A 70024-nucleotide genomic window follows, 5' to 3' on the forward strand; every position below is an offset into this window, starting at 1 on the left:
GTTAGACCTTTGCTCATCGGAAGTGGACCAGTTTTACGCATGGGGCCAGCGCCAGAATTTACATTTGTTGTATATGCTTCACCTGTCGGTAATCTGCATAAGGTGGGCGACTGACAATCAATTTCTTGTGAACAATGAGAATCTTCAGATCTTTTTTTCTTTCTTTTTCTGGGTTGAAGAAGATTTCGATATTGCATTGATTTATTTGTATCCAGGGTCAGATGTCCATGAAATTGGTCATCCAGGATAAATCCCATAGAGCTACACCTGGAGGAACTGGGGGAATCAAATCCATCACAAACTACTCCCCTGTAAGCTATCGAACAGCAAAATTTCTATTCATCATATAATGTTAATGACTTGTGCTCTGCTTTCTGCTCATGCCAATACATAAGTTCCATACAGAGGTCTACTCTTAATGGCATTTCTATGTGGGTGACTATAAGTTTCTTTAACAGGTTTTCAAGCCCATAAGTGAAGCAAAGTCCACAGGGTTCTCTGATATCCTGTTCCTCGATGCAGCAACAGGAAAATTCATCGAAGAGGCTTCTTCGTGCAATGTATTTACAGTCAAGGTATTTTATTGCGTATATAGCATAAGCAGTAACAAACTTTTGCTTCCCGCTAAAAATGACAACTCCACATTTGCGATTTATCACAGGGTAACGTCATCTCTACGCCGGCATTACAAGATACCATCTTGCCTGGGATCACAAGAAAGAGCATAATTGATATTGCTCTCAGCTTCAAATACCAGGTGTGTGGGACTCATAAACAAAGAAGTCTGATTACTTTGGCTACAAGACAACCTAGGGAAAGAGATTCATTAATCTTTAAAGTGTTTAAACACCAGATAGATCTCTATTACTTTCAAACAATGATTGCCAAAAAATGAGCAGTCTTCTTATGTGTGCATGCTCTATCCCTATCCTCCACGGTTTGCGCAGTCACTTTGAGCTAACCAACTCCTTCTAATCCGAGTACATAAATGGTAAAACTTTTCAAGACCGGAGTCAGTTCGGACTAGACTTGGCAAGTTAGGACTAGAAATTCTTCTCCAGCTAAGAGACTTTCCTCGTTTTAGGATACAGAAATAATTGATACTCCTACATGGAACATTAAGCGCAGGAGGAACACGATGAATCAATAATGATGATTCGGAAGGGGTAAAGCAATTTCTCTTTCGACTCACCACACACTTGCACCGTAGGAAGCTCTCAAAAGAAGTCGTGCTTCAACTCTCTTGATAGTCGTCTAAATTGCAACCTCAAGAATCTGTGCATTAAAAAAGGTTTTTGATCAGGTGGAAGAATGTCTACTCATGGTGGAGGATGTGATGGATGCTGACGAAGTATTCTGTACTGGAACAGCTGTGGGTGTCACTCCTGTTGGTAGTGTAACCTACCAGGGCAAAAGGTAACAAAAATTGGTTTATAGAGGTTTGTCAATCAAAAGAAAACCACATAAACCATTCTCCTTCATCTTAGATTGTTCGTCCAGTACTGACAGTTGCATTACTGCAGGTGTGAGTACAAAACAGGAGAAGACACAGTGACCGAAAGGCTTCGCGCAAAGCTTGCAGCGATTCAAATTGGTACTGCCGAAGATGACTTTGGGTGGACTTCAACTCTTAACCAAGCTTGATAGCTATTCTCTACTGCCTATGAAAATGCAAGCTAGCTGATATGTGTAAGCGATAATGTGATTCTTTTCTGCGGAAAATTCTGAATTAAAGAATCTTAGATCTTCATGATTTTTCACAATAAGAGGGATAAAGACATGCATTTATCCATAGCAATAACCTTGAAAATGATTGTTGTAGAAACATAAGAGATAAAGAAATCCGATTTCTCTCCCTTAACCCATTTTTTCTTAGCGTATTTTATTAGATGGAGGATAGAATACAAATGTTTGTTGTCTTGGGTGGAGAGAGGACCAAATTCCATTTATGTAGGCTATCGATTAGTGCTTTCCATCAAAGCACATTCTATCTTTATAAGAGTCGCATCTTTTCATAAGAACCGTAACTTCCTCATAAGATTTGCACCTTTTCATGAGAATTGCAACTTCTCATAGCCAATATTTCTTTTATAGCATTTAAATAATTATTAAACCATTAATTAATAATATCATGTGGGCCACAATAATTCTTACATTCTCCCACTTGGCCCATATGACATTTCTTTCATGGTTTAATAAATACCCTAATGTGCACCATAACATTATGCTAAAATTTTTCTTAAATTGGCTATCATACAATAATCACAATTAAGTAAACAAAATTAATGCGAGTTAGAGCAGTTGTATGTCATTGATTAACATAGTCCCATCAATGTCCTGCAGCTCTCTACTTAACATAATCCATAAATGAAAAGTATAATAAAGGTTCAACTATAATGTCTCTATTAAAGACAATTCTGTTGAACATTCATCTATTTCTATCATGTATACTAAATAGAAAACATGAAATACCAGAAACACATAAGTGTCAAATAAGTAAGCTTAATGCAACCATAATACAATCATTAATGATATCCAATAATGCCCATCATTTCAACATGTTCATTAAACATTTTGGGCAGCATTCTTTGTTAAGGGATCTGTAATAATGAGATTGGTGCTAATGTACTCAATTGACATGGTGCTAATGTACTCAATTGACACTCTCTGTTTCTAAACTTCTTCTTTAACGAACAAGTATTTAATTTCTATAAGTTTAGCACCCTTAGAATAATTGTCGTTTTCAGAGAAGAAAACTATTGCAGAGTTAGCGGCCTGGCAATACTGTCGACAATCACAAGCCCTAAAATAAAGTTCCGCAGCCATAACCCATGAATGGTGGCCTCAAAGCGTGCCACAAACTCAGCCTCTATAGTAGGTGCAGTGATAACTGACTGCTTAGCACTTCTCCATGAAATTGCCCCTCAAGCCAAAAGGAACAGGTAACCAAACATTAATATTCTTGTATCAACTAAGTCTAAATTTGAACATCCAATCACCTCAAGACGATCAGATATTTTATAAGTGAGCATATGATTCTTTGTTCTTTGCAAGTATTTGACAAATTTCTTTGCAGCTTTCCAGTGATCAAATCCTGAGTTGCTTTAATAGTTACTTAGCATTCTGATAGCAAAAATGATGTCTGGTTGGATGCAAGTTTGAGCATACATTAGGCTCCCAACAACAAATGCATAAGGAATACTTTTCATTTGCTCTGTTCCAATTCACTTTTTAGACATTGCATAAAGCTAAATTTGTCACCTTTATGAATTGGAACTACTCATGCTAAATTTGGCATATTTCCATGCAATGTAAATCTAGGGGAAAATTACTAAAACAGTCCTAAATTTATTGCAATTGTCCCAATTCAGTCTTAAACCTTTTGCATTTGTGCCAATTCAGTCAATCCGGCTAATTTTGGCCGACCAGCGCTGACATGGACGCCGATCGATGCTGGCTCCAACCGACGCTGACGTCGTAATTTTTAATTTTTTTCAATTTTTTTTCTCTCTTTTTTTTTTCCTATCTTCTTCCTTGGTAAGTCGCCCAGAGGCTAAGGCCGATGAGGGCGCTGTCATTGGGTGAGGTCGAGCCTAGGCGAGCTCGACCTCACCTAGCGACGGCAAGGCCGCCCAAATCTAGTGAGACCTCACCGTCGTTGGGCAAGGTCGAGCTCGCCCGGCCATGGCGAGGCTCGACCTTGCCCACCGACGACGAGGGTGAGCCTCGCCATGGCTGAGCAAGCTTGACCTCGCCCAGCAACGGTGAGGCCGCTCAAATTTGGCGAGACCTCGCCGTCGTTGGGCGAGGCTTGCCCTCACCAGTGGTCAGCGAGTTCAACCTCGTCGGCCTTAGCCTCTGGCTGGCTGGCTGGGCGACCGACTTGGGAAGAAGATAGGAAAAAGAGAAACAAAGAAAAAATATTTAAAAATTGTCACGTCAACGTCATCCGAACGGTTGGCATCCACGTCAGCGCCGGCCGGCCAAAATTGGCCGGATGGACTGAATTGGCACAGACACAAAAGGTTTAGGACTGAATTAGCACAATTGCAATAGGTTTAGGATCGTTTTGGCAATTTTCTTGTAAATCTAGTGACCCATACCCAATCCTACCGGTACTCAACACATACCTGACTCGATTTATATTGCTAAAGCACTTCCGTATTTAACCCAATTTATGAAAACTCATACCCAATATGAGGTGAGAGTGTGGAGTAAGCGATCGCGAGATCGAGTGAGGAAGAGAGAAAATGTAAAAAGAGTTATAAAGGTGGGTTGAGTCTAAGTAAGTTGTAAACTTATTTATGACCCATTAACACTCATATCATGTTTAGATCCATTTATGACATATTAATTGAATATAATTAACTCATATAACAATTCAGCCCATCATATATGATTTAAGAAATGGATTTATGATCCATTTTGAAATGTCTAGGCATATGTAATCTAATCAAGTATAACTGATACCATGAACGAAATATAAGAAGCAATACCATGTCTTGGAGAACCAAATCCAAGCCGATTTACGGGAGGGATCAGCGGCTGACCTTTTCTAAGAAAAGCATTGTTGACTTTACTGTGTCAAATTTTGAAAGAGCCCACCACCTGTAAGAAAAAGATGGCACGACGTAGATAATGTCAAGAAATGGTCAAATTGCAAGTTTCAATGCTGTGGTTTTTACCAATGGAAACAATGGAAGAGATGAGAACAAAAGGGTGAATGAATGCAGGGTCTTCCTCCCCTAACTTTTAATTTCACATAAAGCCGAGGAGGCTTCTGTTTGGGTTAAGGACAGCAGGAATCCCATAATCTTCATACAGTGCTCACTTGAATGCCACATCGGAGTAAAATCGATTATTTAAGTGTCATTCTCGACAAATCATCATACATGGATTTTTTTTTATTAATTTTCCATTCCCACGTGGATTTTTTTTTTGGTTATTTTTATTAAATATCCACGTCAGCGCCAGCGATACCACATAGGATGACCAGTGTCCACATCGAATTTTTCGGTGAGGCAAATCATCGATGGCACTTCTAGGCTACGCATGGCAACTTGCCAAATAGTGTTTGATTCTATTCTTTTGTTCCTAGAATCAGTTTGGGAATAGAAATCCGTTTGTTTAATTTTTTGATTCTAGGCACAAATTCGCAAAAATTTGTGCCCAGAATCAGTTTTGGAGCAGAATCAAGTAGCTTCTTGATTCTGGGAACAAAAATGAGAATCAATTTTTTTTTCCTTCTTCTTTTTCTTGGTTTTTAATATAGCTTCTAATGTCCGGCGCGAGGGCCACCCTCGTCGTATATGGCGAGATTAAAATATTATTAATTAAAAAAATTTACCGGCCATGGCTAGTGACCAGGCCATCGCGAAAAAAATAAAAAAAATATTATTAATAAAAAAAAAATTTACCGGCCATGGCAAAAAAAAAATATTGTTAATAAAAAAAATTTTACCAGCCATGGCCAGCGACCAGGCCATGGCGAAAAAAATAAAAAAATTATTTTCAATAAAATTTTTTTTAATTAAAATATTATTAATAAAAAAATTATTTATAAAAAAATATTTTACCGGTCATGGCAAAAAAAAATAGTAAAATATTTTTAAAAAAATTATTAATAAAAAAAATTTATAAGAAAATTTTTTACCGGCCATGGCCAAAAAAAATAAAAAAATTTATTTTTAATAAAAGTATTATTAATTAAAAAAAATTTTACCGGCCATGGCCAAGAAGGAGGAGAAGAAAAAAAGAAAAGAAAGAAATATTAAAATATTTAAAATGTTATTAAAATATTATTAATACAAAGAAATTTTATGCCGTTACCAAACACATTTCTGTTATTTTACTATTTCAGGAATAGAAATTTTGGGCCGTTACCAAACGCCTTCAAATGCTCAGAATCAGTTCCCGGACACAGAATCAAAAAGAATCATTTTTGACCAAAATCTGTTCCTAGGTACAGAATGGTTGCCATGCGCAGCCCTAGTGTACTTATCCCTTTGCTTGGTAATGGTTTGTTGCAACTATTGATGCAAACCATGAACAAATTAAGGAGTTGTGACAAATTCATGAGTGACTATTTAGGCCATAAGTTATAAATAGTGATCGTTTAAGTGCCAAGTTTTTCTGAAAGTGATCACTTAAATGCCAGTCATGGTTGAAAGTGATTATTTAAGTGTCAGTCTTGGTTAAAAAGGTGCTGGTGCTAGTGCATGTTGTTCTTGCACAAGCACAACTGCTAGTGCGTCTTGTTGCACCAGCATCCAAAACTACACGAGCTGTTCTGGTGCATCTTGTGCCTGCACCAGCACATAAAACTGCTGATGCAAACACTGCACTAGCACCAACAAATGCACCAGCACCCACAATTTTCAACAGTAACATAACATGAACCCATCACTTCTAAAGACAACATCAACCTCATCACAACCTTACATTAGGATACAACATAACAACCATTTGCATCACCAGCCAAAACCACAGCACCACTCTCGGCCACCACACCACCGCCACCAGCACCACCACCACCACTAACACCACTCGGCCACTAGCAACACCAAGCCGTTGGTGCAGTCTTATGCTTGCTGGTGCAAGCAGAATGCTTTGCACCAGCATGTGCTAATGCATCTTGTGCTTGCACCAGCACATACAACTGGTGCACTGCACAAGCACCAGCACCAAGCATAACCTACACAACCAAGTCCAACACACTAGCACAAGTAGGAACACCAACATAGCCAAAAGCAAAATATGGAAATGGCAATAATAGACAAAATAAATATCAGTACATTGACATTGAACATAGTCTTTACATTTAGTCAATATGAATAACCAACTAATACATATTAACCTCCCAACAAAAAATAGAAACTACCATATGCACAACCTCCCAATAAAACACAGAAACTACCATTTCTAGCACCTCCTCTCATCAGTCGTCAATATGCACAACCCTCCAGTCCCTTCCCTTTAGATGGACCTCTAGCTTGAATCCTTGCACTCTTTCTAATTGAAATTGGATTTGGAGGTTGTTGTACTGGACTTGGAGGTTTTGGAAATAGACTTGGACGTTGTTGTACTGAAACTACATTAGGCCTTTTCTTCTTAGCCTATGCTCTTGTCTTTGGACATGCCTATGCTTTATCTTTGAACCTGCCTCCTGTGCTCTTGTTATTGGCCCTACCTGTGCTCTTATCTTTGGACTTGCCGCTCGTGTCGTTTGTTTCAGAGCACTCTTCTTACTGGATTGTACTCTAGTTAATCTTGGTCAGGTTCTTCTTTTGGGTGCAGCCCTTGACTCTTGACTTAGGCCACCTTGAGAGATGAGCACCTCTGAATTTCTCCCAGGTTACAAATACATAACCATATTGTCAACAACTATTGTCGTTTAGTAGAAAAGAAAACACATATATTGTTTTGTGAAAACAAAGCAACATCGAATTATTTAAACAAATAAAGGTCCCCCACCACAATTGCAACATCACTATTGATACTGTGATTAAACAAATTGAGGACCCCATGACTGCAAGTTGATAATGTGAAACAAATTGAGGTCCCCACAGCTGCAAGTACCATCGTCCCCACGAAAGAAAGTGATATTGTGATTAAAGAAATTGAGGTCCCCACCCACAATCACAATCCTACTTTTTCCCGAGCTCTAAATTGTCCCTCCGAGCCCTAATTTTGCCATCGGATTCCTAATTTTCGCCTCAGAGCCCAAAATTTTCCAGCAACTGAGCTAGGGAGAGAAAATCACAAACCTGGGTTACAGAGACGCAACGGCAAGCGACGATGGTGATCGAGCGAGTGACAACAATGACGAAGTAAGCGGCAACAATGATCGAGCAACGATGAGCAACAAGGAGCGACAGTGATGCCAACGAGGATGCCAACAACAATCAGTCTGAGATAACAAGATCTTGAAGCCATTCGACGTCGTCCAGGTGAGGGAGAGGGAACAACGTCGTTTTGACGCAATCCGCCACGTAGGAGCGTGGGACGCCATTTTGGATGTCCATGTGGAGAATTTTTTTAAATGGTATTCCACCTTAGCATAAATTTATAATTATAAATGCCACGTAATTAATTGGCCGGAATTTCTCGCTGTTAGCACTTAAATAATCGTTTTTACTCCGACTTAGCACTTAAGTGAGCCAGTGAAAACTTTAGCACTAAAGTGAGCGTACACAACTTTTGGCACTTCTAATGTCCTTTTGCCAATACCGGGTTGTGTGGGACTCATAAACGAAGAAATCTTATTACTTTGGCCACAAGACGAGTTAGGGAAGACATGCACTAATCTTACAAGGGTTTGAACGCCAGACGGATCTCAGTTACTTTCATCGTGAGAAGCACTCAGACTGCACTCACCGGAGCGATGACATAAACTTTGGTCAAACAATGATTGCCCGAAATGAGCAGTCTTCCTATCTGCTCAAGCATTATCACTACCGTCCATGGTTTGCGCATTTACTTTGAGTAAATCAACTCCTTGTTTCCTGAGTACATGAATGGTAAAACTTTTCACCAAGAACGGAGTCAGTTCCGACTAGACTTAGCAAATTAGGACTAGAGATTCTTCTCCAGTTAAGAGACTACTAATTTTAGGATACAGATATAATTTGTACTCCTTCATGGAACATTAAATGCATGAGGGACACGACGAATCAATGATCATTTGAGAAGGGTAAAGGAATTTCTCTTTCGACTCTCCAAACACTCACGCAATAGGAAGCCCTCGAGAAGTCGTGCTTCAACTCTCTTCATAGTCGTCTAGACTGCAACCTCAAGAATCTGTCCATTAAAAACGGTTTTCGATTCGATCAGGTGGAACAATGTCTACTTACGGTGGAGGATGTGATGGATGCAGATGAAGTCTGCTGTACTGTAACAGCTGTGGGTGTCACTCCTCATGGTAGTGTAACCTACCAGGGCGAAGGGTAAATGGAATTGGTTAATTGAGGCTTGCTTATCAATAGAAAACCACACATACCATTCTCTCATTCATCTCAGGTTGTTTCTTGTCTAGTACTGACCATTGCTCTACTGCAGATACAAGTACAAGACAGCAGAAGACACGGTGACCGAAAGGCTTCACGCAAAGCTTGCGGCAATTCAAACTGGTACCGCCGAAGACGACTTTGAGTGGACTTCCACGATTAACCGAGCTTAATATCAATTCTCTAATGCCTACGAAAATGTAGAAATTAGCTTAGCTGGTATGTACTAGAGAAGTGACTCATATTCCGGAGGCACCAAAGACATCTTCTCTACTCTTTCTTTACATTGACATCGGAAAGAGAGAAGAATCATTCCTTTTTCTCTTCTTTCATCGTCTTTACATAGAGATGCAGTACGAGAAGATTTTTTTTTTGGTAAGGCAGTACGAGATGATTTTGATAGTCGTTTCATCCAAGAATGCGTGGCAGAACAAGTTATACTATAAACAAATCTCTCACCCTATCCAATTCTTTCAGCGCGCAAGCCTAGTTAGTTCAAATATGTTGCAAGTTACCGGACTCGAACATATCTCTAATAGATACTACCACAAAACAGATACGCAAGCTGTCTGAGCAAAGTCCAGGCGCACCTAAGAAGTATACATTTGCCTACAAGAAAGATGAATAAACGCACTTTTACAGCATTGACCTCAGCAATGAAAGAAATCTGATAAAAAGCATTATGAAAATTTCATCTTGATTGTCTGATTTGGGTCAAAAGCATAACAAAAATATCGTTCCAAGTGTCAGTGATTCCTGGTAGGCACCAATGCATGCAATCATCGTGTTTCTTCCCACCAAATGTGGATGGGTGAGCATCAGCTCTGAACTCGCTCAGGTGAGTAATATCCAGCACGTGGAAATCTGAACCTTTAAGCGCCTTGTAGAGGTGCCGGTTAACAAGGCGTGCCTCCACATTAGTTCCGTTATTCTCAAGTGCAAAGAACTCTTCGACCTGAAGAAGAATGAAGACAACAAATTATCAATAGCCATGAATAAGTCGCACACAGTAAGTGAAGAAGCAGCTGAAGAGTTGAATCAAGATAGCAAATGCAAGCGATGCTTAAACTAAAGAAGCATTTCAAGAGTATTTAGTATAATCTTTATTGATAAAAAAGAATGAAGCATTTCAAGAGAACTCGAGAACCTAACCTGTTTTGGTAATAAAGGTTTAGAACGTGGGCAAGAACCACCTTGGTCCCAGTCTCCTCCCTCAAAATGTCTAGGTGATTGAGTACGGAAGAATTTGATGGCATCAGACTTTGCTTCATTGGTCGCATGCTTCATCTAATGGACAACCGAATCAGCAGAAAATTCTTTTGGTCAGTCACGAATATTTGTCACGAGTTCTCTATCTATAGAGTAGCTGTATAACTTGTATAACTTAAATGATTTTTGGTCGAGCGCTAATTAGATCTTAAATTTCCAAACAACAATTGGAAAGTGGAAAAGAAATAAATGCATGGCTTGAACCCTGCTGGACTATATGCCGATTTGTAGGTGAGGATTTTATCACCCTTCTACTTATGACTTCTGCTCGCTTTAAATACAACCTGCTATTTGGCATAAAAAATAACTCCCTACAAGCTAGCATCAATACTTCCCTTGCTTTTAAACTGTAGTTTTGGCTTTTAGGTGGATATTAATATACAAAATGTCAAGGTCACCTTTTTGATATGTGAAAGCTCAATTTACATTAATACTATATCCTCAAAATCCGCAGTAAACAATCTCTCTCCTCTTTGGAGAAAATACCATAAGAGCATTTTTGATTAAGCACTCATTCTCAAGAAAATTCCAACTGCCCAAAAGACATTATTGACTAAGAAGCTTATGTTGAAGTGTTCTGTTCAGCTTTCAATGCTATCGGGCATCATTAATTTTCATGCTGATATCCTAGATTTCAAGCAGTAGAGGAACATCAAACACATCATGCGATGTTAATCGCTGAAACCTAGTGGCATATCTAATCTAATCAAGCATAACTGCCATAATGAATAAAAATATAAGAAGGCATACCATGTTTTCTAGAACCAAATCCAAGCCGATATCGGGTTTTACCGGAGGGATCAGCGGCTGACCCTTTCTGAAGAAAAGCATGGGTGACTTTATTGGGTCAAATTTTGAAGGAGCCCACCACCTATAAGCAAAAGATGACACGCCATACATTATGTCAAGAAATGCTCAAATTTGCAAGTTTCAATGCTGTGGCTTTTACCAGGAGAAGCAATTGAAGGGATGGGAGGTAAAGGGTGAACAATGTATAGTCTTGCATCCTAAATTTTAATTTCACATAAAGACCCGGAGGCTTCCTAATCTACCTATTTAAGTCTTTGGAAAGCAGAAACGTACAAAGATTTCTTAGTGTTCTCTTTTAGTTCAAGATGCACCAAAACTTGCAGCTTGTCAGGGCAGATTGATGAGCTGGAGAGCTGCCGAAACTTGGAACACAGCAATATTTGTACATCTAGTCCTCAGTGTATTAATTTGATGACAATCTTCCCCCCCCCCCCCAACAGAAAAAAAGTAGAACTTGTCTTCTCGGTCTTGCTTCTCATCCATCTCCTCACCAATCAATCTACCAAAGAAATTATCTATTAAGGAAAAAGAAACTCCAATCAGCACACATGCTAGACCAGCAACATCATTCACGACTAATATCCATTGCACTGAACAGCCCAATTAAAACAACTATAAAAAAAATAATAGACAATCCCAGTGGTCAGGCAAGGCCTGCAAATTGTGTGGCAGTACGTAGAATTTAATGGGACTGAATCAAAGAAACTGACAGATGTTGGGATGGATGAACACAAAGGATGCAGAGAAACTATGCCAAAGGCTCTTCTCAGAATCATTAATAAAAACAAAAACCCAAGGTTTGACTCCTGATCCAGACTTTTAATTGACTAAATTACAATTGATTTAGCATCCACGAGTCAAATCAGGACAGCAGCTACCATACACAATTCTGCCACCTTGACTATCAACGATGATGAAGCCTTTTTCTAGGTTGGCCATGCAGATAGGGGAAAGACATTTTTACCAGTGCCCAGTATTGAATATTAGAATATCATGAAACCGAGGAGCTGCAGCCCATGTCCCTTCTGGAAGATCTACATCAACTCTATAACCTTCCTTATATCCAAGGGACACCAGTTCCCCATCATCGTCATTAGCTGACCACCTGCATTCAACCCAAAGCAGAGCAGCCAGAGTCAATAAGCGAAACACCAAAGCTTATCCAGTTTAATGGGTAAAGCGAATCAACTTTGGAACATTAAAAATGTTTCAGAAATTAGAAAGTGCAACCAAAAACAAAGTGGAGAGAGACCACATTTATGTAAGATCCGGTCAAACCAAGTAAAATCAAGCGATGTTGGATAATACTTTATAACCTCCTCTCACATGCAAGCCAGATTGACACCGTATGGAGGTACATGGAACGGATAGCACATATGCAAAATAAACTTGGGGCATGAAGGATGCGGAAGCCTGGCTCTGATATCAACTTATGGTTATATGCGCAAATGTTTACTCCAAAAGCTAAGCTATTAGAGTGTGGTGCAAAATACATTTTACATCTTAACACCAAACATCAAATTGACCTATGCTTAAAACAATTCTCTTTAAGATACACTTAAAGAACAAAACGAAGCTCGCATTTACAAAAATGGAAACGGTCTTTTAGAATGAAGTACCCAAGCAAGAACATTGCAGGGAATCTTTTACAGAAAGCAAGCTTGAGCAATTAAGAACTCAACAGATTAAGTACAACTTTCCCAAAGTAGCAGAAAGAATTCCTCTGCTGCTTTACTGCAGCCATATAACTGACCGCTCAAAGACTAAATGCCTTGTAATTAAACTGCAAACAAGTTTTCAAATGCCAGCAACCAAATTCATATTTTAAAATAGATTAACATGCACCTACAAATAAACGCAAAATAGATATGCATTAAAAAAAAATAGTTGAACAAAGAAAATAGATAACATGCACCTAAAAATAAATAAAGAATAGAACCATCTCACAGACAATACTTAAAGAAAGAATGTCACTGAAAGGTGCCATCATCCTCTTACCGACAATCACATCCATAAGTACACCACTTAGCTAAAGAATATAAGCCCACAGCCATGTTTCAGTTTACAGAACTTACCCATTTTCCTCTCAGCTTTTTAAGCTAATGGAAATCTATTTGCCGCTTCAAGCCTTTTAATATGCTCTAAAGCTGCTTAGTTTGTACATCAGTACAACAATCAAATTTTGATGGCTTCGGCTGAAGAGCCAAGCATTTTTAATAAATCACATCAAAAGACCACAGGAAGAGCTTCCAGACATCAGTATCTATGTTCTCCATTACCAGGACACCACAAGCTAATGATCATGCTCTAAGGTTGTTTAGCAGCACATAAGTATATTATAACGTGTTACTGATGGACAAATTATGATGGCTTAAGCTGAAGATGGGCCCAGCATTCTTAGTACACAACATTGTGCGACTAAATCAGTACAGGAAGAGCTTCCAGTAACGTCAGCATGTATGTGCTGCATTACCAAGACACCACCACCTAATCTCCCATCCCACCATTAAGGTAACATTCCCACTCTTCTTTTAGCCATCAATTACTTGCCAAATAATAATGCATCCCACCTTCCCTTGGTTGTTGCAAATAAGAACGCATGAACTCCCTTTGGACAGGTGAAGTTTTACCCCCAAGGGATGATCGCACTATAGGAGAATATTAGAAGTAAAAGATACAGCCAACTCTCACTTCAAATTCAAAGAGAAGGTTCCAGGCAATGGTTCTCTCAGCTAGCATTAGATTGGATCTACAGAGGCACTATCAGCATCAATACTAAAAATTATGCAACATTCATTATTCTTTAAAGTTTTATTTGAAGGTAAAAATGCTGGAAAGCCAAATGACTGAACAATCAGATGGAACATAATTCAGCTTCCGTTTCTCTCAAATTAAACAAGAAAAAGAATGTGGACAAACGATCACAGTCAGAAAGGATAGAAACAACGTGTAAGCAACATAACCATCATCATGTAAAACATAGCTTACCTACCATAACGAGCCAAGAGATTCGTCCTGTGATAAGCAATGGTGAGGTTGTACTGAAGAAATGTGAATCCCCGATCCGCACCGGCAGGCCGCCACTTCTTAACTTCGCCCGACACCTTCTTCAAAGCGCAGAAGAGAGAGACAAACATATTCCTGTTCAAGGAATCGCCAACAAACCCTGCACTGCTGAATATATCAGGTCCAGGGAAAGCTATGATCAACTAAATTCCGATCAACTCGGAATCAAGCGCCAAGCGACAACCGTAAACTTCCTCGGGAATTGAATTTCAGGATTCATGTGAAAACGTCACACAAAATCAATAATTTTACTGCAGAATCATTCAATTATGCGCCCGATTGTCGAGCTCTTGAATCATCCATTGCTACGATCACTTTCCTTCTTCTCCCAACACATTCTCAGCTAGCACGCACACGCGCATAACTTCACAGTAAGACACAGCACACGCACACAGCACCGAGACAGAGACAGAGACAGAGAGATAGTGTACCTATGTTGGTGTTCCTGTTCATCTCCAGAAACCCAACGGGATCGAGAGCGGGCAAATCGCAGGCCTCGGGCTTCCACCGCCACCTGACCAAGTCGCGAGCGCCGGGCTCGCCGCCGGCGACGCAGTTCCATCCCTTGAATATCTCCCTGCAGGAGCCGTCGTACCGGGCCGATCCGAAGCTCGGGTCGTAGATCCAGGACCCGGCGGAGTAGTCGCAGGGCCGACCGGAGCCGGCGCCGGCGCCGGCGCCGGGTGGCGTCCCGGTTCACCTCGAGGGTCTGGTAGGAGCGGGCGGGGGTCGGGGAGGCGCGCCGGAAGAGGGAGAGGGCGAGGAAGACGGAGACGAAGCAGAGGAGGGAGAGGAGAGGGAGGAGGAGGGTGTTGGGCTTCGACCGGAGGTCTCTCCCGGTGGCCATGGGAGGTCGTTCCCAACCCCATCAAGCTCGCACCGAAACTACTTCAAGTACACAACGCGGAAATGGATCGCGCTTTCCCCGGTCGGGCCGGGTCGGGCCGGACCCGGATCGAGTTAGCCCGGTTTGTTTGTCATAGATATATCATTTTGGGGCTTTTCATGTTATTAACCTTTATATCTTTACGCTCTTACCCAGGGCTGTCCAAATTTTATCTTTGGTGCCGTCGGGGCCGAGGCGGTCCCGAGTCGTGGTCGAGTCTAGTTCACGGGCTCGGCGCCTCCAATGCAATTCACCGAGAAGTTTATTACTCCTCGACATCCAAATCCGTCTAATCGTTCGTACAAGGAAGGAGCATTGATGTATAAGTTCAAGATGACCATGCTCGATCGTTCGAAAGATAATTTGGAAATTTCCAAGCTTCTAAGGATCTGTTTGTTTCACGAGAAATGATTTGAAAAACAAAATGATACTATATTGCGTTTCCGAGTCATGTTATCCGAGCATATCTCGACATTTTCATTCCCGGTGTAGTCCGGTATGTAAAGGCGGCCTTGCCGGAAACTGGAAAGGCAGAGATAAGAACAGGGGGCAATCCTTCTTTCTGTAGCAGAATCTGAAAGCTTCAAATGGCGAAAATAGTTAATACGCCATGCACGGAAAGCTTATTGTAACATCACAGAGCCACTTCAAGAGATACACGAGTGTCAAAGTAGCTCATTTTCTCATGAGTCGGGCGATAGACGGTAGTGGCTGCAACCGCTTATTTGCCGGTCGCTGCAAATTTGTCACCCGATGCTTAGAGCAGTAACAACACAGTGCAGAACGCTGTCAATTTCCCCGCATAGACACTGATAATCCACATAGTACATGGTGATGTGCATCGATACCGTCTCCCAAAAACCAAACCGACGTCGCTACAAACAATCAAATTCATTATAAACCTTTACTCAGGCATTCCAAGACTGGAAAACGAAACCAGGCTGTCTACGCATGAAGTTTAGCTACACGAGGGTCACGATAAACACAATCAAAACGAAATCCCAGTAAATCCGACCACAATGGAGGACACACCAGTGACATAACTACTAGCAAGAGTTGCTGCGACATAATCCATCAACATGGAGTCTACCTTTACTTTAGACTGTCCAACCATCAACTTCTCTCCACCTCTATTTCAGCAAGAATCCGACATATTACAGTAAATCTGATAGGACCTCCATACAATATTAACCAAAGAAAAGACCATCATCATCAAAATTCATGAGCTATCATTTTCAATAAATTAGAGACTAAAGGTTTCAAACATCACAAAAGGAAACTACCAAGTAGCAGCTTCTTAAAAACAAACCTATTCTCAGAATTCTGTAAGGGTGGAAGCCAACTTGGTGCATCCTCCCCTGAATACATACTAAGCTAAACAAATGTAAGGAATCACCGCTAAAACTGATTGGGCAATCCAGTTGTCAACACAACCCTTTGGGCAGGAAGGTTGAAGGAGTTTGTTGCCCTGTATGTTACTTCGGAAGCTCGGAGAACAAGACTTGAGTGCGGGAATTTCAAGGCAACGATTTCAGATGGAAAACCTGGCAGGCCGGTTTATATGACCGCTTACTTGAAGCTTGGTCAAACTTCTTCGTGGCAGATTCATTTTCTTCCAGTTTGCTCTGAAAAAAGTACCTTATCCACCAAGATGAGCTCCGCAATTTGGCCTTCAAGAAAAGATCGTTTGCGTACTATAAGTGATGAGAATTAGTAATTCTTTAAAATCCACAGGTATATAAACTGTAAACCTTTGACGGGGGCTAGCACATTCTCTAGTGAGCAAACATTAAACACATAAATCACTGTATCATGATCTTTGAATATTCGGCTAAACTTGTCATCACTATACTTTCATCAACATTTTTTCTCCTTGTAAACTATATTTTGCCATCTCAAATGTGTTACTCAAACGTCTCCGGCATTCATACTCCCTCTGCAAATTTACTCTCTGCCAAAAACATAGTTTCATCAAATGCTTCAGGTTCAGTCATGGAATGGTAAAGATAGCACCAGTGACACAATAGAACTCCATCATCCTTCAAGCCTAATATTATTCAGGTAAGTAGGAAGAGTATGGACAATTTGATATCAGAAAGTGATGACAACTCACTGGACGACCAAATTTTGATAATTCGGCAACTTTAGGTCTCTGCTGACCTGGATAGCCTGCAAAAGGAACAGCAAAAAGAATTAAAATCAGTCACCATGAGAAGTGTAATATCAGATGTTCCAGCGTCCAGAGAAACTTCTACCAGCATTCTACAGAACAAGCAATTAACTCTTTTCCCAGTTAAAAATAGCTGATTAACAAAGAACGATGAAGTACCTACAATGTGCATGAAGGACTTAATGAACAGCAAAACAATAAATCAGTAGAATTAAATCATATAAGTCCATTTATTATGGGATCTTCTCAAAGTAAGAAACAACAAAATAACAAACAAGATAGAAAAGGACAGTACCATATTGCGACCACAAAAAGGAAAAAGGAGAGAAAAGAGGACCAAATCTTTTATTCAGCAATATTTTAGGGGGAATGGGCAGTGTTTTAATTTGGGCAATATTTAATCCAACATTTCAATGTACATATGCCCGCCTATAGTGGAGAGGAAAGAGATCCGGACATGTTAGAGGATAGGAGAATCGCACGCCTCTCTTCCTCCCTGTATTTATAGCATATATATTGCTATTATCAAGAAAAAAAATGTATTGCGCATTGCTCTGCCCAGCACCACCTTCTCATATCATTGTCTCAATCGCAGTCTGTATGTCTCTGGGTTTTCCCTCTGTTGCTCCCTTCATCCTCAGTGGTTTCCCTTCTTCATCCTCTCTCCCTTTTTCCTCTTTCTCCTCTCTTAGTCATGGCCATTTTTAATGCTACCCCTCTCATATCGACCAATTTCACTCCCCTTCCCCATCAGATGTCCATGTGCACTTTACCTCTATGTCTTCATGTCCGTCGACGATAAGAGCTCATCATCGAACTTCACTTCCCATATTTGTCCCCAACAAGCAAGAAATCATAATCAATGACTGGCGTGAAGTGTTGACTATTGTAATTTTAGGAAATGGGGAGCCAGAGTATGCGTGGCAAAGGCAGCTACGCTTAAGCTTAACGGACAGGGTGAGACAGCCCACACAATGGAACTTCATACCAAAAATCCTAATGAGGCCTTGCAGGATGCACTCAAGTACTGAAGAAGAGAAATGGGCAGATTACGATTCTCGGAGAGCATGCCCAGTTTATCCCAGACCTCAGGCGCAAGCTGCCCGACCACTGTGTTTTCAAGGAATTTCTCCCATTCGACAAGGAATGTGACTTCAATATTGCCAGAGAACTCGACCCGGGCACGCCGCCATTCTCCAAAACGTACGAAAATTGGAAGGTGGCCGAGAGCAACAATATCTTGGTGCTCAGCAATGACACGATGGAGGCGGTTTGGTGTGACATTCTGGCATCCAAGCATGGCATCGACAAAATGTGGTGGGGCTCCCAAAAGATGGAAGGATTTTGAGAGGTAAAATCACAAGGGAGACAGATTTTCTGTTCCCAGCCAGCAGTCAACTTCTGCGAACAACACAAAGTGCGGCTTGCGTTTGATCGGCAAATTGGAGGTCGTGAGGGCATTACTGGACTTCCAGTTTGGGTCAAGGGTATCAGTATCAGATTTTTTGTGAGACACAAATTAGTTCAGAGAAGATGTGTCATGAAGGTAACAGCTTGGGATTTATTGTGAGGTTGAAAATTAATTTGGGATAAATGTGTCATGGGATACCGGTTTGAAAATTTTTTATGATTTTAACCCTAAACTAAATCACATACATGTTTGAAGGAAACACAGGACCTGCACTTCCCATCAATTATGACGAAAAGGGACCATAAGATCTCTGGAACTTTACTAATTCTTCCCCTTTTCCTTCCCTTCTCAACATATTATGCACACATGCACTTGTATGAGCGCTCACAATCCACGCAAAATATACACATGTGATAGCACTCATATCTTGTGCATCCTGCCATCCAGTACTTCCACGTACTTATTTCAGGATTTGCAATCTCAAAGAATGGCAAAGCCATTTGGGTGATTTATCTAACATGCTTCTGCATAAATCAGTTTTATCATGACATACAAACACTCTATACTATGACATGTATTATAATAGGACTCTCCTGTTAAGATATCATCTCCGACTGCATTTGACTAGAGCACAAACCTTCTACTGGCAATTTGAAGAAAATGAGATTATATTGGCAACTAGATCCACATTATCTAATATGTATCCAAAGCCTACCATCAAAAAACTACACCTAGACCACATTGAATGAGGTTTTTATCAACTCTATCATCAAAATAACAAATCCATTTTGCAGAAAATAACATGGAAATAAATACATTACCTGTGAAAATGACAACACCATCAGTGGATACCCTCGCCAATTCCGGAATGGTTTTGTTAAGGTATCTAGGAGACAGGTAGTCCAATGCATCCGAAACTATGACAAGAGAAAAAGATTTTGCCCGGTAAGGAAGAGAAAACTTGATATCAGCTACCCGTACAATTGCTCTGCGAACAAGCCTTTTGCAGTTGGCCCCAGCTTCATCTAAATCATATGGTTCAACACCCCAAGCTTTAGTATCTTCTTCCTTTAATAATTGGGACACCACTGAACACGTGTCGGGACCTACATGCAACACTTTGTGCATGCTGTCACCATATGCTTTCTTCAGAACAGGTAATGCTCTCAGCACTTCAAGACTGCACGGTACACCACCTGCAAAAGGATCATGCTTCAACTTGAGATTTATGTCCCCTTATAATCAGTTCTATACATGGCACTAAAATGGAGATTGATGTCCTCAAAAACATTAGTCAGACTACGGTTTCCACCTTAACACAGTTGCATTATTGTAAAACCTCAAGTCATGCAGGATTGCTATACATATACTCCATAGAATATGCAGAGATTTGTTTGACAGGACACAGCAGTTTACAGGTAGGATCGGACGATCAGGAAAAGAAGGATTTAGTAAACAAAAGAAAAAGGACCATAATCCAATCATTGATGTAAAGAATAAAAGCTGGTGAGGCCGGAACATTATTGCCTGAGAACATATAAGGTCAGAGACAAATAATTCATCTATATGTCAGCTTATAATCACAAATCATTATCATTCATGAGCTGACTCGGGCTTACTGATGTGTCACTTCTTGGTATCGCCTAGCGGGTATTTGGTACAACACCAACAGATACTATCAGATGCAAGTCAAAAGAAAAAGTGGAGGTCCATTTTTGCTGAAAAGGACAAGATAACACTGGACACAAACAGTGGCTTGTGAAAAAGAAAAAAAGTATCAACTATTCCATACCAGTAGCATACAGGAATTTATGTAAAGAGAGGAAAGTGAAAAATTGTTGAACTTTACCTTCAATTCTACTTACAGCATCTCCATCACCGGTTGATCCTCCTGTCACACAAATCCAGGAGATTGATTCAGTCCATGAATACAATTAATACTGTTTATTTTACTAAAAACCTGAGCAAAGAATGAAAACCAGAATTTTGCAGTTAACATCCTATTTATTCGCCAGCCACCATTGTTTGCGACACTACTACCCCCAGTCCCTTTTGCTACTAAATCCATTGGGTGGTGCCGGTAAATGAACAACTTCTTAGACATGTTTGAGCTAGCGCAAATAGTATGGAGGAAGCTATTGCTACATTATCTACAACACAAAAAAGAGTGGGAGAAGCTAGATCTAGAAAATACTTTTGAAGGAATTTCTTCAGCAAATGATTTACCAAATAAATAAATCAAGTACACACCTGATCCACTAAAAGAGTAGCCAATCAGAAGGATTGCACCCTGAAAGTGTACAAGCAATCAAAGAGGTCAAAACAAATCACTTGAATTAGTATCAGCATTACTTAATCAATAGAAGCAAAAGAATATAAAGGAAAATGGGAATCCCTTCAAAGAAAGCAGAATATAAGGTTGTTAATATTTACAAGGAACAGCTTACATAAGAATGAGAGGAGACCAGGAAAGTGAACAGAAGAGAGAAATGGCAGGACTGCAACATACCACAACTAAAATTCCTATAGGTAGTAAAGGCGACGACCGTGTCTTGGATTGCATCGCACCTACGAAAGGGATACCTCCACCATCTGCAAAGCGCCTCGTGGCATTTGCAACCCTCCTCGACATGTTGAAATTATATTTTCAACCTGATAAAAAGGAAAAAAAGAACATTAGCACATGCGATTAAGTACAAAATGTCTACTGATAAATTTCATTTGGGATCAATTCCTGCCTCCCACTTTTCTCATTTTCCGTATGCATTCTTGCCTCGCGTGACCTAAGAGAACTCTCGTGAACTAACCCAGGTTTTGTTTTCCACAGAAATCGTCAATCTTGCATATCCTTCACAAAAACAGAGGACAAAACCGGAGTCCCAAAGCGATCTCGCAACCTAAAAATTCTTCTTCTTAAGTTAATCCACTCACGACCAATCTCCACAAAATGACCAAGCTAGAATAATTCGACAAAGCTAAGATTAAACAAACCCCAAAACTCAAACCCCAGAGTCGCCACACAAACTGGGTCCTCCCAAATCCAACACTACTACTGCTCAAAATGCTAAAGAGAATTCATGGACCAACACCGAAAGCAGCAGACACCCTAAACGAAACACCCCACGGAAGCCGCAACACAGCACGAAACGGCATCGCCCATCGGCCTCAACACGAGGCAAAAGAACAGCACTTGATAGCAGTTGATCAGAGCGCACAAAACACCGAATTCACCACTGAAAACCCATTACCTGTTGAGAAATTCAGAGGGGCAGGATCTTAGATCTGACCCAGTAGGAGTGCACTCTTCAGCTTCTTCACAGAGAGAGAGAGGGAGATTCTCTTCTCTTTGTGTCGTGCCCTTGTCCCACTGAGTTTGACTGTTCAGTTGCTTTATAAATAAAAGGGCAACTAAGAGGTGTTTACGCCCGACACATCGAAGGGTGTTGTTGTCCCGCTACGCTGTCGCGTTGCCAATTCCGTGATGTCTTGTTGGGTCCCTTTGCCAAAGCTCACAAAAAAGCAGGCTAAACGACGTCGTACGCATCCATAGAATCTCTCGTTCGCAGAGGTATCGCACCGCACGCCGGATCTCGAGCCGTGCCGGGCCTCCACGTTCGTGCCATGGCACGACGTGAAATTTTCCCCGTCGAGAATATGGAGTATCTTATTTACCTCCCGATTTAAATGCACTTTTAAATAAAGGATATGTATCTCGAGTTGACTCTATCATCCACTTATGTTCTTCTAGTCCGTAGATGGAGGTTGGTAAGTTCACACTCCTATGTTCACTTAAAATGGCTAACTTTAAATGATTAATAAAAATTGCTAAGGTTTGAAGTCCGATCGGATTGGGTCCAGATTAGATATCGATTGTTAAATTAAAATAGGCAAATACGGGTTAAATGAATCTATGGGTGAGCATCGGTTCATGGTAGACCTTAAAATCGTACCGAATCGACCCCTACTCGGTCGATTATGGTCCGGTTCCCGATTTTGAGTATGGAACCAAGGAACCGTACCGGATTGGAAAACCAGATCGAGAAACCATAATTCTCTCACTTTAGTATTATCTTTGCATCGTGTATTCCTGTAGTTTGTCGCCTTTGTCTCCGGTCTGCTCTACTTCGCCCACTTCTTCACATTTTCTCAACACAAATCAACCATTCGAAGCTCATGAGCCTCTTGTAGATTAGTCGCTCGGGTGTACAAGAAGAATAGAAGACGACTGAGCTTCATTTCTCCAATTCCAGCAAACACATAGGCTTTTCGAAGGCATTTGCACAGTACAACTGAAGAATCGGAGTCTCGAGCAACACTCTTGAGAAATAAAAAAAAAGTGTTGGCCGGTTCTCGTGTAAACCCTAGAACCGACCTTGGATTTATAGGATAGGTTCCAAATTTCGAAAATTGAGAAACAATCTCGACAGACCGTTTAAATTGAAACTTACCCATCTAGAAACTGCTCACCCAAAACTGGATCAATTTGGATTGGATCCATTTTCATCCTACTCAAATCAATCCGATCCATCCGTTTCACAGATCTATCGACAATTCATGATCAAAAAGAATTTCTAGCATTTTTCCAAATTCCGAATACCTAATTGCAATAGACTTTAGGATCGAGGGCGATAAATGTAAAACCTCCAAAAAATGGAGGGCCAGATTGCAAATTTGCGGTTTTGACCCTCTTCTCCTTCCCCTCCGTCACCTGCTGCTCATCGCAAAACCCTAAGCCCCCTTCCCCTTCCGCTCGGCACCGCCGTGCTCGCCTGAATTCCTTCGCTTCGCCGGAGAACATCGAATTCCGACCTCGTGCAGAAGCTCCGGCGGCATCCTTCGCATCTTCCGTTTCTCCGACGAAATGCGAAACCTCCGAGCATTGTGGAATCATCTCCGGCCGTGGCGCGCCGGCACGTCGCTGCGCTCCTTCTCCTCCGCAGAGACGTCCGGGAATGCCGACGCGGACCGGCTCTACGACGTGATACGGAACCTCTCGTCTCCGGCCGACCTGAAGCAGCACTTCCAGTCGAGCAACGTCGCCCCCCTGTCGAACGAGCTGGTCGATGGCGTGCTCAAGAGGTTCAGGTTCAGCCACGGGAACCCGCTGCGGGCGCTCGAGTTCTTCCGCCACGCGAACCGCCGGAGAGGGTTCGACCACTCCGCGTTCGCCGTGGACACCATGCTGTACATCCTGGGGAGGAGCCGCAAGTTCGATCTGATCTGGGAGGTCTTGACCGAGATGAAGAGGACGGATCGGTCCGTGATCACGCCGCGGAGCATGATGGTGGTCCTGGCCCGGGTCGCGAAGGTCTGCTCCGTGAGGCAGACCGTGGAGTCGTTCAGGATGTTCAGGAAGTTCGTTCCCGAGTTCGACACGGCCTGCTTCAACGCGCTGCTGAGGACCTTGTGTCAGGAAAAGAGCATGCACGACGCGAGGAATGTTTACCACGGCCTGAAGCGCCACTTTCAGCCGAATTTGCAGACTTTCAACATACTCTTGTCCGGATGGAAGTCTGCAGAAGAGGCCGAGAATTTTTTCGCGGAAATGAAGGAGATGGGTGTGAAACCTGATGTTGTTTCGTATAATTCTTTGGTTGATGTGTATTGTAAAGGTAGAGAAATTGACAATGCGTATAAGGTCGTCGAGAAAATGAGGGAAGAAGATATCTCGCCCGATGTAATCACCTATACTAGCATTATCGGTGGGTTGGGGCTAATTGGTCAGCCAGATAAAGCTAGAGATGTTTTGAAGGACATGAAGGTGTATGGGTGCTACCCGGATGTCGCTGCGTATAACACTGCTATTAGAAATTATTGTATTGCAAAAAGGCTTGGTGATGCGTATGGCTTGCTGGATGAGATGGAGAGTAAGGGTTTAAGTCCAAATTCGACGACGTGCAATCTGTTTTTTAGAGTTTTCTTTTGGTCGAACGACTTGCGGCATTCTGATGGCTTGTATGTGAGGATGATGGATGCTGGATGTCTTCCCAATACGCAGAGTTGTATGTTTCTGGTTAAGTTATGTAAGAGGCAGGAGAATGTGGACTTTGCCTTAAAGCTATGGAATGACATGATCGAGAAAGGATTCGGATCTTACACTTTGGTATCAGATGTATTATTTGATTTGCTCTGTGATATGGGGAAGTTGGCAGAAGCTGAAAAGTGTTTCCTGCAGATGGTAGAGAAAGGTCATAAGCCAAGTCATGTTTCCTTTAGGAGAATTAAGGTGCTGATGGAATTGGCAAATAGGCCCGAGGCCCTCCAGAACTTGTCAGAGAAGATGAGAGTACTTCAGCTTTAACAACAATTTCCCGAGAAATGTGATTGATGAACGATGCTTACCTTTGCATGCTGAAATTTGCTGTGCTGTGTATTGAGTTGTGTCATGTGCCTGATCATTGCATCAAAAGTAGCGGCACCAGATGCTTGAGGAATAACTTTGGGAAGCATTTGAAATAGGTAGGTTAATTGGGTCCATTTGTTGCTCAGCTACATCACAGCTAAAATTGCGGCTTCGTCCCAAGGGAAGCAAGTTTATCGCTATGAATATTAGTGCTATTTGCAGGATTTAATTTCCCAGTTGATCCTGATTGTGTGAGTTTTCTTTCTTCACTTAATTTAATTATCTGATTTTTGCAGAGAGAAAGTTATTAATTTCTATTGGACCTGGCGTGAGCAACAATGGCTTTGTGTTTATGAAACAAAGTGCTGGAAATTGTTTGCTCCAATTAATCGGGATTTTGTGAATTTTCTTTTTTCACTTAATTATAAATCCTATTTTTGCCAAGAGGAAGTGATTACTTTCTACAAACTCGACACAGTTTCCAGTTTCATACAGCTGTTTCTTTGCCAGTGTATGAATATGAGAAGCTTATGCAGGTATTTGTTCGATATATGTCGTAATTTCATTTACAGTTGAGATGTTATGTTATGGCTGTTTAAGAGTGAATTTGGCCTGCCTATTAAAATTTTTCTACATTCTCCTTACCTTTAGACATGGAGTTGGAACTTGTTGGTGAGTAGATAGCTTGTTTCTAATGCTGTATAAAGCTGTGAGTATGGCGCTTGGATTTGTTAGTTTTCCAGACTCTTATCCTAGTTTATTCAGGGTCAAGCTATTTATTTACTGTTATCTTTGTAGCTTATGCTCAGCTTCAACGACTGGAGAAAGGTGAAGAATTGGCACACGATGAAGAATTAATCATCACTGCTACACTTGAGCTCGTAGAGAAGATGACAGGACATGAGACCTTGGAATAGTCATTAATGCCAAGCTTGATGGATCTGTCTGGTACTTGACAATTTTGTAATAGTCATACATAGCTTTCTTATGCCAATAAAAAATGTACATTCGATATGGGTCAGAAATCCATTTTGCAGATCGCTAGAAGTTTCTAAATGTTACGTATTTGGAATTGTTTAATCAGTACAATTCTTTCGGAAGTTCGCCTAGTTAGGGGACTGTTGGGAAGATCAAACTGATGGAAGAAAGGATATCATGTCTTTTTGGAGATCTGGTAATTTGGTGAAACTGGGTACTACTTATCATAGTAGAGGATTAGCATACTAGGAACTCAGAAAGCGGGAATAAAAACCTTAAAAACAACTGCTGCTGTGAAAATGCACGGGGAAGTTTTCACTGCAGTAATGATTTTATGCCTATTTCCATGTGGTTCCGGTGTTGTTCTCTGCCGCTGTATCATGCTTCCTATCGATCTTACTTAAATGGTCAGTTGCATAGTTAAAACATTTTTCCAGGTACATTTCAGAATGTGTATTGACCTAGCACATACTGACTTCATCCTCTGTTGCAGTATCAATAGTCTAATAATGCTCCACAAGCTCCTGATTTGCAATGATGCTGCCATGGAAAGTCCCGAGTACAGGAACACTCTTCAATAATCAGTAATGAATGAGATCGACGATGTTTCATCTTTCATGTCCTGTGTCGGAAATGGGAACCGAGCTAACTTTTTGATAGTTAGTTTACAGCTTGGTGTAGCTATCCTGGTGTTTCATTGATATCCATACTTGTCTATGGTTGAGAGTAACAAAAGCGAGCGGAAGAAAATTCTGGATTTGCGAGCTTCCGCCCAAGCACTATTTCGGTGGAAGATTGGTAATGGATCCTGGTGTTTCGTTGTATTAAGTCCATACTTGTCTGTGTCTTGATGGAGGGGTTATTTATATGGTTTTTGAAGCTTTTTTAGGAGTACCTTTCCCGGCCCTTTTTCTGAGATCAAGTGCAATATCTTGTCTTATCAGCTTAACAAAAGAATGAAGAAGGAAAAAAAATGAAAATACAGAGCATCACATTCCTAGATTTCCATATATTATATTTGCCACCATTCTATTCCATTCTCAAGTCACTTCTACATCCGTCTGGCCTAATGCAATTCCCAATCCCAGTTCTCTATCAACCTCACATAGCATCAATAGATGGACCCATTTTTAACTAGTAATCTATGTATATTATGAGGTCTTTTTGTTATAATCTATGTGTATTATCGTGTATCCCGTATGTAATTAATCATTCCTATAATACATATCGTACCACCATAACTAGAGTTGAGCTATTATAAACACTTTGGCGTATCAATACCCATATCCCCTCCAATAAAAGAGAGGATCCCTTATTTCTTCCTAAAGAAGACAACATTGAACAATAGTAGATTATCTTGTTAATTGTGTATAAAGTGCAAGGTCATCTGTACATATAAAAAACATGGATTTACACACTTCATAAAACTTATAGGATGTTTCACAAAAGGTCATAAAAAAAAAAGATTAATAGTTCACCATTGTGCTAAATCACCAAAAGCAGGTAACCTGCAAAGCATGGCTAACCACCTTATAAAGCTGAATCTAGGCATGTTAGGATGAAACCAGACGAGCCTTATACCAATTGCAGTAGGTCTTCTTAGCAATGGTCAGACAGAGAACAACAACAGGACAAACGGTGTGCCTAATCACATATTCAAATATTAACCATTAAATGGGTGAAATCAGAATCATTAAATCTCAGTCCTTATTTCGAAGAACGGCGCAAGAAATTATCTTCATTAGTTTACATATCATCACAATCTCTAATACGATATTGTGCAAAGTATCTTGATATAAAGATTGAAATAAATCAATCACGATGCAAATATAATAAACGAAAATGCCCCATCTTAACAAAATCGTATAAAAACTCAAATACTCGACATAATCCCGTGTTAAAAAGCATTAAAAGAAAAAAAAAAAAAAAAAAGGCTGGCCCGTGCGTCGCACGTGATTCCGACAGGGCAGCGCCGTGGGGGGCCCCACGAGATTCATGTCCCTCTGCGGTTCCACGCGCGCCGGTCGTAGTCCGACGTGTCCGCCGTCAACCCTTGTTAGGGTTTTGCGTACTTCCACTTCCAACTCTCTTGGCGGCTCTCCTTCTCTCTGTTCTCTCTCCTGCCTCTTTGGTTTGCACTCTTTTCACGAAGGCTGGAAGACAGAGAGAGAGAGAGAAGGAGAATGGCTCTGCAGAATCACCTCCCCGCCGCGATCTCTTCGTCTTCCTCTGCATTCTTGGCATCCTCCAACTTGGGCTCTTCCAGGTACCCGTCTTTGTTCTTGGGTCTACCAAAAAAAAAAAAAAAAAGGGCCTTCTTTCTTCTGTTTCTTGTCTCTGGTTCAAGCCCGTGGCTGCGGAAAGGTCGAAGCTTTTTTAGTGCCTGGTTGCATTTCTTGAGTTATGCCGTCGAAAGGTGGGATTTTTAGTACTGGGCATTCGCTGGATTCCGTGTCGGTTTGAGTCTCACATGAGAGCAGAGCAATTTACGGAGTTTTCCTTGTTTGCGTGTGCTGTACTCGTTTCCCATTTTTGTGTTGGTGTTAACAGGGCTTCTAACGTCTCGATCCCTGCGAAAAAGATTGGAGTTGTCCGATGTGTAGCCGCGCCTTATGAGGAAAAGACCAGTAAGAGCTCTTCTCTCTCTCTCTCTCTCTCTCTCTCTTTCTCTGTGTCGGATAAGATCACTGAAGGTGGTATGAGGTGTCTTTTGATTCAAAATGTGATGGTGGAGTAAACTTTAGTCATTGTAGTATTGGTCCTTTAGGTAGTTCTTTTTTCTTTTTTCTTTAGTTGAAGTGAAACATCATGAGGGTTTATTTAAAATATTTCTAAGTTTAGGACCATTTAGAATCAGTTCAGAGTCATGGGAAGTGCCTTCCCTTTAGCTAGCTGACGGTTTGGACTTCTTGTTTTCGTGTGTCTGAAGCTTACAAGACTAAGGTTTTGCGCAATGCCAACATGGCCAAGCTTCAAGCTGGTTACCTTTTCCCCGAGGTCTGTCGCTATTCATTAATTTTCTTTTTAATGGTGTTGGATTTTTTTTTATTATGTAGTGTTTAACTACTGTACCTTCTTATGAGCGAACCACTGTGAACCATAATTCAACTTCCTGTACGTATGTAGAATCTTAGATAATGAATCTTAATTGATTATCTGGCCTGTCACCCAAAAAAGGTATTTGGGAGCTCTCGACTTGACAAACTTATCAAAAGTTGATTTTACTGAGCATCTAGATAGAGCTTTTGTTAACAATCTAGAAATAGTGTAGGGATGTACTGGAATTATCCCTTTCATTATTTTGATGGGGTAGAACTGCTGATCTTCCATTTTAAAGCTTGTATATCAGTTTATTGTGCTAAAGATTGTGAGTGTTCAAATGATCTGCTCTCAGATAATTCATCGCTATTTGAAAACTGGGCAGTCTTCAAGTTAGTTTAATTCATCTGCTAATGAGTAATTGTCAACAGGATTCAAGTTAATGGCTAAGTGATCAGGTTTCTTAAGTTTGTCACACCAATTCCAATTTCAGTGCTTGTGATGCTTTCGCCAGCCACAACAGAGCAAAGATTAGATGTTTCAAGATTATAAAAACGCAAGCGATGTAATGAATAATAAAGGTCAATTTTATTGCCAGACTTAGCATTAGGAAAAGAAACCTTCACAAATTTGAAATTTGATGATTTCATCTTGATGCTTGATTGAAAATATAATCAAATGCTTCAAACACGTAACTTACTTGTCGGTTTCATGCATCATTGTCATTGTATCAATTTATTTTGCTTTTCTGCATAATCCTTTTCTAGTCGAACAAGAAACTCTCTTATTTTGTTGAGACTATTCTTGTCCTGTGTATTATTTGTATAGCTAATCGTTTTTCAATTTAGATTGCTCGAAGAAGGGCAGCACACATGCTAAAATACCCTGATGCGCAAGTCATTAGCTTGGGGATTGGGGATACTACTGAGCCCATTCCAGATGTTATCACGTCGGCCATGGCAAAGGTGCTGCTATTTTCTCAGGACGATGCTTAGTCATTATTATTTATCTAGTCAGATTCTCTGTAATTTTGAACCAAAAACGGAATTAATAGAACAGTAAATCTGTTGGGTTAATTCTTGTGGTTAGTTTAGATCCTAGTTAAATTTCATTCAATCACTACTATTCAGTCCTTTCTGATTCAGGTTCTTATTGTTTATTTGCCCATTGTCTTGTAGCTAGATGATATTTTATATGACCCCTCACTCGAGTGGTTGCCTTTCTTTCAGTAATTTTCAAATCTTTATTGATTTGTTGGTTGATGAGATGGAAATAAGGCACCCCTTCTTTTGGATTTTTTGCACGCTTTACCATCATTTACTGCAAAAGATGGCTGGAGAAAGTTATGGCACAACTTTGAATGTCTTTATTGTACCATGAAGCCACAAAATGCCGTCATTGAACTGGTGATGTAAGTGAGAAATGCCTATTATTGTCACAGGAGGCCTCTGGTTAGAGATCATTCCATACGGACAGTTCTACTTGTTGCTTTCGTTTCCCTCAAATTTCATACAGTCAATTGTGTAATACTTCCTGGATGAATTAGTCATGCTCTTTCCTTTGATTTCAAGTTCACTGCTTGTCTTGGTTGAATTTGTTGTTGCGTGCTTCAGATATTTGTTTCAACTCTATGCAAACATGCCTATGTGATGATTTAGAATCTCTACTTATTTCAATGCTTGGCAAATAGTTAAGTTCTTTAAATTTGACAGAGATCTGATGCACTGTCAACTTTGGAGGGTTACAGTGGGTACGGTGCAGAGCAGGGTGAAAAGGTACTTTTTTTAAACCACTACTCTTCTCTTGCTGGTTATATTTATTGAGTTTGGAACCTTTATTTTCTAATACCGCAGACGTGATATATACATGATTGTCACTTCATACAACTTTTGATTTAACAGTATTGTTGTGCATTAGTTTGTTAATTTACTCTTGAGGTCAAATTAGACGAAAAAATCCTTCTACATTTTAGTAATGTTATTAAGAGTTTCCTTTGTTAGAATAATTAAATATTAAACCATGCCTTCATCTAATAGCTTAAGCTTTTAGAACAGTTGGTAGTGGTCTCACAAAATCTTACATGGTATCAAAGTTGGAGGTCATGAGTTCAAATCTTTCCAGGCCCCATTTGTCTCCCCATTTAAATATGTCCACGCTTAGTACTAGGCAAAAAGACCGAACTAAGCATGAGGGGAGTGTTAGAATAATTAAATATTAAACCACGCCTTCATCTAATAGCTTAAGCTTTTAGAATAGTTGGTAGTGGTCCCATAAAATCTTACATCTTCAATTGATTTTCATGGCCCTGCATCTGTCTCCATTTCCCATTTACTATTCACCTGCTATGTGCTTGCAATGGATAGTAGGATATGCTATTTAAATATGTGTAAAAAATCTGATTGAGGAAAAGTACAGAAGTAGAAACAAGTGATGATTTCCACAAAGTGCTGTCAATAACACGGATCCTCTTGTATGATCAAGCTTTATTTAGTATCAAACTGCTCAGTAATCAAGGACAGGACATAATTAAGCATATCATTATAACCAAATCTCGTGAATATCTAACCTAAGCTAGACATCATTCTAAGCTTTTATTTGATTTGATGACCTGTTATGTTACCTATAAGGCATTGTAGATGTGTTTTCCTGAGTTATTTCATAGCTCACTGTCTTCAAGAGAGATTGCTGACGTTAGCTTGGTGGAACTTAAAAGGAAAATCAAAGATATAATATGCTGAGTGATATAGTAAACTTTAAAGTCTTCTTGCTACTATTGGAATAGAACCAACGTAATGTCTTTCCTAATCTTGCAGCCATTGAGAGCTGCAATTGCTTCGACATTCTATAGAGACCTTGGCATAGGAGAAGAAGATATCTTTGTTTCAGATGGGGCAAAATGTGATATTTCTCGCCTTCAGGTACATCTTGTCTTGCTCCTGGTGGCCTTTTACTTGGAATCCTTTCCTACGTGTGTTTTGTTATTGACTGCTGGATCAATGCATGATTTTTAATTTGTGATTACTCCATCTCGAGGAGGTTCTTAAGTAGCTTTATTTGTCTTTTTTGGGCACTATTTAGTTTTCTTTGCTCATGGCAGGTTGTTTTTGGGTCAGATGTTACAATGGCTGTGCAAGATCCATCATACCCGGTAATCATGATCTCTCTAGACGAGACTATATAATCTATGTTTGATTCTGTCTATATATTGTATAAAGTGAAGACTTCAGTCTCCTGATTGAACCCTAGCATCTGAGTCAGAGTATTGGTCCTCCTTTGTTTTAAGTGAGAAACGACAAACAGTTCGGGAAGTTCAGATTTTTGTTACTTCAACATATGAGAGAAATTATTGTGTCTCCATTGGCTGCATTTAAAGAGTTGTAAGCTTTCTGTAGGTAAGTTGAAGCATTTCATTGCATTCTTTTTTTGAGATGAATGTTCGGATTCGGTCATGTTTACAGTGCCTCGGGGCACAGTATACCTGGGTTGTAAACACCCATCAAATGTGGTGAACATGTTTTTTGTGTTGGTAAACCTATGAGAGATGTGGTAACTTGTTTATCCAAAAAATAAGTTACTTTACTTCTCATTTATTTACCAACTAAATGAGAACTTTTTTAGGCGGTTGTACCACATTCTGCCCTGGTGCATCATAGAAAAACCGCTTTGGATTCTGTATGTCTTTTGTAACTTGTGGCTTCAGTAAAGTTTGATGGAGATGCTGTCCTAGATAACATGTTGTAAAACTCTGATTGGAAATAGGGCAGCTTCTTGCTGGTTAATATGTCGTGTCTATCTTGACTTGACATTTGGTAACAAATTTTGGCACTTCTGTATTTTGTAGGCTTATGTAGACTCGAGTGTCATAATGGGCCAGACAGGGCAGTTCCAACGAGACATTGAAAAGTATGGAAAAATCGAGTACATGAAGTGCACGCCAGAGAATGGTTTCTTTCCTGATTTGTCCACTGTAGCTCGAACAGATATCATATTCTTCTGTTCACCAAACAATCCTACTGGCTCTGCTGCAACGAGGGAGCAACTGACAAGGCTGGTTAAGTTTGCCAAGGACAATGGCTCCATTATCGTCTATGACTCTGCATACGCAATGTACATGTCAGATGACAACCCCCAAAGCATATTTGAAATTCCAGGTGCCAAAGAGGTAATGCTGAACTTTCATCTGAGTTTTCCATTGCAAGTTGCTTTGTTCCTTTGCATCGGTTCAGTTACTGGGATGCTCTCTACCAAATTGTGTTGATATATAGATCTGTATTCCTATTGAGAACATTTGTTATCCTTGTACCTCAACTTGTGCTTAATGCATTTTTTATTAACCCTGTCAAATTTGCTGCGGTTGTTGAAGGTTGCACTTGAGACATCATCATTTAGCAAGTATGCTGGATTTACCGGTGTTCGCCTTGGTTGGACTGTGGTTCCCAAAGAGCTGCTGTTTTCAGATGGTTTCCCTGTTGCTAGGGACTTCAACCGCATTGTCTGCACTTGCTTCAATGGGGCATCCAATATTGCTCAAGCTGGTGGACTGGCATGCCTTTCACCTGAAGGACTATCCGTGAGCTTCACTGTCCTATCTTTTTCAATTAAATGATGTAACTCTAGTGATTGCTGATTACTATATACAACCCTTTTTTAGTTGGCCTCGGGAGGGCTACCTATGCTGTTCTTATAAGTTTTCATTCATAATGAATTGAAGTTTTTACTTCTTGCAGGCAATGCGTGAAGTGATTGGTTTCTACAAAGAAAACACCGAGATAATTGTGGATACATTTAGCTCTCTCGGATTCAAGGTATATGGAGGGAAGAATGCACCTTATGTCTGGATCCACTTCCCAGGGCGCAGCTCTTGGGATGTCTTCGGCGAGATTCTCGAGAAGACTCATGTAGTTACGACACCCGGCAGCGGGTTCGGACCTGCTGGTGACGGATTCATCCGGGTTAGTGCTTTCGGACACAGGAACAACATCCTTGAGGCTTGTAAAAGATTTAAGCAGCTATACAAGTGAATGCCATAATTGGATTGTCTCTGCTGCTTTAATGTCGGGGAAGTAATTGGAAGAAAGAAGAAAGTTGTAGCCAGAGAAACTTGTATTAGGATTTTATATTTCCTCCTCATTGGACTAGTGATTCCTGGTTATGAGAAATAAGAATCATTTGATCATTGATGAAGATAAGACAGTGCTCGTTGTAATTTTCTTGTGACTGCTTTTTAAAGCGGAATGAAGCTGTGATCGCATTGTGTCCTTCCAATGGCATGAATTTCAGCTTGCTGATCGTTTGTCAAGCGATTATAGACACAAGTACCCTGAAATGCCAACTAACATTATTGTAACATCTATGTCGTTGGTCAATAATGTTATCAAATGTCGTTTGCGAAAAATCGAACTTTGGAATCAGCAGAATCGGATGCCTCTGGTAGAGATGGTGGAGCTCATCTCATCTCCAGTAGAGGTAAAATCCGTCCCCCACGAGATTCATTCGTCTACTCCTACTCAAAAGTTTGAGTTCACCAAAAATGTCGATCTTAAACTGAACCACCCTAAAATGGAGAAGATGTTGATTCAGAAAACAGGACGCGATATTGAACCAGGAGTCGATTTTTTTTACCAGTTATAGAGCCCCCACCGGATAGACAAAAGTGCAACAAGAATAGATCGAAACTGCAGAATCGTGTGTATATATCTTTCTTTTATCAATTTGCCAACCATAATCTGCAGAATCTCTGCAAATTTCTTGATTCCAGATCCATGTATCTAAAGGGGACAAGAATCTTATATGAGCTAGGGACGAGCAAGAAGTAATACCTTATCAGAAGTACTTGTGTTCGAATTTTGGTTCACATAATGTCCCATTTGGTTAGGACAAAAATCCAAGAAAAGAACTATGGCTATGCTGCGACTCTCTTCTGTTCTCAGAAGAAGGAAATTTTATTGGCTAAAATACAACTCCAGATCTTTCACTGGTTAACCCAAAAAGCTAAAATCATCAGTTTTCTACGGTCTCTAGGAACAGCTCTAATCAGGATTCAGCAAATCAGCTCCAAAATCGGATGCACTTTAACCACATGCGAGCCGGGATGGGCTCCCTCAAGGCTTATGCATGCCAATGTAGTGTTGTCTACTACATGAATTCCTAACGCAGAGAACAAGAATCAGCTTGAGGGCTTGGTATAAGCTGTTTTTCTTCGGTCTTTTGACTGTTTTTGCCTACTTAGTTGACGAGGACACTGTTGAGGCTGCAGGGCTCGGCCTCCTCTAGAATCTGAACCACCATCCGCATTGACGGCCTCACGGTTGGGTTGTTAGCTGTGCAACGGATGGCTATCCGGAGCACTTTAACGGCGTCTTCTTTTTGGGTGTCAGAAATGTTCGAGTCCACCAAATCGAGCAAAGACTTTTTGCTGCTCATGTTTCCACGCACCCATTGAACAATGTCCTGGTTCTCTTCGAATTCCGACTCGATTGGCCTCCTTCCTGTGACCAGCTCCATCAGAACGACGCCGAAGCTGTAGACGTCGCTCTTTTCATTGACCTTCATGGTGTACGCATACTCTGCAGCAAACGAGAGAAATGGAGTATTTGTGAGAGGAACAAAGAACAATAAAAAGTTGAAGGAAAGACAGCAGAAGCTCAGACCACCTATAGAGAACGAAGAGACGAGATCCAAAGTACTATGGAAGCACAACTCTTGTTTTTCCTTTTCGAATTGATCGCTACAAGAATCTAACCCAGGCCATTCTTGAAGACTCGCGGTCTAAAATCAGATTTACCTGGAGCTATGTATCCAAGAGTCCCTGCAATGGCGTGTGTCCAATTACCACCCTGACTGGCCTGCACGATTTTCGCTAGCCCGAAATCCGCTATCCTCGGCTTCCACTCTTCGTCCAGCAAAATATTACTCGATTTCACGTCACGGTGTATAATCGGCCGAGCGCATCCATGGTGCAGATACTCCAATCCCCGGGCAGCCCCTAACGCAATCTCATACCTCACCTCCCATCCCATCTTCATCTTCTGGCTCTCGTGTAGCTGGTCCCACAGGCTCCCATTCGGCAAGTACTCATAAACAAGCAGGTGGCTGTCCTCACTTGTGATGCTGCAATACAACTTGACGACATTCACGTGCCTAATCGAACTCAGTGCAGCCACCTCGGCATCGTACTCGGCCGTGCCTGTGCTTTTCTTGCTGAGGATGGCCAAACTGCTAGGATGGCTTCTCAAGCTGTCTGAGCTCGACGCCCAGATGTGCTTCACCGCGAGTTCTTTGCCATTCCCCAAGACGACTTTATACACATTCCCTGATCCGCCCCTCCCGATCAAGTTCTCGGTCTTTATGTAATCAATTATTTCCCTCTCCCTGAAGCTTAGTACACGGTACGGCTTCATGTTCCAAGAATCCGGCCTCCACAAACTGTTGACACTCTTGAGACTATCTCTTTGCTTTCTGAGCTTCACATACATCATCATTGCGAATACAATTAGCAACAAACTTATTCCGGCAAAGAAGCAGGAGAGGATAACCCCGAGGTGAGTGGTTGCCTGTGAACTTGAAATACATGGCTGAAATTGTTTAAGCCTCTGACTACACAGGCCGGGATTCCCATCAAAGCTATCGTGGTAGGCTTCTATTGATAGAGAGTCCGGTACAGGTCCGGTTAACCGGTTGTTCGAGAGATCGAGAAGGCTTAGCTTCAGTAATCCCAGGCTCGATGGGATTTCACCGGAAAGTTTGTTATTGGATAGGTTGAGGGAGTTCAGAGTCGGTAAGTTTCCGATGCTGTCGGGAATTTCTCCAGTCAATGAATTGTTTGAGAGGTTTACATCGGCGAGGGAGACGCAGGAGCCAATCGACACAGGTATGCTACCGGAGAGCAGATTTCCAATCAAATCGAGTGTATTCAATTTCGTCAAGTTCCCAATTGTCGACGGAATCTTTCCCACGAATCCATTCAAATTAAGCTGAATTGAGACCAAAGAAGATGCTTCAGACATTGCTTCCGGTAATTCACCTGAAAATTTATTTTCAGATAGAAATAGCTGAGCCAGAGATTTTCCCATTCTGATATCAGACGTTATCGATCCCTCGAGTTGATTCGCTGCAAGATCAATTATGATGAGATTCGGCAAGCCCCATATTCCAGCAGGAACAGCACCAGAAAGCGAGTTATTGCTCAATCGTAACCGAACTAAGGATGAGCAATTTGCATAGGTCGCTGGGATAGTACCGGTGAGCTTGTTATCCAACATAAGAAGATCAGTTGTTTTCCCATACTTGCACATATCCGGCGGGATACTTCCCGTGAGTAAGTTGTCCGAAACATCTATGTAATTGAAATCTGCCCACGAGCCAAGCTTTGGAGGAAGTGAACCGGTCAGCCAATTTGTGTAGAGAGAGATTTCGGTAAGATTCTTGAACTCTCCAAGCTCCTCTGGTATCTCCCCTGTCAACCGGTTCTCGAAAAGCTGCAAGGAGGCCAGACTTGTCAAGAACCTGATCTCTGAGAGATCACCTCCGAGCCCGTTATGTGACGCGTCAAAGTTCACGAGGCTTGTGAGGTTCCCAAGCCCGAGAGGAAGCTTACTGGTCAAGGTATTGTTGTAGAGCTCGAGCTGCCAGAGCCGGCCGAGCCTTGCGATGCCCCGAGGGATTTCGCCGGACAATTCATTGTCCGAGAGCTCGAGATTCTCGAGAAGCGTCAAGTTCCCGATGCCCTCGGGGATTTGTCCTCTGATGCTGCAATTGGTGAGGTAAAGCCAATACAACTTCTCCAACTTGATGACCTCCATAGGAAAGGGACTAGTCACATCAAAAGGGTTGTCTCCGAGGCTCAAAAAGCCAAGATTGGTCATGTTTCCAAGCGACTTCCACGGGAAGATCCCTGAGAACCCGCTGTTGTTCAGGTTCAAGAACTCCAAGCCGCTCAAAGTGGACAAATCAGGAACTTTCCCAGAGAAAGAATTGAACCCCAAGTTCAAGTACTTCAAGCTCGTGCAGTTCCTCAGATCATCAGTGACGTTACCGTAGACAAGATTCTCTCCAAGATCAATCTTTTCAAGAGAGCCAAGCGAGCATATCGAGTCGAAAGGGAGAGTACCCACCAGGCCCTTTTGAGAGAGGTTGATCTCAGTGACGAAACCATCTGAATTGCACACGATTCCGGTGAAGTTGCATTTGTCGTTGCCGACCCTCCATGAACCGAAAACACCCGTGCTCGATGGTGTCTCGAGCACGGACTTCAGTTTCAAGAGCAGCGGAAGCTCATCCGCCCCCGAGGCCGAAACGAGACTCAGAGAGAGGCAGAGCACCAACACTCGCCCGAAAAGAAGCCCGGCAGACATTCCGGCCGCCACGTCCATCGCGAGCCACTGGCAAAGAAGAAGAAGAAGAAGAAGAAGAAGAAGAGGAGGAGGAGGAGGAGTTCGTCAGAACCGGAAGAGGAAGAGCAGAGAAATGGAAGTCAAAAGTGCATTTAGCACGAGGAAGAGACCCAAAGAGAGAGAGAAGAGAGAGAGAGAGAGAGAGTTGAATACAGATAGCTTCACATGGCGAAACGAGAGAGCTCAAGAGTCAGACGCAGCCATGCACGAAGTCGCCGCTGGGCACGATGTGGGGTCAAAAGCGACAGACGAAAAAGACAGAGAGAGGTCGGTAGGTGACGATTTTCGTGATCGTTAGCTGCTAATAATTGCATGGTGATTGATTGCTGACTAATATTTGATTCTCCTTTCTCCTACTAATTAAGGATTTGGTCGAGAAGTGCCCGCAATAATCCCTCGTTGAGAAAGATTCAGACGGTGTCGTGAATACTGGACACGACCCGATATAATTTACGAATTACAGAGAAAAAAAACCCAATTCAACGTGACCCGACACATCTGAACCCAATTCAACTAATATTGATTCTTCTTTCTCCTGCTAATTAACCTCTTTTTAAAGAGGATTTGGCCAAAAAGCGCGTGTAATAATCTCTTGTTCAGAAAGATTAAATGCTGGGTATAACTAGATCTAATTTATGAATTACAGAGAAAAATCCGATTCAACGAGGCCCGACGCGTCTTATTGCTGTAAATTGAGACAAATCGTCACGAATTATAAGCACGATCATGGCGCAAATTGTTAATCCTAATTCTTGATGGTGGGAGAAGGGACACTCTTTGAAAGTCACCCTCCAGCCTAACATTCTTGGGATTGTGCCACGTGGAAAGTTTGCGCCACTGTCCTCCGACCACTCGATTTGAGGTGGGCGGGCCGGTGAAGTGACGTGGCCGCCATGATTGACTCTCCTTTATGTGTCTGCCACGTGGGAGGGAACGACACTTAATTAAAAAAAAAACCTTTTTTCATATTCATGTTATCTTTCTTCATAAATGACTCCCTCGGTGTAGATTTGTCAATATTCTTCTCCCATCAATTAAAAGAAAGTAATGGATTTTGAAAGTTCAAGAAGAAAACAATGGATTCCGATTTTTGAAAGTAGAAATGAGAAAAGCGCAATCCAAAACACGAATTAGTACGTTTACATATGATTATACGTCAAATTTGAAATGACAAGAATCCGTCGATGACATCATTTGAATCGTTATAAAAACCAATTATGATACTTGAATAGGAATTGCCTCCTAATTTAGGGGCTGTTTTGGTTGCAGAAGGGAAAAAAAAATCTCCAGAAAGGTATCTTTAAAAGGGGAGAAAGAGAAAAAAAAAAAAAAACCTAAGAATACAGGATGATGCTTACATATATCTCCGGATCATGAATGTCCGGAATCCATATCGTGCAAGGAGATGCGATTAATATGGACAAGAAGTGGCGATGCCATATATGCAAAGTGAAAGAGACTCATAGAAATAGCAGAGGCAAATAAAGTTTTTGCACATTTTCAGTTTTATAGACCAAATTCAATCACAACCATCAACTTCTATAGGTTCGCCTGGAGTGCACATGACTAAAGGCTTTAGCTGACCCTCTCCATGTGATCTTAGTAATTTTACCGGATATGAATTCGGGTTTTCTATCGATTTCCAATAAATAATGACCGCTTCAATCTACATTTTAATAGGTTTAATTGTCTGTCCACTATCAAACCCATTTTATGTATAATAGGCCTTTTATTAATGACCAACGAGTATTTGCGAGACATTTATTAATCAATTAACTAAAACGATTGCGAGAACCAATGCACTAATTTTATGTGCAATCAGGACTTTGAAAATCTAAGCTTTAATTTCAAAAAAACTTCGCAAGTATGTGGGAAGTTTGTTAATGAAATTCCAAAAACATATAATCCCCTTGGGTTGACACACTTGACTGGAAGTCGAGGCATCGAGATTTAGCTAAGAAGCAAGGGATCAAATGTTCAATATTTCAGCAATTACGTGCAAAACGCTATGAATTATGCGATCTGGGCAAGTTAAAGTCTGATTTTAACTAGTTCATGGGTTTTTTGGATTTCTTTACTCGTGCTCTTGAATTATAAAAAATAAAGTACGAAAAGTAAATTGTGACGACAATTCTTTGCCGGATAGTCCAATTAAAATAAATTAAATTGCTGAAAATGGACGTGCTAAAATGACTTGAAGAAGTGCCGTGAAGATATGTGTGATGGTGATGGACAGTGATTCCTACTCGGATGTCTACTCCTTCGGAGAAAAACGAAACAAAATCGTTGACTTGCCGTCCCCGATCTTTGTCCTTGCTAGTCCTCCATTGATGGTTGAGTCGTCTACTTTGACTAGGATTAGACCAATCGCTTCAATGCCAGATCTTCCCAAAAAGCATTTGCTCTGAAAAGCCGCAAAGTTATGATTAAATCTGCTTAATTTGAATCATTCGTCGCAAGTGTGAAGCTCTTGTAATAACAAATTAGAATGGCTATTAATTAGAGTAATCAATCCGTGTTGTGTCGGGTCAAAGCAGGATACCTAATCCGAAAACCACACGTTTAACAAATGCGTGAAGTTGCTTCTATACAGACATGATCTTTCTAATAGAGCGGATCATATGACACGCGCTACTAACATGATTATCAATGTGTCATCGTGTCGGTCGTCGACATGACATGATGCACTGATCTATGTATATGATAAACACGTCCATACATTGTATATCAAATAACTATAAAAGTGAAAAAAACTATATTTTTAATTGGTAAGTTTTGATTTATTGACTTGTATATGAAATTACATCCAGATTAATAAGTAAGGCAGATTGATGATAATATGTTCTTCTAGAAACATTCCATGAGATAAAAGGAGATGATTAAGTGTTTTTTTAAATGATGTGAAAGAAACGTGTCTAATTAATGTTAAGGGAAGTAGGATGGAATGGAGATTTGTGATGGTGAGGTTCATTCATAGAACTCTATTTTACCCATATTTTTTACTATGTATAGAAAAGTTTTGTTCTACAGAAAAAGCTTTTAGTCTTCAAACAACATTCCCAGTTACACCCCGACTCCTACAGGAAAGGAGAACGACACGACGGTTGTCCTACCCAAAAGACATAATCTCAAATATATAACCAACATAAAATTACTATCATAATATATATCCATCTATATATTCGATAAAATAGTAAGTCGGTTAAAGAATATTTTCTATAATCCATAAAACAAATATATACATTTCAAAACTCAGTTAAACTCGACAACTATCATCAAACTTACATACAATGGCCTTAGATCATATGCAAAATTCTACTACCAAAATTTCCCATCAATAGTGCTCTCATTCTACTTGCCACAAACTGAAGAACCTTAAAATGATGTAAGATAAATGGTATGGGCAACTCTAGCCCAGTAGGTAGTACAAATTGTTGAGGAAAACTCCTATTAATTTTGAAGTTGACAAAACCTTCCATGTTATTGTAAATCTGATACTTATTATGAACTAATTTATTCCAGGTATATATATTCTGGAAGCTCATAAAAATCTCTTCTAAACAAATCAAGCATCTACTATCTATATTTATAAAATAATATCTGAACTCATTTTTCCCAAATCTAGTATATAATGTACGTACAAGATTAGAATGTGTTATATCACTTCAACATAAATATATACATATTAGAAATATTCTTTCAATCAATTATATTAAAACAAGGATTAATACCACAAAAACCCCCAAACTGGTACACTTGTAACAAATTTACTTCAAATTAATTTTTGACCATAAAAAATCCCAAACTAGTACACATGTGACAAATTTACCTTTCGTTAGTTTCGGCTAAATTTTATTGTTAAATTGCTGATTTGGATGACACGTGGTAGTTAATGAGTGTATCAATTTGGGCTTTTATTTCTCTGTTTGTCACAGGTTTAACATTTTGTGATTTTTTATGGTACTAATCCAATATAATGGAGGGTAAATTTGTCACAAGTGTATTAGTTTGGGGTTTTTTGTGGTCAAAAAATTGGTTTGGGAAAATTTGTCACGATTGTACTAGTTTGGGTTTTTTATGGTAAAAAGATTAGTTTTTGGTAAATTTGTCACGGATGTATCAATTTAGAGTTTTTTGTAGTATTAACCCTTAAAACAAATATCAACGGTTCAATCCATTGATCAATCACATACTCAATATCCGGCTACGGTGACGATTAACGCCTTGTGACAAGGCAACTAAGATTCCTGTTTAGCTAGGTATCCACTTATTTTAGCCGATGGCTTAGCCTAGAAAGATATCCAAAAAACAGTATGCGTACTTAACCACTCAATAGGTTTTAAGCATAGCGACATGAGCATAAACTACTAGCTCATCCTCCAATACCCACAAATCAAATCCAAAATCCATCCCATAAATTAAAATACATTTCACAAACCATAACATTCAATTAAACAACAAGAATTCATTTCTTAAACTAGGTTCATTAATTAGTACTTATGGCCTCTCGCAAATCGTTTCACAAAATATTTCTCAACCATTTACAAATATTTAACTCAAACTAGTTCAAAGGATATTTCGTCATCTCAAATAATAAAAAACGGTAGTATTTGTCCGATCTAGTTTTTATGCAACAATATGCTTTAACATTTTTTAAACCAAATCATACCTTGCACGTAACATATATTACCCATATCACTTTCGAAATATAAGCACCACACATTTGGAAATGCCAAAACCAAGCAACAAAGGCTATTCGAACTGATGAACTCGAAATCCTATCAATTAAGCAAGAAACGAATGTTAAAGCTCAAGCAAATAACTACGTTAACTAAGACTCGACTAGGTGACACAATTTTGGAGTCAAATCTTTTACTATGGATAGACAAAAGACCTCAAGAACAACTAATCACATCTAATGGCCACTTGCGCTGCGAACAACCACTCATGTGATAAACAGCCTCTCACATGACCAACTTTCTCCTACCACAAGTCTCTTTACCAAACTCCGATTCAAACAGGATTACTATAAAAAGAAAGCCCTTTCGAAATACTAAAAGAATGTAAATTGCCAACTCAAATGATGGAAGAGGACAACTCAAAACCATTGTCAAATACGGTAATTCGTAACTAAGCAGTAATGTGCATGAAACTTTAAATATTCATTCCGACCAAACCGTAACTCCAAATTAACTTCCGTAAATTTCCACGGCTCTACAGCACCCTAAACTATCATTGCCATATAATTCATAGCTTAATAAACTCTAGAGTAAACCCAAAAAGCTAAAATCTACATAGATTTGCGAAATTTCTTCCGATTAGATGAACAAAAGTTCGAGTCCTCACCGGGCACTGCCAAAAGGAGTTAGTTCCCGCCCTTCTGTTTTATCATACGAATTTCTTTCTTCGCGGCTCCTGCAGAAAATGAGAGCTCATTAGATGGGGCTGACTTTGGACCCTTGGGTCTTGGCCCAATTATTACATTCGCTGAGATAACGGCGTTAGGGCGGGTCAGATCCGGAAAAGTTTCGGGTCGTTGAGGTTGTAACAAGAGAACATGATCCTAAAAACTGTGGACATTCAACACAAAACTTAGATTGTTAAGGGAATATATTCATATATTTCAACTTGTAGATTGATTTGAACAAGGAGTTCGACTTGCTATGCGACCCGAGTTAAAATTGTGATGTGTTCATAAACATATTTTTTTAAATGCAAGACGATACGGCCTATGTATCTGGCCTATGTATCTATATGTAATTTGTAATTTTTTTGCATGGATTGCGTGGACAACATAATTCTGTTTAACGAACTTTGCAAATAAGTCTATCAATGTCTTTTTTGCATGCATCTAGACGTATCTATTGATTAAGGAAAATTACGATATGTGAGGATAATTTACAACCCGATGGGGCTTTAAGTTTACGAATGACGATGGATTATTACGATCATGAAAGCAATTTACTTAGAAAATGAAAAAAAAAAAGAAGACTTATACTAAACTCAGGTTGTTTCTGATTTTTCATGGGAAGTTACCAATATGCTGGAATACTCAACCTTATGAGATTTTGAGGTAAATTATTATACGTGAAGGGTGCTTACTAATATGCCATTTACGCAAACATACACGATAGTTTATATCATTTAGGGCAATTATTAAATTCAGCTACCATTACTTACCATGGCTTGATGTATTTTACTATATTGGTTAATTGCGGCTGTTAGCATTTATATGTTACGGATGGTATAGACGAATTACTGTCCAATAACGTTATTTATTAAATATAAGTGCAAGCGAGTTACGATCATTACAAGTAAATTAAGATTCATAAAGCTAAATTGCAATCGATAAGTAAGAGTATGACCGATCTCAGGACAATTTTAAGTATGTTACAATAAATTCGGAAAAATTACGACCACTCTTTTTATTATTCAAGAATTGTTTGCTTGCTTGATTCTCAAGTCTGAATTCGTCGATCATTACGTGCATAAGGTTTAAGACTTACAGTGGACTTTTCTTCCTATTACAAAATGTCTTCTATACATTTTTCGGTCATTCATGACAAAATGAATTCATTTAATGTGAAATCAATTCATTTTAAGCATGCTCAAACATATATATAACGATGATTTATATTGTGATTACGATAAAAAGCCCGTCGTTAGGGCATGGGAAAATATGTTTGTAGGGACAATAAAAAGTCCCATTGTCGTGGCTCGGAGCAAAAATTGTTAGCAGGTGTAATCTTTTCCTCGCTTTAGTATAATCGAAATATTGTCACAACTTTAGCGATACACATAATGTACGTGCACAACCTTCAAGCGACACGAGACAACTTTCTAAAAGTTAGTTACCATAAAACTGTGGTAGCCGTAGATCCTTTTTGACAACTACAAGTAAAAATGACCAAGAATGTCTGACTTCTTCTTCTGCTGCATCTTTTTTTGTTTTTCCATTTCACAGGGGGTGATCGGTCGAGGACTTACGTACAAGTTGAAGGTGACAGGTTCGATTTCCCGATCTATCTCCGATTTTGACTATCATGAATTAGGAAAAATGACACAAACAATCCATGAACTTTGGCTAAATGTGCAATGTGATTCATGAACTGTAATTTGTTCAATGTAATTAAAATTGTGATGTGTTCATAAACATATTTTTTGAATGAAAGACGACACGACCCATGTATCCATCATGTGAATTCTGTAATTTTCTTTGCATGGATTGCATGGATAACACAATTCTGTTTAATGACCTTTGCAAATAAGTCTATCAATGTCTTTTTTTGCATGCATCTAAACGTCTCTATTGATTAAGGAAAATTACGATATGTGAGGATAATTTACAACCCGATGGGGCTTTAAGTTTACGAATGATGATGGAATATTACGATCATGAAAGTAAGTTACTTAGAAAATTAAAAAAAAAAACGACTTATACTAAATTCAGGCTGTTTCTGATTTTTCATGGAAAGTTACCAATATGCTGGAATACTCAACCTTATGAGATTTTGAGGTAAATTATTATACGTGAAGGGTGCTTACTAATATGCCATTTACGCGAACATACATGATAATTTATATCATTTAGGGCAATTATTAAATTCAGCTACCATTACTTACCATGGCTTGATGTATTTTACTATATTGGTTAATTGCGGCTGTTAGCATTTATATGTTACGGATGGTATAGACGAATTGCCGTCCAATAACGTTATTTATTAAATATAAGTGCAAGCGAGTTACGATGATTACAAGTAAATTAAGATTCATAAAGCTAAATTGCAATCGATAAGTAAGAGTACGACCGATCTCAGGACAATTTTAAGTATGTTACGATAAATTTGGAAAAATTACAACCAATCTTCTTATTATTCAAGAACTGTTTGCTTGACCGCCAATATTTGCAGGTTTGGTGGTTGATTGAATTCTCTAGTCTGAATTCGTCGATCATTACGCACATAAGGTTTAAGACTTACGGTGGACTTTTCTTCCTATTACAATATGTCTTCTATACATTTTTCGGTCATTCATGACAAAATGAATTCATTTAATGTGAAACCAATTCATTTTAAGCGCGCGCGCATATATATATATTGATGATTTATATTGTGATTACGATAAAAAGCACATCTTTTTCGGGCATGGGAAAATATGTTTGTAGGGACAGTAAAAAGTCCCATTGTCGTGGCTCGGAGCAAAAATTGTTAGCAGGTGTAATCTTTTCCTCGCTTTAGTATAATCGAAATATTGTCACAACTTTAGTGATACACAGAATCAGAATCAGAATGTACGTGCACTACCTTCAAGCGACACGAGACAACTTTCTGAAAGTTAGTTACCATAAAACCGTGGTAGCCGTAGATCCTTTTCGACAACTACAAGTAAAAATGATTCACAGGGGGTGATCGGTCGAGGACTTATGTACAAGTTGAAGGTGACAGGTTCGATTTCCCGATCTATCTTCGATTTTGACTATCATGAATTAGGAAAAATGACACAAATAATTCACGAACTTTGACCAAACGTGCAATGTGGTCCCCGAATTTTTAATTTGTCCAATATAATTCAGGGACTAAATTGAATATGTACCAAAAGTCAAAGGACAGCATTGAACAAATTAAAAGTTCAGAGATCAAATTAAACAACAAGGTAAAGTTTAGAAATTACATTAAATAAATTAAAAATTCAGAGATTAAATTGCACGTTAAGTTAGGGTTCATGAACTGTTTGTATCGTTATCCGTCGTTAGAGTATTACTGCCAATCATGGAATCGAGGACACTTGTACCGGACAGAGACAGGAACTACAGTTGCATCCGCCGGCATCTGTCCGATTCTGTGGCGCGCCGTCCCTTCGTCCCTTCGTCGTCTTCGTCGAAACTTCCTCGCACGCCCGCGATCGGGCCCCCACCCACTGCGACCCACCTTCCTCACTCTCTCTGCTTTCCGCTCCTCTCACTCCCTCCCTCCTCATTGCCTCAAGCTTCGACTCCCCCTTCTTCTTCTTCTTCGTCTGCGTCGTCGTCGTCGTCGACCCACGAACCAAGAACCTCGCGGGTGTCTCTCCGATGGCTGCGGCGTCCGCCCCGTCGCCGGCGAGTCTCGAGCTCCGGCCGCTCGGCGGCACGGGGCTGAAGGTGAGCTGCGTCGGCTTCGGCGCGTCCCCTCTCGGCAGGGTCTTCGGCCCCGTCTCCGAGGACGAGGCCGCCGCCTCCGTCCGCGAAGCTTTCCGCCTCGGCATCAACTTCTTCGACACCTCCCCGTAAGGCAAATTTGCAAGTTTTTCGTATTCCTTTTCCCGTACTTCTTGTCAGCCCGCGAGGGAGAGAGAAAGAGAGGGAGAGAGGGAGGATTCGGCGAATTGGGGTCATTTTGTTACCTGGATCTCGAGAATGGATGAGGGTCTAGGATAGAAAAACGGGCAGGTTTTGCCTTCTTAAGCTGTGTCTGAATTGGTGATGATCGTCTGTTTGTTGCTGAGAACGTGGGAATGAGTGGCTTAGGAGTCAGGGTGAGCTTATGGTAAAATTGGCGTAATTTGAGAGAGGGGACGTTGAGACGGTTGAAAGATTTTGAGATGGTACGATGATGTCCGCGATGGTTCATTGCCGGAGGATTGCGGAGTGAGGGGATTTGTTCTTTTGCTCGAAATCTTGATGAGCGATAAGATCACTGGGAGTTAATCACATAAGAAGAGGACTAGTGGAAGTTACTGCAATAGCAGTGTTAATAATTCTTTGATGATGGAGATAAGCGATTATTTGCATTACTTTTGTTAAAGGTGGCACGCCTAATACATTACTCAATTGCTTCTTTTCCTCCAATCTCCATCGAAATTTACTACTTTGCGTGAGCATTGGACCGATGAAAGTGGAGAAATTGATCTGGACTCAGCTACTCTTAGGTGTTTGTTCAGCTCATTTGAGGTCTCTCTTTGTTTTGGGATTGGTCGATACTCTCACATAATTTCTGGTCTTCATTTTGTTTTACCCGCTTTTTAAGGAGGCTCTGTTATTGTTTTTGCACCATACATTTTGGACTTGCATTGTGCACTGTTTTCCGCTTGAAAATGTGTCCTGATGTATCCTATTGTCAAAGGTACTATGGAGGAACGTTGTCAGAGAAGATGCTGGGGATGGCACTTAAAGCTTCAGGTGTACCAAGAGATCAGTATGTTGTCTCGACGAAATGTGGACGTTACAAAGAGGGCTTTGACTTTAGTGCGGAGAGAGTGACAAGGAGCATTGATGAGAGTTTAGAAAGATTGCAACTTGATTATGTAGATATACTTCAATGCCATGATATCGAATTTGGCTCCCTAGATCAGGTGCTTACCTTTCTCGTTCTTCCATCTGTGCCTTATATTGTTGATTTGTCACATGAATTCTGAAAAATGAGCGTAAACACTTGGCTTTTCCAAACTGACAGATTGTCAATGAGACTATTCCTGCACTTCTGAAACTGAAGGAAACCGGAAAGATCCGTTTCATTGGCATTACTGGATTACCATTGGGAATCTTCACATATGTGCTTGATCGTGTGCCACCAGGTTCAGTCGACGTAGTCCTTTCTTACTGCCACTTCAGTATCAACGACAATACCTTGGAAGATTTGCTGCCATACTTGAAGAGCAAAGGTGTTGGTATAATAAGTGCCTCACCCCTAGCAATGGGGCTTCTTACCGAGAGTGGTCCACCAGAGTGGCATCCAGCTCCCCCTGAGCTAAAGGTTGGTTTGCAATTTTTTCCCTTTGTTTCTCACTGAGATAATATGTTAAAATTAAAAAACAAAGTCTAACTAAGGGGTATTTTGCCTAGCTATCTGTCATCCTTAGTTCTCCAGATGGATTTTACCTATGAGCTACGATGAGAATCTTTTGAGCATTTCAGGTGCTTGTGCGGAAGGATGCTCATTTACGTCATAGAAGTAGATTGGCAATACTGGAAGGTCGTGAGTATAGTTTTGGGATTTTTGATGAGTTTGAAGACATCATTTGTGTGATATCGATCAAGGCTGAGCTAGAATAAAATTAGCAGGCCACTTGCTGAGGTGATTGGTCTCGGTCGATCTTCTAGTTAATAAAAACTTTTGTAGTTTAGCCCGTTATAGCCACCTCACTTGTGTGTTTGAGAGGAGTGGGAGCCATATGTCTTTTTATGCTAATTGGTACACATTGTTGGTACTTTTATAACCTTAGTCAGAGTAATGATCATCACGCACATGATTTGTCTTCAGTCTGCATGTCAAGATGCTGCGGCCTTTTGCCAGAAGAAAGGGAAGAACATCTCAAAGTTAGCTATGCAATACAGCTTGACAAACAAGGATATTTCCTCGGTGCTGGTTGGCATGAACTCCGTCAAACAGGTATGAATTAACACTTACGCTTGGGGCTTTCGGTGACTTATCAAGATCGTATTGTGAATGATGTTTGCCTTCTCTTAACCATATCTGTTTTGTTGACCAGAGCACTACTTACCTAATTTACATCCTTTTTACATTTCCCTGATTTCAATCATACCAAATTATAGTGAAAAAATAGTATAATTGGCTCTTCTTTGTTTTACGCTGATCCCAACATGACTGGAGAAAATGGCGGTAACTATGGTCGATATTATTTCAGATAACTGTCATATTGTAGTCTTGCTTTCTGCTTGGAAATGTAATCTTGGCTTTTCTCATTGACAGACGCTTTTTGCCTGTGTGCACCCGTAAAATTGTCATCCTACTTCTAAGTTCTTTGTGGTTTACTACCTATGTCCATTATGTCTTTGCCTAGTTTGTCTCCTTTGGTTTCTAGGCAGTGCAGAGAAAAGCATGGGTCAGAGTGCAATATGCATCCAAACTTCTTGATTGGGACAGTTAGAATTTAACTGTATCTGGGAGTGTGGTGGGGCACTGGCTTTGGCTTTAGTTAGGGGATGAGCCAATTTACGCATGGCTCATGTGAGGCCATTTGGGGTTTGATGTTCTGCTAAGATCCCTATAGTCCTCGTTGATTGCTAAATTGGTTCATCCTCCTGACAAAAGTTAAGCCGAGGAATCTGGTACCCCCAATGCCATGTAGATAACGATCACAGATGCATTTTTGTCAAAACAATTCCGTAGCTAACTCATCAAGCACCTTCTACTGCGATGAAGAACATGGGTGATATCGCCGCTGCTAGTTAAATAGCTGCGTAGCATGTAGCAGTGTAGGAATGAACCTCTCTGATACGCTTCTCACGCGCCGCTCGAAAATCAGGTCGAGGAGAATGTCGCCGCTGCAACGGAGCTGGCGTCCGTGGGAATGGATCAAGAAACACTGTCCGAGGTCGAAGCCATCCTCAAGCCGGTGAAGAACCTGACGTGGCCGAGCGGGATCCAGCAGAGCTAATAAGTTCACATCATTCCAGATGTTATGATGTGTTTGTATTGATGTATTCACTTATCCCATTTCCTGTCTTGTGAACTTGTCATCATGAAATATGTTTGCTTCAAATTTGCTTATCACATTCCAATCCATGCAACCAAGTGCTTTTCAGTGGGAACTTATTTTTCCTCCTTTCTTTGCTTTAAATTGAGGGATTGTATCAAATGACATAGCAAAGGTATTGATAATGCAAATTTTTTTTTTCTTTTTTCTTCTTTTTTTTTTTTTTTGCATTTTCCTTTATGAATATAACAGAGAATATTTCCTATGATGATAATTACAATCAATGTCCTCAATTATTGGCAAGAATAGAGGGAAAGATCTGATAAGCTAATTAGGGCAAAACCCTCTAATTTCTTGGATTTGCTGACCCGTTGGGGATTTGATTTTAAAGATTGCTGCCATCGATCCATATCGCCCTCGCAAACGTATGATCCGATGGAGATTCCAATCTTGTACTAATGAGTAACATCTACAGGAGCAGCGTGCGAGATAGAGGATTCATGTCCATTCGAATATTCGTCATCGGAACAAAATGGCTCTTATAATGTCTCTGATTTTGTAATCATGCAAAAAGCATTTTGTCGACAATGCAAAATTGATACGAATATTTGAAATGAAGGTGAAAGGACTCGAGACGAGTTGACAGCTCTAGCCTATACAAAACATGGGATTAGAAGAGAATATGATAGGAAAGAGATCGATATGAAAATATTTTAAACCTCGGCAGACTCTGCCTCTTTTGTAACGAGAGCAATTATTCCGTTGCAGTAGTCATAATTTTACTGATGTTAGTTATAAAACTAAATAACACGGTCGATAGCCATGGCATGAATTGTCAATCCTATTTCTCTTTCGCGAGAAACAAATAAATTGGTTTCTTTTTTTTTTTCAAAGAGCAATATTAGGTCCATTGATTTTTTTTTTATTGTATAAAAACTCTTTCACAAAGAAGGGATAGAAATATTTTATACGGAGTGCCTAAACGAGTTTATCATCCAATACATAAGTCCTATTTATTTTATATATCGAGCGACCAATCCGCACTTCACTTAGAAGATAAAAAAAATATCTAAAAATTCTAATAATATTCTAATACAAACTTTTTAGTTAATATTTTCTTTCGGTACAAGTAAATTTTCTCTTTAAAATTTTTTACTGCATTAAGATACCAATAGAAGTAGAACCACATACTTTTTTTCTTCAAAAATTTATTTTCGAAATATGATGATGTCATGAACAATCTCCAAAATATCCACGTCATCACATCACTCGTCTTCAGCCTTGGAGGGCGGCTCACCAACCTCCACCAGTCGCTCTACATAGCAAGTAGCGCGTGGGGCCCACCGGATACCACTGCCCTCTTTTGCATTTTCATTTCGTTTCATTTTTTTATTTTTATTTTTTTTTATTTTTTGGGGCCCTTCAGGGATTTAAAAACAAGGGATAAAAAGAAAAATAAGAAAAGAAAAAACATTCACTATTTGTTTCTGTGGCTCACTCGACACTCCTCAAGCGCACACTCCGATCGCCCATCCGCCGTCGCCGCCGCCGCCGCCGTCGTCGTCGATTCGTCAGCAGCGGCAGCCAGAGCGCCCCAGACCGGCCATGGCGACGGCGAGGGTCATCCCGGCCGCGGCGACCAGTGCCGCCACCTCCTGCCTGCTCGCCAGGACGCCGTTCTCGCTCAACCGGAGGGCCGCGAGCGCCGGCGGGCTGTGCTTCTTCAGGAGGGCCGCGCCGCCGCCGTCGCCGCCTCCGCCGTTGTCGTCGTCCACCAGGAGGCTGTTCGCTTGCCGCGCTATCTACAAGCCTCAGGTCCAGGTCAAAGAGGAGGGCAAGCCCGAGACGCTCGACTACCGGGTCTTCCTCGTCGACAACTCCGGCAAGAGGGTCTCTCTCTCTCTCTCTCTCTGGTCCCTCGCTTTCTCTCTGAGTGTGCTTCTTCGATTCTCGAGAATATGATGGAAAACGGGTGGATTTCTATTGGGAGTATCGGAAAGTTTTGTGCTGTTGTTTATACAGAGCTTCCGATCAGTGGATTGCCGATAGGAAGATGTGGGAGCTTTCTATTTTACCAAGATTGTCACTCTATTCGAAGCTTTGTGTTTGCAATGTTTTCGTTGGATTGGTAATGGTGGTGATCAATGGTACCGAACGAGCGCGAAAAAAGACAACTTGATTCGATTATTGTCTCCGTCTTATCTCGTATTTGCGGCAAAATCATGTTTTGACCAATGAGCGCGCTAGCAGAGAACTTGCAATGATGCAATTGGCTGCTCGTGATTTGATATTAGTGTCCTCTGAGTTACCGGACAGTAGGGTGGCAAGAATGTAGTCCTTGGAATGCGCATGGATGGGGCGAAGCCGTATTTTAGCGTCTTTTAAAGTTTGTTTGTCTTGCAGGAAAATGCCCGATGTCGGAATTTTATGTTGGAATTGTTTGAACGCTGAACTTTGAACTGGGTTCTGTTTTTTTAGATTACATTTCCACACGGGGAAGTGTCTCACGTTCTTCTTGTTTTCATAGAGACTTTATGCAAATTTAAAGATCTCATTGACTGAACATTGATTTAAGAAAATTCAAGTTACCGGTTCTTGGGCTTAAACATGGAGTAGAATTATGATACTGGTGCAGATATCCCCCTGGCATGATATACCATTGCAACTGGGCGATGGTGTTTTCAACTTTGTAGTTGAAATACCCAAGGAGTCCAGTGCAAAGATGGAAGTTGCCACTGACGAGCCGTTCACTCCCATCAAGCAGGATACTAAGAAGGGAAATCTTCGATATTATCCGTAAGATTTGCTTCTCTGTTACCGTGTGTTATTCCCTTCCCTGAGGTCCATGTTGAAATATCTCTGTGTCAGCTTCTTAATATGAATCTTTCTGCTTGCTAATATGTTCAACTGCAAGGCATAGGCTGACCAGTACTTATAGTTGTTTATTTAAAAGGTGATTTTCATTCTATTAACCAAAAAAACCTGGTGTCTACTTTCTGAGCACGTTAGGCACTTTAATTTCTGAGTAATCTGTCACAGCCACAGTCACTTATGAGTTGTAGTTCCTTTAGTTCCTCTCGTGAATGTCAGATATAAAAGTCTTTGAGTCTGAAATTCCAGAATTTCTGATTGACATGTCGTAAATCTCCTCATATACATGGTCATTATGATTAATTTCCAGTTTGTTTTTCCCCTGAATTCTTGCCGGTGCATAATTTTGAAGCTCCAAGTCGACGCACAGATGAATTATATAGCCTTCCTTGTGTTCCTCTTTATTTCTCATTTAGTGGAACATCTGTTACTTTTCTGTTTTTAAGCTATGAATCTATGATCGAGAGCAGTGGGAGAGACCCAATGCCCACTTGTAGCCATATGTATAATTAGAATGACGATGGCCGTGGGTGGCTTACATCGGTGCTTCATGCCTTTGTATTTCTAGCATGATAGCCTGTACTTATGTTCAAGATCTTTGTTCTTAGAGCATTCTTATCCTTTTGGGGTTTTCATTCATTTTGACTGGAGCTTCCATTGTTTTGTGGTTTTGGAGCATCTTGATGTTAAATCTCATAAACGTATACCTAAAGGAGTAACTGCCCTTTTTCTTCTAGTAATTGTTGTTAGAGTAATGAAATTCTGCATCATTTCTCATTTGATGTTTCTCAAGTGTATATGTTCCTGGGGACCTCCTTTATGATTCTTCTACATGATTACTTTATTCGAAGACTCATAGCTGCTGTGGAGGATACTGATACATTTTAAAGAGATGTAGTCTTCAGGTTATGGTCCTCTCATATTTGAACTGGATTTATGTCTTACAGTTTAAAATTAAAATAAATTGCTTATTATGTATTTAGAAGTAGCCAATTAGGTTGGAATTCACAGGTATAGGATGAAGCCTTCTCAAATTGGAGTTCAGCTAGGTCTAGAGGAGAGTTATGCATTCTAATAAGATTTTTTAAATTCCAAAGCTGAAGCATCTTAATTGTTTTCCTCAGCTATAATATCCACTGGAATTATGGATTGCTTCCACAAACATGGGAAGACCCATCTTTTGCTAACTCTGAAGTTGATGGGGCATTTGGTGATAATGATCCAGGTATTGAACAAACTTTATCCAGTTCTTTTAAACATTTCTTTCTTCAAGACTTTTAATGGAAATATAGAATAATATTAATCTAGTATTTCATTTTTTTCACTGTATAGTTGATGTTGTTGAGATTAGTGAAAGTCGGAGACAGATTGGTGAGATTCTGAAGGTCAAGCCCTTGGCTGCACTAGCTATGATTGACGAGGGGGAACTTGACTGGAAGATAATAGCAATTTCACTGGATGATCCTAAAGCTTCCCTTGTAAATGATATAGACGATGTTGAGAAGCATTTTCCGGTATGTTCTACTTAAATGAGTATCGTACTTTTCACTCATGCTATTCCCCCACTCTCAACAATATGCTGTTAAGCACCATATTTTCATTGTTTTGCAACTTTGATATGTTTATGCTACAAACAGGTACTAACTTATAATTCTCTCTATATCTGATGCTTAATTTGGAATGTCAATAGTTTGTTTGGGTATGTTAGTTTATTCAAAGCATATGTATAATACCAACCTGGTCAACTGAACATTTCCTCTGGAAGGTCTCAATTTGAGAAGATGGCTTCAGGATTTTGTAATTATAAGAAGTGATGGTTGAAATGATTGGTCTATTATAGTGGTACAGATGTCTGAATTATGAAAAGGAAACTGTATGGCATTAGCAAAAGAGGTAGGATACTTGTTTTTTCCTTTGATAAAACATGATAATATGTTCAAAAGGGCACCAAGGGTGTTAAGTCCATTCACTAATTAGAAAGGATGAAAGTACTCTGCAAGATTCATGAAAAAATGCAAGTCAAAAGATTACTTCCCACATGGTAAGATCTTAGCATGGATATATATGCGTACCATCTCAATGTATATGGTACTCAACATTTTTAAAGCAGCTGTGTGTGCATGCGCGCGCTCGTGCGTGCGTGCGTGCGAATTGACGAAGACATTGGAAAAGGAATTGCAAATATAAACACTAGTCTTATCCCTAGAAATGTTCTAATTACCCTTGACTGGTGTATTCTTTTGTTTAATTACATCCTGCTTGAGAGTTATCTTGTGTCCTCAGGGTACACTAACTGCAATCAGGGACTGGTTTCGTGACTACAAGATTCCTGATGGCAAACCAGCCAATAAGTTTGGTCTTGGAAACAAGCCAGCTGACAAGGTAATATTCAATGTCTTTAACATACTTTGCACCGATTTGATGCCCGCCCCCCGCACCCCCCCCCCCAACCCAAAAAAAAAAAAAAAGGATTGTGCAGAAGTAGTAGAATGCCATGGCCCAGCTTGCACTTTATGATTACTAGCAATTTGCTTCACCTAAGACTTTCTTAACCTTGTGTTTTGAGTGATTTACCTAGTAAATGCATGCTCATCTTCAGCAAGTTGCTACTTTGAGAGTTGTCTGTCTTGCTTATTAATAAATAACTTTATGGCAATGCTCCATGACCATCAGTATTTATCAAAATTTCCTTTGCCTTTTTCCCCTTCACTAGCCAGCGAGTTGCTCTACTTAGACCCCGTGCATGCTGACATTCATCAATAGGGCCTATGTTGACGGGTACTTGCCAATTTGAGCATTTTGTCCGAGTTACGACAGCATTTTGCCTAGCTACCTATCTGGATAGGTCTTGATCTGAATGGTTTCTCCGCCTTTAGAATAGACCTTCATCTCTTTGTCTTGAATATTTGATATGAAAAGGTCTCTGGTCCCACTGCCATTCCAAAGGCCCAACCGACCGACAGTTAGGGAATGCTCTAATTATTAGATCTTTTAGCTTAGGCATTAGTGAACACATCTTCCTATAAGGTTGGAAGGTGTAGATATGCTATTGTTGCGTTTAAATTTGAATCTAATCAGTTGAATACTAAGAGATATGGTGCTGGCAGGCTTATGCTCTGAAGGTGATCACGGAGACAAATGAATCTTGGACCAAACTTGTGAAGAGATCAATTCCTTCTGGCGAACTATCCCTTGTGTAATGTTGATCATTGAATCCATGCATGCACACTTGGACGTAACGATTTTTACCATTATAGAGCTGGAAATGATCTCCGTGACTTGATTTGCCGGTATTGTGTACTCTAATAGAGTAAACAAGTCCTGGATGTTTAGGTGACGTTTACCATTGTGTATCTTAGGCATCATTATTGTTTTGCTAACATTTGTGTCTGATTATTTATCTTATGAAAAATAAAAAAAAGTTTCGCTTCGTATCATACACCTTCATTGTTCTTTGGAGTTTGGGAAGTTATTCCTGTCTCAAATGCATTGTCATTTTTATGTTCATGAGAATCCTATGGGGCTGCTCTGTTCGCTATGATCAAACCGTTTTGTCGTTTTGCATACCCTACTGGGGTGGTGAAAAGCTTCCATTATGCACCGGTACGCGCTGAATTCCTATGTTACCTTTTGATTGATGTGCTGCATTGTTGCTAGTGTCCTCAATGTGATAGGTTAAGAAGCATTGAGTTGTCGATCTATTGCATTTGATTTTGTTTCTCGTAACTTTGCCGGGCTTTTTGGCCTAGCCATAGGTCATTCAGGTTATTTTGATCTCGTTCTCATCGCACATGTCACCTTTTACGTGCATTTACCCGTGCTCGGACAGAAACGAGCGCGGCGCACGGTTACTTCAAGCAATTCGGAGAGAGTACTTCATGAAACTTCTTGATGATGTAGCATCGGCATGTGTCGGAGCTGAGTAATTTGGGTCAAGACATGTCTTACCTCTGAAAGTGGTCATGGTGTTGTTCGAGAGGGTTTTGACCCTCTAGGCTTGCGTTGAGTTGACCGTCCCAATATGCAAATCTGATAGCTCCATCTAAGTTTAATCAGGGAGCGCTCTTGATAATCACCCAATTATCTTGAGCGTCCAAGAAATATTTCGACATTTATTGAAGCATTTGCTCGTTAGGTAACTTTTTCTAGTCTTTTGTTTTGAGGGAAATCAATGACTTGGAAAATATTTTATTTTAAAAAAACGATTCGCTTGTATTGTAAGGAAAAAATTGTCGAGAAAGAATATTTTTATCATCGCCAACTATTTATGATTAAATATTTTCGTTGATGATAAAAATATTTGCCGTTTATTTATTATTGTAAGAATTACAAGCACTCATTTTTTTGAAAAAATATATTTCAAATTATTATTTTTTCACGAAACAAACGCGTAAAATGCATTTTGCTTTCCCTTTTAAGATGTCGGAACAAATATTTCCAACATTAGAAACCGTAGAAATAATCTTGAAAACTCTACATATCAAGAATACTTGGAAGCTTCTCCAACGATCAATGGGAAGCGCTAGCACGGATAAATTGTTGAGGAGATGAAGATTCCAGATTGTGGAGAACGCACTGGGCATAAGACGGCCTTGGTTCAGGCGTGGGATCTCAGAGCTGAAGGCATTGCATATATCAAGCAGCTTCCCTCGATGTCAAGATATGCATCAATCCGCTTGTTCATCCCAATCACATACAGGGAGCTCAAGTGCAGTGATTATTTTCCCGGAATAAAAAAAAGAATACTTGGAAGATTTAGTAGAGGGAAAGAGATTCTCCAATGGCAGCTTAACAAGAACAATTGTCCAATCTCGCGAACTATGGAGAATCTGAAGAATCTGTCCCATATCACGCAAAGGCCGTTAAATGGAGTGGTTCGCTGTGCATCCTGACGGACGGATATTGATCCATTTTCATGCAAACAGATAAATTTATCCAATGATATCCGATCCGATCACTTTAAACAAAATCATTTTAATATTTTATTTAATCTAGAAAAACTTCACATCAAATTAAACGACAAAAATTAAATAAATAAAATAAAGAACAAAAAAACCTATAAATTTGAAAATTGGCAAATCAAAACAAACAAAAAATTGGAAAAAGGGAAAAAATTTCATCATTGCATGTGCTCTTAAACGCTGCAGATCATCTCTAGAAATCATTTGCAAACCGTCATCACTGCCAGATTGTGGCTGTCAAACCACTTGTTACACGAGCAAAAGACCTTACGAGCTCGATGCTCAGGTGCGAACACGACGTTGCTAGCGGGTCCAATAAGCTTTCAAAGCTGAGTTTGCTTGAGTGGCAAAAAGAATTCCAAAATACTAACATAAAAACATAAAAGTTAAAAAGCTAATTTCCTAGAAAAATGAAAAGAAAAGAAGAAGAAGAGATTTTGAAACAGAAGAAGACTAACTCCACGGCCTGGATGCTGCAGAGTGCCGTCTTCTTCTTCCCCAACCAGCATATGTGCACGCCACCTCCTCTGCATAGTGATCAATCTGTCACGTCAAGACCGCCCCTACCGCACTGCCACCCTCCTCAGGCCGTTGCCTTTTTTCCAACCCGAGTTCAAGGACCTTCGGAAAACCCAGGTCAACGCCACGGCCGAAGCAGGTGGAGGTCCTCCGCCTCATGTTTGAAACCGGTGGAGGTCCTGGTCGCGAACCTTTCGTCGGCATCAAATCTGAGAGATTTTGAGTTTGGGAGAGAGATATAAAACTGAGAACTGACAATGGCCACAAGAAGCGATGACAGCAATGAGTGATTGGGGAAGGTGACAGTGTGCGGGGGACGAGCGACTGGGGACGATGGTGGTCCCTGACGAATGAGTAAAGGTGTCAAAATGGGTCTTAAACCCATATACGACCCATTTAAAAACAAATGAATATATGGGTCACTTTAATTTTAAAGAAATAACCTTAAATGAATTTTAAATTTTAAAGGCTTAAAGATAAATGGGTCTAAATGGGTTGAGTTTGGAACCCATATCCAACCCACCTACTGCACCCATCCACACACTTTCTCCTCTTTACAAAAATGTTTAAAAAAATCGAAATCTAATTCTTTTTCTCTTTTTCTTTGTTTTTCTTTTTCTTTTCTCTTCTTTCTTTTTTTTTTTTTTATTTCGGCCGGTGGTCGGCCACGGCGACAAGCCACCGGGGAGGGACGACACTCGCCGGAGGTCGGATGGGCTCAGAGCTCGCCCGATTCTCGGCGACCTCGAGGCTCGCCGATCCCGGCGAGGCCGGAGCTCGCCGACTCGTGACGAGGCTCTAGCCTCGCCGATCCGGCGAGACTCGAGCTCGCGGGCCTCAGCGAGCTCGACCTCGCCGGATCTCGGCGAGGTGGAGCCTCGCCCGAGGCCGGCGAAGCTCGAGCTCGCCCGAGGCCGGCTCGGCCTTGCCTCGCTAGATCGGCGAGAACGAGCTTCGCCGGCCTCCCGGCGAGCCTCGCCTCTGTCTCGTGGTCGGCCGTCGGCCACGGCGGCCGGTGATCGGCCAAAAATAAAGGAAAAAGAAAAAAATAAAAATAAAAATAATTAAAAATTCGATTTAAAAAATAAAAAAAATATTAATTTTTTTTTTCTTGGATAATGACTTTATGGAAAATATTTTTTAGAAATGTCGCATTTTTCGTAAAACAAAAAGAACCTCAATTTTAAAAAAAATTATAAAATTTTTTCACTAACTTTGTATTGCATAAAATGTTTTAGCAAAGTATAATTTAAAAAAAAATCATAAGAAACAAGTATTCCTAGATTAGGTTAAATATAAAAGTATTTTAGCAATATGGGTCGGTCGGGTTGGGTATGGGTCGGGTATGGGTTGGGCGGGTATGGGTCGAGATATTTACACTATGAATAAATGGGTCATAAAGGGTTAATGGGTCAATTTGGATCGGACCGTTATGACCCGACCCAAACCCGACCCGACCCACCCATTTAACAGGTCTACGAATGAGCAACAACGGCGAGTGGAATCCCTTGCCCGGATCTCCAGAGTCTTTGTCAGAGTTAAATTTCATAGAGTTATATTTGGATTTAAGTTAACAACTTAAATGGGTCGAATATGAGTCCGATACAAACCTAGATAAACCCGTATAAATTTAGCTTTAATATTTCAAACCCATTTTGACCTGTTTTTAAAGTTTTCGATTCATATTGAACCTGGCCCACTAGCAATGAGTTTAAAAATGGGTTTGTGACCCATAATGCCACCTCTACACGTCGCACACCGGAAATCGAAAGCTTTCACCAATCTTTTGTAGATGGGAAAAGAACATTGATGGCATCGTAACTTTAAGTGAAGATATTATAAGCAACGGAGCATTTAGTATGACTGTTGGCTAATCATTATAGCCGTTGTTGTTCGGCCATAGACAAGTAGGAGAGAAGAAAGATCTGAGAAGAGATTGTTTGACAGTATGTCAGAAGCCGCAGCGACTGGACAGCAGCAGAAGCTAGCGGGGTAGCTTGCAAAGGTTTGGGATAGACTGTATGGACAGTGCAATCCTCAGATAGCAGCTCCAACAAACTCATAATGGCTGTTTTGCTTATCCAAGACATGTCCAGTGGATTGTTTAAAGATTCCTACAAAAGAGAAGATCTATGAACGCCAAGAAGTTAGCGATACACAAAACCCAAAAATCTGCTAAGATGTGTCCTAAGCAAAAAGCTCTTATTTGTCTGTGATCATTGCTACTTATAATTGTGCTCAAAGATCAAGTGTAATGATTACTTAGCAGCACTTAACTTCTGATAGTATAATCTATCTTCCGAAAGGATTAGTGTATGCTGGTTGTAACTTATTCCGCAAATTACTAGTGTATTTCAGCCCAACTTATGGTTATTAGCCGTGAGAGTGGACATAGGCTTGTGGATAAAGTCGAAACACTATATATCTTTGTGTGCTGCTGTTTCCCTCTGGTTCAATTACTTAGGCACACAATCCGCTCATGATTTTCGAAACATTATCTTAACATGATCTTTACTTTGTACTCACTGTTTTTCCGCAAAAGTTATAGGGTTAATACCACGAAAAACCCCACACTGGTACACCTGTGATAATTTTATCCCAAACTAATTTTTTCACTACCAAAAACCTCAAACTGGTACAACTGTGATAAATTTACCCTGAACTATTTTTTTGACCACTAAAAATCCTACATTGGTACACTTGTGATAATTTTACTCTGAACTAATTTTTTGACCATAAAAAATTCCAAACTGGTACACCTGTGACAATTTTACCCAAAACTAATTTTTTGACCACTAAAAATCCAAAACTGGTACATTTGTGATAAATTTACTCTCTGTTAGTGTCCGTTAAATTGGATTAATATCACGAAAAATCACAAATTGATAAACTTGTGATAAATAGAAGGGTAAAACCCCAAATTGGTACACCCTCCAACTGTTACGTGTCATCAAACTTAGTAATTTGATGGTAAAATTTAACGGAAACTAACGGAGGATAAATTTATCACAGGTGTACCAGTTTGAAATTTTTGATGGTCAAAAAATTAGTTTGGGGTAAAATTATCACAGGTGTACCAGTGTGGGGTTTTTTGTGGTAAAAAAAATAGTTTGGGGTAAATTTATCACAGGCGTACCAGTTTGGAGTTTTTCGTGGTATTAACCAAAAATTATAAAGATCTAGATACAACCTATTCACCCCCTCTAGGTTGTATTGTTAGCCCCAACATAAGTTACCAATAATTCTATAAATATTCCGAATTACCATAATTGTTAAATTATTAACGATCTTGTTTTCAATTTTTTTCACAAAATCAAAATGAGATATTGCAATGAGAAATGCTTTGCTACGGCACCGTCCTTCTTGAAAATGGGACGGTGCCTTCCTAGCCTTTCAATTTCTCAAGGAAACCGGTTAAATTGTTCACCCGGTTAAGTACAAAAATTTGGAAGGAAATTATCTCTTAATGGATGACCATGAGATTCCTTATATGATAAAAATAAAATAAGGAAAGTGATTAACGTGAAGAAAATCATTAAAATACCTATGACAATACAAAAATTATGATTCGTAACTATTAGCACAATTACCAATTGAGTGACCATGATCAAGAGCTCAAATTGAGCAACCATGGCCTCGAGCTTCATGGCTCGAAAAGATCTACAGACATGATCGCTGTGAACTTCGTGACTTGAGTTCAAGACCGTTGCAAGCTCCTACGAGCTCGAGTAGCTATGGAGTTCATAAACTTGAGCTTGAACATTTATGGTTGACAGAAGCTGAAGCTTGAGCCCGCGCTAGGGTAGTTGTGATGGAACCCCTCTCTGTCTCTTAATTTTGTTTTCATTTATGTTGTTTAATGTGGTGTTTATCTTAATATTCCATGACAACATATCAGGGTAATGAAGTGATGTCAGTCTATAGCTAACCGTTCGGTAAAAAAAATAAACTTTACAAAAATTGAAAGTCCAATATATCTATATTATGTATGCATTGGGTATTTAGTATTCTTCATTTATGAATTCTTAAATATAATTGATTTTATTTCGAAACGATATTCCACAATCTAAAATTTGCAGTCAATTACCTCTTGGATTTCCTTTTCTTGAATAATGTCATTAGATTTGTTTCTTTAAATATTTACACAAATGCAAGACCATGATTTTCTATTCCGGTTGCCCATAGTAGACAAGGTAAAAGGAATGGCTCAAGTTGCACCGTTACTGATCAAATGTAATGGTGCCGTTATGGAAGCACGATCCGAATTGTTTTCCACAAAAATTATAAAGATCTAGATACAACCTATTCACCCCTTTTTCGCTGTATTGTCAGCCCCAACAAAAGTTACCAATAATTCTATAAATATTCCGAATTACCATAATTGTTAAATTATTAAGGATCTTTTTTTCAATTTTTTTCACAAAATCAAAATGAGATATTGCAATGGTTCCCTTTTGCATTTAAACTTGCAAATTACTCTTTATCAATTAAAATTTGATGCATCATGGTAGTGTAAGTTCTCAAATATGTTCGGCAGTTCCTGTTATGATTAAAAAATAAAATAAGTGAATGCGTGGCATCTACAAAGTGTACTTGTTTCCTTTTCTAGACAATAGCTATAACAAAGTTGTTTTTTTTTCTCCTTTAATTAAGCTATACATAATTTATTATACGTGATTGCTAGCTGATCTTACATAGCAACTCTTACCTCAAAGTAAAAAAGAAGAAATATAAAAGATAATGCGGTAATTCTTATACCAAAGTAAAGAGGAAAGAATATAAAAAGCAATAGGAAAATTCTTATCCCGGATTTTAAAAGAAGGGTAAAAGGACACAGAAGTGCCATAAGTTGTGTACGGAGGACACTTTGGTGTCATAAGCTTTTTTGAACACTTTAGTGCCAAGTCGAAGGAAAAGAGATCACTTAAGTTCCATTTGGCCGGAAATCGACATGGCATTTTTATTAATTTTGACGATTAGCGTGGCTCGCCGGAGGATGAGTCGTGTGTAGATTAGCATTTTTATTTTAAATAATTTTTTTCCTCTTCTTTCCTTTTTCCTTTCTTTTTTTTTTTCTTTTCTCCCCTCTCGGTCGGTTGCCGGTGGCCGGGCCACGAGCAAAGCCCAAGAAGGGTCTGGGCGAGGGCGGCCTTGCCCATGGCCGGCCATGGCGACCTTGCCCATAGCCGGCAAGGGGTGGCCTCGCCTGTCGCGGGTGAGGCCCCCTCACCCATGGCCGGCGAGGGGCGGCCTCGCCGATCCGGGCGGGCGACCCTCGCCGGTGACGGGCGAGGCGGCCTCGCCCATGGCGGCGAGGGCGGCCTCGCCGGCCATGGGCAAGGCTGCCGCTCGCCCGGCCCTTCTTCGGGCTTTGCCGGTGGTCGGGCCACCACCGCAACCGGCCGGCGAGGAGAAAAGAAAAAAGAAAAGAAAGGAAAAAAGAAAGAAGAGGAAAAAAAGGAAAAAAATTATTTAAAATAAAAATGCTGATTGTACACGCCGACTTATCCTCCGGCGAGCCACGTCGACGTAAAAAATTAATAAAAAATGCCACGTTGGATTTCCGGCCAAATTGGCACTTAAGTGATCTCTTTTCCTCCGACTTGGCACTAAAGTGTTCCGAAAAAAAGTTATGGCACCAAAGTGTCCTCCGTACACAACTTATGGCACTTCTGGTGTCCTTTTGCCATAAAAGAAGGGAAAAAAATCGTTATCCCAAAGATCGGTGAATGCATGGCATTTGCAAAAAGGAAACTTCGATAAAAAGGCAAAAAGGAACAAAAGTAAAAGAATAAAAAAAAATCAAATGAATAAGGAAATTATAATCTCAAAGTAAAAAGGAGCAAAAATAAAAGGTAATATGGTTATGGCAAGAGATTTGAGATCCTCGATTCACCATCCTTAACTAGCTGTGTAAGAGATGTTTGGGGAGATTGGGTTGAGATGCATAACGATTTGCCATTTGGAACTCCTCTAAAAGTTCATTGCAAATCCAAGGATGACGATCTTGGATTCCACGATTTGACAAACCACAACTGGGGATTCTCATTCAAACCCAATTTCTTTGGGAGCACCTTATTCTTTTGCAGCTTTGAATGGCCAGGTCATTTTGAGTATTTTGATATTTATAAGCAAGTCAGGGATGAAGGTTCATGCGACCCTTGTCTTTGGAGGATCTTACCCAATGGTCCTTGTTTGTACGATGCATGGACAGGAAAGTTTGATTTTTGTTTTCCATGGAATCGTTAGAAACCTCTTACCTAAACATATGATTGAGAAAGATGATGTTGTGAACTGATACATCACAATTTAAATGGAATAAGAATCATCTTAGTTATCTTTCAAATATACATATATATATATATATATATATGTATGTATGGGGTGTGTTCTTCTAATATCCTCATCATTTAAATTTTGATGGGCACCTCTTTCTTTATAGTGTTCTCTTCATTTGTGTCATTTCGTCTATCCTTATTATTAGTATCGCTTTTTTTTTCGCTATCAAAGTGTTTCAATGTAATTTTTATTTTCAATTGGAAAAAAGTTAACAAGTGTTAAGCCATGTCAGTTTTGAATTTGTAAAGCTGGTGCCATATCAAAAATTAATATTATGAGGTTTGGTAGGACCACAACCAACTGTTCTAAAAATTTAAGTTGTTAGATGAAGGCGTGGTTTAATACTTAATTGCTCGATCGCTCCCCCTCACGCTTAGTTTGGTCTTTTTTGCCTAGTACTAAGTGTGGATATATTTTAATTGAGGAGGCAAATGGGGCCTAAAAAGATTTGAACTTATGACCTTCAGCTCTGATACCATTGAGATTTGGTAAGACTACAGCTAACTGTTCTAAAAGCTTAAGCTGTTAGATGAAGGCATTGTTTAATACTTAATTGCTCTATCAAATATTATTGAGTTCGTGATGAGAGCATAGTTGACGGTGCATTGGGCCATTGATCTTGGAGTAATCCTAGAAGCAACCTAGCAAGAGAGAACTGCAATGGCTATTTCAGGTGTGCGCCATGGAAGAAGAACAATCATATTCTTAACTTTGACTTCAAGTATTGTTCCTGTTCAACTTGAGGAAGCTGAGATTGTAGGCCATATTCCTCGGAATCGGCAACGATGCTATGACTCTAAATGACAAGGTTATGGCACTAACACTATTATACGTAGAATGGAAGGAATGTAGGTCTTGGCTCAAATGTGATTATCTCCTATTGGAGATTAGTTTCTTTTCTTTTCGAAATGTAGTTATAACACCAGATCGAAAAAGGGTGCGCTTGAAAATGTAGTTGTATCAGGACCAGAGACAACATTTTCTTTTCAAATTGTAGTTGTAACACCAGATCGAATTTGCAAAGTCAAAAGAAAAAAAAAATCTGGTCCAATTTTTTCTCAGCCCGAGTCGTTCCACGAGGCCATACCCAATGTCAATATTTTGGCCCACTAAGCTTGAAATGTATAGTGCTCTGTTTGACGATTTGGTTCTGAGATTTTAACATCACTTTGATTTTGCCCCGGTCGAATCCGAGTATACCCTTGCACGATTTAGATGGAATTTGTCTAGTGTCATTGGTTGTCTGAGCTGTTTGCTAGCTTAATCTATGCTTGGCTGAAATCTCCACAAAGTTGCGATTTCTTGATGATGGTTGTTCAAATCCTACCGTTAATGTTGTCGCTGGTCCTGATACGCTCTGGTTAATCACTTTGCCATATACAGGTTCATATTAACTAATGCTAGGGATGGACAAAATTTGTGCGAATCTTCTTTATGAGCAACTTTGAACAACTAAAGTCGGTCATGGAGTTTATTTTCATTGGCCATGTCTTTCTTGCTCAACTTTACAATACTTTTATTGATACCCGATTCATCGATGAACCTAGTTGTGAGTTTTCAAAAGTAATAAATCTCTATCCGAGCTTGTTTTTGTTGAGTATGTCGTAAATTCTTTATGGGCTTGTGCCCATGTTAAGGCTTGAGAGCAATATAAATATTATTTTTCTCAAGCTGTTAGGTTAAGAAGTTGAGATAGAAATAGTCTTTAGTTTACGAGCCACCTTTTGTGATCCTCAAATTTCTATAATGGATTTTGCTTCTCCTCTCTCCGTGATTTTTTCCACAAGGATTTTCTACGTAAATCCGTGCATTCTTTATTCTTCTACAAAATGGTATCAGAGCCTTGGGGTTTTTCGATCTTCTGGTTATGGCTTCAAGTTCAACAACGAAATTTGATATTGAGACATTTGATGGGAGCGGCAGTTCCAACCTATGGCAGGTTCATATGTTGGTTGTCCTTACGCAGCAGGTTTGAAGAAAACTCTGTTTGGGAAAGGGAAGAAACTAATTGGCACATTGGATGAAACTTGGGAAGAATTGGATGAAAAAGCTCTGTCTGCTATTCATTTGAGTCTTACGTATGAAGTTTTACGGGAGGTACTAGATTAGAAAACAACTTTAGGTTTATGGATAAAATTGGATAGTATTTTTTTGACAAAATCTCTCGCTAATTGATTGAGGCTCAAGCAACGACTCTTCACTCTTCATATGGCTAAAGGTGCTTCTATTAAGTCTCATATTTCAGATTTCAATGTTATTATCTCTGAATTAAGAAGTATTGATGTTAAGATTGAAGATGAGGGTCAAGCTCTTTTATTGCTAGTTTCACTATCTCAGTCTTATAAAAATTTTGGAGAAAACATGTTAGTAGAGAAACTATCGATTTTGAAGATGTCAAGACTAGTCTTCTAAATAAACAGAAACTAGATACATAATTGACTTTTGAAGGCAGTAATGATCATGGGGCTGGTTTAGTTGCTAGAGGAATGTCTGTTGAGAGAAACAATGGTAACAGGAGTAGATCAAAATCAAAGCATAGGGATCTAACTTGCAACTATTGTAAGTCTAAGGGGCATCTCAAGATAAATTGTCTAAAACTAAAGGCAAAGTAGCAAAGAGAAAATAATCTGAATAAGCAAAATCAAGGGAATGCAAATCAGCAGAACAATTAGAACTACAGAACATGAAGAATCAGGGAAATGGAAATCCCTTTCAAGATGGTGTTGTTGAAGAAGAAAACGAAGATTGGTTATTGGTTAAAGATGATAAAGACAAATTCAGTGATAGCTAGATTCTTGACTCAGGTTGTTCGTATCACATGTGTCCTAATCGTAATTAGTTCTCCACATACAAGGATATGATAATGGAACTAATGCTAAATGCAAAGCAGTTGGAATTGGTACTTGTTGGAAAATTACTAATGTGGTGATTGTTGGGAAAATCCCCTGTATTGTTTTGAGGATGACAAAGGTAATCAAAGGTTATTAATGTGTATATTGGTTGAGTGGTACCAGGTGATATATGCAAAAGTCGATATGCAAATGTTTGTCATGAACAGCACCAAAACATTCTAATATGAGGAGTGCTCTGCCACTATCAAGATACTCTGCTAATATTTGAGGTGAAAAATATATTGGATAATTGAAGATGTCTACAAGCTAGAAGGATCTTCAGATATGGTGAATATCTAGAAGGACCTTGATCGAGGGTGAACAAGTCGAGAAGAATGGGGATGTTCGTGATGGCTTGGAGGTACAAAGATCGGGTGAACAGTTGGATAAACCTGATGATGGTGAACAAACCTAGAACGATGATGTTTGGTAAAGCTTGGAAGGACCAGAAAGATCAGCATCAATATCAGGTGAGAGTAATTGTCTTACACAGATAAGGTGGAAGATTGTGATGATCTTTAAGGACTACATGATATATATGGTGTGATCTATTGGGAGAGGATCACAAGATGTCCTTGTACATTTTCCATAAACCTCACCAACGGACCTAAAGATCAGTTGATTGACGATGTTTGTATTAATGCTGAAACATTATGTCATTGGTGATGTTTTGAATAATGAACATATGAGGATGTTCGGGATTATAGCCATTGAAGGGGGAAAATGTGCAACGGGAAGATCAGGAAGTCTATCGGGGAGCAAGAGTAGGCATCTGTCAAAAATGTCAGAGCAATCAGCGTCGAGATAGCAGCTGCAGAACCTATTTCCGAATAGCCTGCAAATATTCAGGATAAAGGGCTGTATGGGCAGCACCATCTCTGGACAACGGTACCAACGTATCTTTAATGATTAGTTGATCTTCTCAAGCATCTCCAATCGGGAAGATTGAAGATGTCTATTTAAGAGAAGACCTTCTAGGCCAAAACATTAGAGAGCACAATATAGAATCCGAATATTTACTTTGAGCTGCTTTCCTTGTTGATATTGTTTTGTTCTCTCGAAAGATCTTCACTATGATAATCTTGCCGTATAGTAATCGTGTGAAAGATCAAGTGTATAAGAGTAAGTACAATAGCTAAGTCTTGATAGTGTGATCTATCAATTGTAAAGGATCAACACTTGCCAATTGTAACTTGTTGAGTAGATTACTAGTGCAATCCAACCCGTATTGCGGCTATTAGTCTGAAGACTGGATGTAGGCTTGGGGATAAAACTGAACCACTATATATCTGCTTGCAAATCTTCTATCCATTCACTATTGGCATTATTTGATCTTTAATATCATAATTTGTCAAATAGCCGTACGCACCTGATTTCTAAAAATTGTTTTTGCCAATGTTTGAAGTTGAACTTGTTATATTCCACAAATATTTTTCATAGTTCTCAAACAACATATTCACCCCCCTTTAGGTTGTATTGTTAGCACCAACAGGACTGTTTGCATTAAGATGCATGACGGCATGATTAGAACCTTGGAGAATGTTAGACATGTTCTTGATTTGAGGAAGAACCTTATCTCTTTGGGTACACTTGATGCTAACGGTTGTAGGTTTACAACTAAAGGTAGAGTTATGAAAATGATGAGAGGTTCACTTTTGTG

At 40.0% G+C, this 70024-nt stretch overlaps 8 protein-coding genes across 18 annotated transcripts in view; 5 read left to right on the forward strand and 3 right to left on the reverse strand.

Annotated features, from left to right (window-relative positions):
• The window catches only part of LOC115693674 (branched-chain-amino-acid aminotransferase 2, chloroplastic-like), a 5067-nt gene extending 3299 nt beyond the window's left edge, over positions 1–1768 (forward strand). For 4 of the 5 annotated variants that reach the window (XM_056303474.1, XM_056303477.1, XM_056303475.1 and 1 more), the window contains exons 5-10: positions 1–102; positions 216–311; positions 459–575; positions 662–757; positions 1304–1416; positions 1524–1768. The exon at positions 1–102 is cut by the window's left edge and continues 30 nt beyond it. In XM_056303474.1, coding sequence (XP_056159449.1) covers positions 1–102; positions 216–311; positions 459–575; positions 662–757; positions 1304–1416; positions 1524–1644 — 645 coding nt within the window. In that variant the 3' untranslated portion in view covers positions 1645–1768. The remainder of the gene's footprint in view (positions 103–215; positions 312–458; positions 576–661; positions 758–1303; positions 1417–1523) is intronic. The other variant, XM_056303478.1, reaches the window with a different exon arrangement.
• A 7754-nt stretch (positions 1769–9522) lies between these two features.
• On the reverse strand, positions 9523–15035 carry LOC115693663 (protein trichome birefringence-like 13). Its single transcript, XM_056303480.1, is given in 7 exon segments — positions 9523–9960; positions 10158–10292; positions 11025–11145; positions 12049–12189; positions 14073–14250; positions 14582–14843; positions 14845–15035. Coding segments are annotated over 7 exon segments (1254 nt in total). The 5' UTR covers positions 14998–15035; the 3' UTR covers positions 9523–9696.
• Positions 15036–16245: 1210 nt separating this feature from the next.
• On the reverse strand, positions 16246–22019 carry LOC115693673 (probable pectin methylesterase CGR2). Of its 2 annotated transcripts, none has more exons than XM_030620712.2 (7): positions 21866–22019; positions 21127–21269; positions 20868–20907; positions 20467–20508; positions 19439–19813; positions 17150–17205; positions 16246–16706 (listed from the first exon to the last, which is right to left on the reverse strand). In XM_030620712.2, exons 2-7 carry the CDS (start codon positions 21247–21249, stop codon positions 16554–16556), a joined length of 789 nt encoding a protein of 262 aa, XP_030476572.1. In that variant the 5' UTR covers positions 21250–21269; positions 21866–22019; the 3' UTR covers positions 16246–16553. The 2 variants fall into 2 exon arrangements, with proteins under 2 accessions (XP_030476572.1, XP_056159323.1); XM_056303348.1 differs by lacking the exon at positions 21866–22019 and adding an exon at positions 21609–21808.
• A 1298-nt stretch (positions 22020–23317) lies between these two features.
• Positions 23318–26016, forward strand: LOC115693671 (putative pentatricopeptide repeat-containing protein At1g02420). Of its 6 annotated transcripts, XM_056303345.1 has the most exons (3): positions 23318–25496; positions 25612–25669; positions 25759–26016. In XM_056303345.1, exon 1 carries the CDS (start codon positions 23479–23481, stop codon positions 24916–24918), a length of 1440 nt encoding a protein of 479 aa, XP_056159320.1. In that variant the 5' UTR covers positions 23318–23478; the 3' UTR covers positions 24919–25496; positions 25612–25669; positions 25759–26016. The 6 variants fall into 6 exon arrangements, with proteins under 6 accessions (XP_056159320.1, XP_056159317.1, XP_056159319.1 ...); XM_056303342.1 differs by having other exon boundaries at positions 25612–26016; XM_056303344.1 differs by lacking the exon at positions 25612–25669.
• A 2038-nt stretch (positions 26017–28054) lies between these two features.
• Positions 28055–34166, forward strand: LOC115693672 (LL-diaminopimelate aminotransferase, chloroplastic). Its single transcript, XM_030620711.2, has 10 exons — positions 28055–28204; positions 28489–28565; positions 28868–28935; positions 29826–29942; positions 30690–30752; positions 31791–31895; positions 32075–32125; positions 32819–33139; positions 33341–33547; positions 33705–34166. The coding sequence occupies exons 1-10, from the start codon at positions 28122–28124 to the stop codon at positions 33996–33998; spliced, it is 1386 nt and encodes a 461-aa protein (XP_030476571.2). The 5' UTR covers positions 28055–28121; the 3' UTR covers positions 33999–34166.
• Positions 34167–34917: 751 nt separating this feature from the next.
• On the reverse strand, positions 34918–38470 carry LOC115693670 (receptor-like protein kinase 7). Its single transcript, XM_030620708.2, has 2 exons — positions 35762–38470; positions 34918–35543 (listed from the first exon to the last, which is right to left on the reverse strand). The coding sequence occupies exons 1-2, from the start codon at positions 38346–38348 to the stop codon at positions 35203–35205; spliced, it is 2928 nt and encodes a 975-aa protein (XP_030476568.2). The 5' UTR covers positions 38349–38470; the 3' UTR covers positions 34918–35202.
• Positions 38471–47158: 8688 nt separating this feature from the next.
• Positions 47159–50849, forward strand: LOC115693666 (L-galactose dehydrogenase). The gene is made up of 5 exons (XM_030620705.2): positions 47159–47633; positions 48470–48698; positions 48800–49099; positions 49607–49735; positions 50613–50849. Exons 1-5 carry the CDS (start codon positions 47440–47442, stop codon positions 50742–50744), a joined length of 984 nt encoding a protein of 327 aa, XP_030476565.2. The 5' UTR covers positions 47159–47439; the 3' UTR covers positions 50745–50849.
• Positions 50850–52298: 1449 nt separating this feature from the next.
• On the forward strand, positions 52299–57093 carry LOC115693667 (soluble inorganic pyrophosphatase 6, chloroplastic). Its single transcript, XM_030620706.2, has 6 exons — positions 52299–52673; positions 53419–53579; positions 54779–54879; positions 54987–55168; positions 55938–56036; positions 56762–57093. Exons 1-6 carry the CDS (start codon positions 52389–52391, stop codon positions 56852–56854), a joined length of 921 nt encoding a protein of 306 aa, XP_030476566.2. The 5' UTR covers positions 52299–52388; the 3' UTR covers positions 56855–57093.
• The last annotated feature ends 12931 nt before the right edge of the window (positions 57094–70024 follow it).

The sequence above is a fragment of the Syzygium oleosum genome, unplaced genomic scaffold (genome assembly GCF_021117445.2).
Source record: "Syzygium oleosum isolate NSW1041296 unplaced genomic scaffold, Sole_v2.1 Sole_v2.27, whole genome shotgun sequence".
NCBI lineage: Eukaryota > Viridiplantae > Streptophyta > Magnoliopsida > Myrtales > Myrtaceae > Syzygium > Syzygium oleosum.

Coding starts and splice junctions, on each gene's coding strand:
- LOC115693666 (XM_030620705.2), top strand. CDS start 47,440: ATGGCTGCGGCGTCCGCCCCGTCGCCGGCGAGTCTCGAGCTCCGGCCG. Junction 48,699..48,799: donor AATTTGGCTCCCTAGATCAG/GTGCTTACCTTT, acceptor CCAAACTGACAG/ATTGTCAATGAGACTATTCC. Junction 49,100..49,606: donor CAGCTCCCCCTGAGCTAAAG/GTTGGTTTGCAA, acceptor ATTTGTCTTCAG/TCTGCATGTCAAGATGCTGC.
- LOC115693672 (XM_030620711.2), top strand. CDS start 28,122: ATGGCTCTGCAGAATCACCTCCCCGCCGCGATCTCTTCGTCTTCCTCT. Junction 28,205..28,488: donor TCCAACTTGGGCTCTTCCAG/GTACCCGTCTTT, acceptor TGGTGTTAACAG/GGCTTCTAACGTCTCGATCC. Junction 29,943..30,689: donor TCACGTCGGCCATGGCAAAG/GTGCTGCTATTT, acceptor TAAATTTGACAG/AGATCTGATGCACTGTCAAC.
- LOC115693667 (XM_030620706.2), top strand. CDS start 52,389: ATGGCGACGGCGAGGGTCATCCCGGCCGCGGCGACCAGTGCCGCCACC. Junction 55,169..55,937: donor ATGTTGAGAAGCATTTTCCG/GTATGTTCTACT, acceptor TTGTGTCCTCAG/GGTACACTAACTGCAATCAG. Junction 56,037..56,761: donor GAAACAAGCCAGCTGACAAG/GTAATATTCAAT, acceptor TGGTGCTGGCAG/GCTTATGCTCTGAAGGTGAT.
- LOC115693671 (XM_056303342.1), top strand. CDS start 23,479: ATGCGAAACCTCCGAGCATTGTGGAATCATCTCCGGCCGTGGCGCGCC.
- LOC115693673 (XM_030620712.2), bottom strand. CDS start 21,249: ATGTCGAGGAGGGTTGCAAATGCCACGAGGCGCTTTGCAGATGGTGGA. Junction 20,908..21,126: donor CTATAGGAATTTTAGTTGTG/GTATGTTGCAGT, acceptor GTACACTTTCAG/GGTGCAATCCTTCTGATTGG. Junction 17,206..19,438: donor TGGTGTTGTCATTTTCACAG/GTAATGTATTTA, acceptor TTCCTTTTGCAG/GCTATCCAGGTCAGCAGAGA.
- LOC115693670 (XM_030620708.2), bottom strand. CDS start 38,348: ATGGACGTGGCGGCCGGAATGTCTGCCGGGCTTCTTTTCGGGCGAGTG. Junction 35,544..35,761: donor TCTTGGATACATAGCTCCAG/GTAAATCTGATT, acceptor CGTTTGCTGCAG/AGTATGCGTACACCATGAAG.